General features: G+C 41.5%; 1 protein-coding gene across 1 annotated transcript; it reads left to right on the top strand.

Annotated features, from left to right (window-relative positions):
• Positions 1–1,565: 1,565 nt before the first annotated feature.
• On the top strand, positions 1,566–36,623 carry LOC117508564 (mitochondrial uncoupling protein 2-like). The gene is made up of 6 exons (XM_034168349.1): positions 1,566–1,855; positions 12,034–12,241; positions 32,991–33,194; positions 35,432–35,533; positions 35,639–35,819; positions 35,925–36,623. Exons 1-6 carry the CDS (start codon positions 1,730–1,732, stop codon positions 36,037–36,039), a joined length of 936 nt encoding a protein of 311 aa, XP_034024240.1. The 5' UTR covers positions 1,566–1,729; the 3' UTR covers positions 36,040–36,623.
• Positions 36,624–60,948: the final 24,325 nt, after the last annotated feature.

Below are 60,948 nucleotides of genomic sequence, written 5' to 3'. Positions count from 1 at the left end.
TTGCACTGCTGACTTCTTCAGCCCTAATAACCACATTATCATAGGGAATAGAGTCAATATTGAAGTCCTCATTTTTAACGCAGTTGAAGAGGCCACTGTAATGCTTCCTCCACAGTTCAACAATTCGCCCTACTGACGTATCCCATAATTCCTTGCGCGCCAGAGAGTCGCTGCAGTCAAACAACATATAGAGAATCGACATGACAATTGTAAAAGAATATTATACTACAAAAATGTAATTTTTTATGCTTTTCATCATGTTAAGAGACTACATGCATGATACCCTGAAAACTTGCTCAAACAATTATAACAAATAATCCGTGTCTGCTGCGTTTAATCTGCGTGGAATTTAATAAATGCAAACCAAATGTCAGACAGTCTGGAACAAAGAGGACAAACAGTGTTGTAAAGAACAATAATCAAGACATTAAAGAGCAAACTTCACTTTCCCCCAGAACGACAGGAAGCGATCATAGCTCACAACAGCTCCCATTGAAAATAACGGAGAGACAGCCTGTGATTCTCGCATGTTTACATAAATGCAATAATGTCTATAAACCCAGAGAATATATTCATGAGAGTTTTAGGCACAATATAAAAATAGTTTCATGTTGCGATGTTAATGGTGTTGTCCGTGTGCAGCGGTTAAAGTGCAGCGTGATCAGAGCGTCTCAATGCAGTTCTCAATGTTACTGAGATCTCGCAGCGCGGCGACCTCTCCGCAGTTTTGCAGGATTCAAATCCTGCAAAATCCTGTCCCAGTAACCCCGTCAATACTTGAAGGCAAGGGTATTTTGCTAGCATTAATAATCTTGACTTCTTTCCAAAAATCTTTAATATCATTTTGTAGAAGCTTTTTGGATAAGGAGTTTGCTCTCAAAGTGTGTTCACTTCTCTTAATAAGACGCACACCATATTTAAACTGTGAGAGAGCCTGCTTTTTAAGATCACATGGAGGGCCATGCCTTACCTCGGGCAGCCCAGTTTTTAAAGGCTTCCCTGGAAGGCTGATAAAGAGCACATGTTCATTCCAACCGGGGTCTAACATGCTGTTATTTATTTTTCTGTTACACAGTGGTTTACTATCCTCCTTTAGTCTGGACACAATATCATTGTACATTGTACATAAGTCATTTTTGTGTTTTGGGTTATTACAGTTAACATTATCACGCAGTAAAGCATCAGATGGGATTTGAACATACCCTAGACGTTTTTAGTCAATCAATAATACATCAGCATGTCATTTTCTGTAAGCCTTTCCCATATTTGTCAGGGTTGAATATTTTAGGATTATTCAGATAAAGTAAAATTAAAGAAATTATGGAATATCTTAATTAAAATGGAAAATTTTATAGGGAAAAAATGTTCAAATATGGTTACTCAGATTAATGAAAATTTTACTGGGTGGGGGATCAAATTTTGAACTTTTGCAGGACGAAAAAAAAATCCACGTATTTTCACAGCGCTGTGTAGCTCTGCTATTCTTCCAGCAGGGCGGCGCTGCTGCAGACGGTGTCATTAGTCAGACTGCGTCACAGGGCGCACAGGTTCAGGAAACTATTTTTTGTAGACTTGTTTTAGAACGCTATGAAAGCTGGGAATTTCGACTGCTTCACGACTACAACAAAAGGACCTCACATTGAAAATGACAAGTATCCTCCAGAAAGTTGACGCTGGAGTGGATGGTTCGGTTTGTTGAGCATCGATCCTCGGAGCTGACTGACTGACGATGGTTGGTTTTTCCAGCTCTGATGTTCCCCCGCCGACCGCGGTCAAGGTCTTTTCAGCGGGAGCTGCTGGCTGTGTGGCTGATCTGGTCACTTTTCCTCTGGACACAACCAAAGTCAGGCTGCAGGTGAGCAGAGCTCCAGCACTCAGACCACAGCCTGCTGCTGCTCAATGACCAACCAAGTTAGAGTCCCAAGACATTTTAAAAATATCAGCAGTAAAATGTTTTTAACTTTCATTAAAGATATAGAAACTTGTGTTTTCCAAAACTACTTTTTAAATGATAATTTATTATAATAGTAAATTTAAAAACTATATGTATATATCAACCTTTTTGAGGCTTTATATATATATATATATATATATATATATATATATATATATATATATATATATATATATATATATATATATATATATATATATATATATATATATATATACACACACACACACCTTTGAAATGGCATATTTGAAAGTGGAAATTTTACCTTTGAAATGGCATATTTGAAAGTGGAAATTTTAATATATATATATATAATATTTCAATCTACATTTATTATTTGTTGCCTGATTAAGGACCACAATGTAAATGTAATTATTGTATGGCCTTGCCTTATAATATAAAGCACCTTGGGGCAACTGTTTGTTGTGATTTGGCGCTATATAAATAAAATAGATTTGATTTGAATTAAATAATCTGTTTTGGAAGTTTTGTGTGTATATGTGTGTGTGCATTTATGTATATATATATATATATATATATTATTTATTTATTTAAAACATTTTTTTAACCTGCTTGCAGAATGAATATACAGTGAGGAAAATAAGTATTTGAACACCCTGCGATTTTGCAAGTTCTCCCACTTAGAAATCATGGAGGGGTCTGAATTTTTTCATCTTAGGTGTATGTCCACTGTGAGAGAGATAATCTAAAAAAAAAAAAAATCCGGAAATCACAATGTATGATTTAAATAATTTATTTATATATTATTGCTGTAAAAAAACATTTGAACACCTGTGAAAATCAATGTTAATATTTGGTACAGTAGCCTTTGTTTGCAATTACAGAGGTCAAACCTTTCCTGTAGTTTTTCACCACGTTTGCACACACTGCAGCAGGGATTTTGGTCCACTCCTCCATACAGATCTTCTCTAGATCTTTCAGGTTTGGAGTTTCAGCTCCCTCCAAAGATTTTCTATTGAGTTCAGGTCTGGAGACTGGCCAGGCCACTCCAGGACCTTGAAATGCTTCTTACTGACCCCTCCTTAGTTGCCCTTGCCGTGTGTTTGGGGTCATGGTCATGCTGGAAGAGACATGTTGCCCTGCAGGATTTTAAACCATGACAGCATCATGTGTTGCTAATGTAATCTTTGTGACTGTGGTCCCAGCTCTCTTTAGGTCATTGACCAGGTCCTCCTGTGTAGTTCTGAGCTTTCTCAGAATCATCCTTACCTTGCAAAGTGAGATCTTGCATGGAATCCCAGACTGAGGGAGATTGACAGTCATCTTGTGTTTCTTCCATTTTCTAATAAATAATCATAACAGTTGTTGTCTTCTACCAAGCTGCTTGCCTGTTGTCCTGTAGTCCATCCCAGCCTTGTGCAGGTCTACAGTTTTGTCCCTGGTGTCCTTAGACAGCTCTTTGGTCTTGGCTATGGTGGACAGTTTGGAGTGTGATTGATTGAGTGTGTGAACAGGTGTCTTTTATACAGGTAACAAGTTCAAACAGGTGCAATTAATACAGGTAAAGAGTGCAGAATAAGAGGGCTTCTCAAAGAAAAATTAACAGGTCTGTGTGAGCCAAAATTCTTGCTGGTTGGTAGGTGATCAAATACTTATTTGCAGCAGCAACATACAAATAAATTATTTAAAAAAATCATACATTGTGATTTCCGGATTTTTTTTTTTTTTTTTTTTTTTTAGATTATCTCTCTCACAGTGGACATGCACCTAAGATGGAAATTTCAGACCCCTCCATGATTTCTAAGTTGGAGAACTTGCAAAACTGCAGGGTGTTCAAATACTTATTTTCCTCACTGTGTATATATATATATATATATATATACATATATATATATATAGCATTGCTCTGGATATGCCCCCACCCCTCCGTGACCTTTAATTGGAGCAATTAGAGAAAATGTATGGATGAATATATAAATATAAAGGCTCGCTGGATGAAAACAAAATTTGGCTTGAAATGCTGTGACACGCTGAACATCATGGAACTCCACATTTGTTCTCCTGTTTTCTCAGGTGGGACACGCCCACTTTCTAATTACCTTCAGCTGCTCCCTTGTTTTCACTCAGGGTCATGTTGATTTGGCACAAGTTTTACACCGGATACCCTTCCTGCTGCAACTCCATATTACATGGAGAAATGTAGCAGGGGTGGGGTTTGAACCGGGAGCCTTCTTATACAGGTACATTTAAAATAATTAGGATATCGTGGAAAAAGTTAGATTTTCATTTATTTATTTATTGTCAGATATTTCAGAGAGTGAAAATACGACATATTCTAGTTTTAGTATATAGACACTCAATGTTTCAGTAATTTTTTAATTTTAATTTTCATAATTAAAGCCTACTGCTCCATACCACAAATTTCTCAAATCTGGTTCTATACACACAACCACAATCATGGGGGAAGACTGCTGAAGTGACACTTGTCTAGAAGACAGTCACAGACACTTTCCTCAAGGATGTTAAGCCAAAGAAGCTCATTGCTGAAAGGTCTGGCTCCTCAGAGTTCTGCATCAAAGAATATTCATGGAAGGTTGACTGGAAGGGAAAAGTATGGTCGGAAAAGATGCACAAGCAACAGACAAATGAAGCCTTAAGAAGATTGTAAGGCCAAGCCGATTCAAGAACTTCAGAACTTTGGGGAACTTCACAAGGAGTGGACTGAGGCTGGAGTAAGAGGCATGTTTAAATTTTTTTTTTCCTAGGTGAGGCCAGCTAGGGGCACAGACTGTTGAAGGGTGGCACACTGAAATTACAATAAAAAAAAAAAGCCTTGCAGCCTTAAGATTGTGATGAATGGCAGGTTAAGATATAAATAACGCAACTATTTATTTACCCAAATAATACACATCATCTTAAGTTATCTTACTCAAAATCTCAATACAAGTATCAAATCAACTCAACTAAACTCCAATAATGAAATAATAAATGCCAGTAATTAGGGAATAACTCTGTTGTGTCTTATGATTTGCGGGCATTATGCTGGCCTTTACGGTCGCAAATTGAGTTTTACCGTTACCGTGATGCGTTAGCGGAGCCGGTAAAACTCAGTTTGCGACTGTACTCATCAGACTCGTCAGCTGCATTGAGTTAAATCCACGGTAAATCCTTCAATCAATCCAGTTAAATCCACGCATTTCGGCATCATACTAGTTTCTGTTGCTCTCAGCTGACAGTGCCATTACTGACACCTGCGCAGCAACGCGGTCATGGGGCGGATTTATACATCAAATGTGAAACGGTCAAATATTATGCCACGCCTGCTTGATAGTTTATGATCTAAAATCTCACACGATTAACCAATCAGATTTGGGGAACAAATGTAATTGGATTAGAATACAGAAATATGCAACTTCTGAAAAGTATGTTGATTGATGCACTCAGTATTTTGTTGTGGCTCCTTTAGAAGGAATTTCCGCATCAGCACTGTGTGGCATGGAGGTGATCAGCCTCTGGTGCTGCTGAGGTGTTCTGGAAGCCCAGGTTGCTTTGATAGCAGCCTTCAGGTCATCTGGATTGTTGGATCTGGTGTCTGTTTTGTTTCTCTTGACAATACCACTTAAAGAATCTATGAGGGATTGTCTGTGGGATCAATCAAGTACAGTAACACCATGGTCAGCAAACTAGGTACTCAGAGTTTTGGCACTGTGGGCAGATGCCATCCTGCTCGAAAAGCGAAACAGCATCTCCATAAAGCTTGTCAGTAGATGAAAGCATGAAGTGTTCTGGAATCTCCTGGTAGAGAACTGGGTTGACTTTGGACTTGATAAAACACAGTGGACCAACTCCAGCAGATGATATGGCACTGCAAATCACCACTGTCTGTGGAGACGTCACACTGGACTTCAAGCACCATGGATTCTGTGCTTCTCCACTCTTCCTCCAGACTCACAGACCTTTATTTCCAAATGAAATGTAAAGTTTACTTTAATCTGAAAAGAAGACTTTGGACTACAGAGTAACAGTCCAGTTCTTTTTCTCCTTAAGACATTTCTTACAGTCTGTGGTTAAGGAGTGGGTTGGCACCAGGAATCCAATAACTAGCCCATTGTCTGGTCTGCTTGAGGTTTCTTCCTCAAATCATCAGAGGGAGTTTTTCCTTACCACTGTCACCTGTGTGCTTGCTCTTGGGGTTGGTAAGGTTAGACTTTACTTGTGTGAAGTGCCTTGAGGCACTTTGTTGTGATATGGCGCTATATAAATTGAATAACTTGAAATTCCTAGACATGTCTGTGCATGGTGGCTCTTGATCCACATGTGATAGCTTGCCTGTATGTTTCAGTTTAGTAAAAGTCATTTTCTGACTTGAAGTATCTTAACCAAACAATATGCAATATGATTTCTTGAGGGGCAGACAGTAATAGTGAGAGAGCATAATGAAAGGACTCAAAATATTGAGAACTTTTTCACTGTAAAGAAAAAGAACAAAAGCAGTAGAAAGCAGTGATGTCATGGATGAGAATGAGCAGCAGCCATCCACATACACTTCTTCAGATCAAGGAATCACTGCATCCTGAATCAGTCTCACACACACACTCACACATCACCTCTGCCACAACTGGACTGGAATGTGGAAATTTTAATTTGATTTTTAATGTAATTTTTTTATTCTATTTTATTTTTCTAGCTCTGTTTTAATACTCTTCATTGTAGATGACTGGAAGTGTAGTTGTTTTTATGAGCGAATGGATGACTGAATTACCCCTCAGGGAAGAATAAAGTATCTATCTATCGCAAATTGAGTTTTACCGGCTCCGCTAATGCGTCACCAGTAAAACTCAATTTGCGACCGTAAAATCCAGCATGAATGTCTGCAAATCATTAGACACAACAGTGTTATTCCCTAATTATAATCATGCTTTAAACTGATCTTCTGAAATATTCTAATATTTTGAGATGCAAATTTTCTACTTTCTGGAGCTATAGGCGATAATGATCAAAATTTAAATTTTAAAAAGTAAACATTTTAGCTTCTATGTATTGGAACTAGTGCATCGGATAACTGAAACGGTCCTGTGAATAGTGATACAAGCACCAAAGTTGGCATAAATACTCCTTAGACATTACTCTTTTGAAATAGCCAACGAGCCATTTGAATTTTCAATAGGCAGCCAGGTAAGGGTCATTTGAAGAATTACACAGGGGTCAAAGTTAAAAGATGCCCCAATCAAATTGAAACTACACTACATTATTTGTCTGATCATAACCATTCCAAAAAGGTAGATTTTGGATTATCTATGACTGAATTAGAGCCCGACCTATATATCGGCCGGCCAATATTATCGGCCGATATAAGCCCTTTTCAAAGTACTCACTATCGGCCAAAATTTTGCCGATAGAATGCCAGTAATTTCTCATAAACACAGCAGTTACTGAAATAATGTTTGTGTTGGCAATGTAAAATGTTCTTGCACCGTTTGTCTAGTAGATGGAGCTCTGACTCCATTCAACTGAGAGCTGCTTACACCCCTGCTTAAATGTGTTCTTCACCGGCCCCCGTAGCTCGCCGTCACACTGCACTGATCGGCTGACAAAAGCATACAAGTAAGTTTATAAGGATGTTGTTTGTAATAACTTTGCGATTACATTCACCCCACATTTCTCCCCTTTCAGTTCAACTCAATTTGATTAGCTCAGTTTATGTAGTAATGTGTCAAATGTGCTTCATTACGTTGGTCACGCTTTTTATTAAGCCCCGGTTGTGTAGACCTTATTTCTAGCATGAAAAACTTTTGTTTACTACTAAGAGGTTGAAACATTCAGATTCAGTGGTCGTCTGGAAGGGTCTTGGGAATTACTGCCATTCACCATTAACCCTCTGGGGCCGATGCCGTCGTATACGAAGGCTGGGACCAAGCTTTACTAAATTGTAAATAACTTTTTAATGATATGAAATAGAAACTTACTTTTTTTTTTTGCTGAAATGTTAACTCCGCGGACTTTTGATCCACCATCGGCCATCTTGGTACTCCTCATAGAAGATGTGTGATGACATGCACAATGTGAGTTTCCAATCAATTGGTTCTCTGTCACATGGTTTTCCAAAATCCAATCGTAGGGCAGATTTACTTCACGTGATATGGCAAAGATCGTTTCCAGGAGTGATATCTTACTAGTTGGCCCATTTGAATAGCCCCCTAACTGCTCCAATTGCATTTTTGCATTTTTTGAACTTGAAAATTCTTCTCTGTTATAAAGTTAATCAATATGAAGACAAAGCTTCAGCTTTTAGCTCATACCTTTTTTGTTAAGGGTCCAAAAAAGAACATTTTATTCATCTAAAAAAAATAATAATAATATCGGCTGATTTATTGGCTATCCGCAAATCAGCTGATTTATCGATTATCTGCATTTTTTTCATCAAAATATCGTTATCGGCATCGGCCTCAAAAAATCCATATCGGTCGGGCTCTAGACTAAATGTTCAGGAGTTATGGGGTGAAAACAGCAAAAATGGTGACAAAGGTCAGTTTCAGTGGGAAGACTGTTGCAGGTCACAGCAAACTCATTTGTGCCTAAACTAAATTCATTTATTGGTTTAAGATTCAAAATGGCGTCCAAAATGGCCGCCAATAGAGCCTTACCATTGAATCTCTGTGATATTTAAGTTGTTTAAAGGTGTTTTAGTGAAAAACTCTATTTTGGCAGCCATCTTGGATGCCATCTTGGATAACTGGCTTGAGGCAGGTTTTTGTTTTTGGGAACAGCTTGATTGTGTTTTGGGGTCATCTAAGGAACCTAAAAAAGTTGGTTTGGTTTAGTCCTGGGGGGGTACAAAGGTAGTGGTCGTAGCTCCCCTAGTATAGCTGCTGCACTCAACTAGAATTTCTGCTGTCTGAAATACCCGACAAAAAAATATTAAACTTTGTCACAATATTTTAATTTTGTGAGACGCACCTGTACATGATGGCTACACTCACAAACCAACTATACACCTTTTCCCAGCACTGGTAGTTATCTACAAGAATGTGTGTAACTCACACAGATGTCACACTGTACCCGTGCTTTTTTTTTTCTTTCAAAAAAGTCAAGGCAGACATGGTGGAAGCGGAATGAAAAATAAGGCAAGGCAGAATTTCACATCAAAGGAAGGTATCACAGTGTCATTAAAACATTTCTGTTTATGCACACACATACACACACCACAACTGTGTATTAGTACAGTTTACCTTTCACAAATTGCTGTAAATTACCGAGTCTCCATTAAGTTGTATCATGATTGTTAATAATTTATCATTATTGTTATTTGTTTGTGTTGCTTGTGGATCCTTTAAATAGCTGCAGATGTGTGTAGTGGTCATTCATAAGGACAGCTGCTCTGACTGAACTGGAGATGTTTTGTAAAGAACAATGGTCCAAAATACCTTCATCCAGAATCCAGACTCTCATTGGAAGCTATAGGAAGCATTTAGACACTGTTATTTCTGCAAAAGGAGGATCTACTAAATATTGATGTATTTTTTTCTGTTGGGGTGCCCAAATTTATGCACCTGCCTAATTTTGTTGAAAGAATTGTTGCACAGTTTCTGTAAATCCTATAAACTTCATTTCATTTCTTAAATATCACTGTGTTTGTCTGCTATATGATACAGTGAGGAAAATAAGTATTTGACCTCCTGTCAGTTTTGCAGGTTTTCCCACTTACAAAGAATGGAGAGGTCTGTAATTTTTATCGTAGGTACACTTCAACTGTGAGAGACAGAATCTAAAAAAAATCCAGTAAATCACATTGTATGATTTTTAAATAATTAATTTGCATTTTATTTCATAAAATAAGTATTTGACCCCCTAGAAAAACAGAGCTTAACAGAAACATTTGTCTGCCATTACAGAGGTCAGATGTTTCCTGTAGTTCTTGACCAGGTTTTCACACACTGCAACTGGGATTTTGGTCCACTCCTCCATACAGATCTTCTCCAAATCTTTCAGGTTTGGAGTTTCAGCTCCCTCCAAAGATTTTCTAGTGAGTTCAGGTCTGGAGACTGGCCAGGCCACTCCAGGACCTTGAAATGCTTCTTACGGAGCCCCTCCTTAGTTGACCTGACTGTGTGTTTGGGGTCATTGTCATGCTGGAAGACCCAGCCATGATCTGTCTTCAATGCTCTTACTGAGGGAAGGAGGTTGTTTGCCAAAATCTCACCAATACATGACCCCATCCATCCTCCCTTCAATACGGTGCAGTCGTCCTGTCCCCTTTGCAGAAGAGCACCCCCAGAGTATGATGTTTCCACCCCCATGTTTCACGGTTGGGATGGTTTTCTTGGGGTTGTTCTCATCCTCTAAACATGGTAAGTGGAGTTGATACCAAAAAGCTCTATTTTGGTCTCATTTGACCACATGACCTTCTCCCATGCCTCCTCTGGATCATTCAGATGGTCACTGGTGAACTTCAAACAGGCCTGGACATGTGCTGGCTTGAGCAGGGGGATCTTGCTACCCTGCAGGATTTTAAACCGTGACAGCATCATGTATTACTGTGTAATGTTTGTAACTGTGGTCCCAGCTCTCTTCAGGTCATTGACCAGGTCCTCCTGTGTAGTTCTGAGCTTTCTCAGAATCATCCTTACCTCACAAAGTGAGATCTTGCATGGAATCCCAGACCGAGGGAGATTGACAGTCATCTTGTGTTTCTTCCACTTTCTAATAAATAATCATAACAGTTGTTGTCTTCTACCAAGCTGCTTGCCTGTTGTCCTGTAGTCCATCCCAGCCTTGTGCAGGTCTACAGTTTTGTCCCTGGTGTCCTTAGACAGCTCTTTGGTCTTGGCTATGGTGGACAGATTGGAGTGTGATTGATTGAGTGTGTGAATAGGTGTCTTTTATACAGGTAACAAGTTCAAACAGGTGCAATTAATACAGATAAAGAGTGCAGAATAAGAGGGCTTCTTAAAGAAAAATTAACAGGTCTGTGAGAGCCAGAATTCTTGGTGGTTGGTAGGTGTTCAAATGCAGTAAAATGCAAATTAATTATTTAAAAATCATACAATGTGATTTTCTGGATTTTTTTTTAGATTCTGTCTCTCACAGTTGAAATGTACCTACGATAAAAATTACAGACGTCTCCACTCTTTGTAGGTGGGAAAAACTGACAGGGGATCAAATACTTATTTTCCCCACTGTATATTTAACTGAAAGTGCTGATTCAAACAACCAATGATTTATAAAGGAAAATCATGGAAATCATCAAGGTTGCCCAAACCTTTACATACAACTGTAAGTGTAAAAATGGGCAGGGGTGGAGCTAAACGGTTAGTGCTCTTGTTTCCAGTGTGAAAATGGTCCCAGTTCAAGACCACCTCTGCCCATTCTCCATATAATGTGGAGTTGCATCAGGAAGGTCATCTGGCACAAAATTTGTGCCAAATCACCAGAGAGATCCACCTTGGATCTGCTGTTGTGACTCTGAGTGAAACAACGGAGAAGCCAAAGGGGCTTACTATAAAATGTAAAAACAAAAAAAACACAGTGGGTTTTTTTAATTGCATTTTCCATACAGTCACAATTTCTTTGAATTTATCATTTGGACTTGTATAATGTGGCTCCCTGAAAGGTCGTCCATTACCGACTGTGACAGCCTTTTTGATGCAGTGGTCCCCAAAAAGGTCACTCACTTTCTGTATGTGATTGTCATGTTCTCCCCATATCTGCATGGATTTCTATCCACCATCAACAAAATGTACGTTAGGTTCATGCCACTGCCTGTAGACCTGGACTAGTCTCTGGACTGTTCCCAGCAGTTAACTTGTGCTGTGATTGGTTGAATGCAAAGGAAAATTAACCAACATGGATGGATACATTCTACCTTACCACAAATTTAGTGCTGTTCAAACCTTTTTCTTGCTCCCCTTTAGAATCAGAAACACTATCATGCCCCACCATCTGAAAAGAAAGGATAAATGTTTATCAAATGTTTGGAGCATTGACACTGATTTCACTGAAATAATCTTATCAAAGCACATTTGATTGACAGATTGATTTTTCTTCAATGCCAAAAATCTGTCCATTTATAAATAGATTTATAGCATGTGCAATTTTATTTTTATTTTGTTTGCCTTTAGATTCAGGGTGAATCCAAGTCCATGCAACCAAGTCAGAGGGCAAAATACAGAGGTGTGTTTGGTACCATCTTCACCATGGTGAAGACTGAAGGGCCAAGGAGCCTCTACAGTGGGCTGGTGGCAGGCCTGCACAGACAGATGTGTTTCGCCTCAGTCCGCATTGGCCTGTACGACACCATGAAGCAGCTTTACACCAGGGGGTCAGACAGTAGGTGCCAAAAATATTTAGTCATTCGGACAGTACAGTGTTTTTGAATGATCTGTGTGCGTGCTGATCCTTGGTTATGCTCAAAGCATATGTAGTTCAATCCACCAGAAGAAGCTGCTGTTGCAACCTACTGTTTTTCAGCACTCCACTGAGTACTCTTGTACTTGTTATTGTACGTTTTAATTTTAGATGCAAGTGCTCACCTACAGCTATAATAAACATCTTTGATAATTGACTGATAATTTAACAAGAAAAGGTTTCTTTCTCACAACTGTAATTTTTTTCTGTCTAAAACTAATTCTGGTCAGGTTTTTTTATAGCTTCACCACAGAAGGCAGAACAGGTTTAGGAGTTGCTTATCTTCATTTGTGTGTCCATCTGTCCATGTGGTTGATGAATGTGCAATATGTTGACAAAGACCATGTGGCACAAGATGCACATTGGTGCACAGGGATAACTTCAGTAAGACCCCAGGCAAGTTTGACAGTGAGTTTTACAGTCTCTGAAACGTAATTTACACAATATCTTGACATCCTGTCAGCCGTCCGTCTGCTGGAGACGATGGTGTAGCGTCCAGTTTCTTTTTTGCTTTTGTTTGGTTGTTTTTTTGTTAGTTTGTTTGTTTTTTGTTTTTTTTTTACACTTTTTCAATTCAGTTTTAATTTATTTCATTTATATAGTGCCAAATCACAACAAAGCTGCCACAAATAAGGTCTAACCTTACCAACCAATCTTGACATAGGCTTCATTTATCAAGCTAGGTCACCTCACCAAAATCACAGATATATTCAATGTTGGGCACATTGCAATTCCAAATTTGAGCACCAGGGCACAGAGCCTCTAAAGCCAAGTGTATACAAGAACTCAACATGGTCTTTGTGAATCATGATCAAACTTGATACGATAGATGTTGCTGAGACCTTGCACCAGTTACATGGTGTGCTTGTTCACAGTGTTTTGGGACAACTGTGCAAAGTCAGTTTGATTACAGCTTAAAGCAACTGTATAGACATAGTGTAACAGAGACCAGTAGGTGGTGCTGTGCAGAAAAAGTTAAATAAACCTCACTCCCCAAGACTAACAGACGCTCTAGTGACAAAGGCTGGGGGCCTTGGGTTTTAGTCTCATGGTTCGTGTGCTCACCTGTCTTCCATCCTGGTGATTGTGAGCTTGAGCTTAGACTGGGATGAAACGACGCAGGTTACAATAGCACATGTGGGACGAGCATCGTTATGGTCTCAGAGTAGGTATTTGGTGTTTGCACAGCTAAAGCAAGTGACCAAAAACAAGTTTCCCATATGCAACCTAAGTAAGAACAGCCCTGTGAAATTAGGCTGGATTTTACCGTCGCAAATTGAGTTGTACCAGTGAGGCGTTAGCGGAACTGGTAAAACGTATATTTGTGACCATAATCCAGCATTAACGTTTGCAGCATTAACATTCCATTTTGTTTTCAAAATGGAATGTACCAAACTTGTGTTTATTCCCACCTCTTGGATGGTGATATGACGGTCATCTATGGCCAAAGTCCATATTTTAATCACTTGGTAATTTCAGCTTGTGGATAGGGATGCACCGTTCCACAATTTTTCACTCCCGAGCCAGTCCTGATACCTGAATGTGGATATCCGCTGAAGCTGATACTATTCCGATACCAGAGCTCTGTTTGCTTTAATATTATTATTATTATCATTATTGTTTATTGTATATGAGGATACTACAATTTGCCAGAAGGTACAGCTAAAATGCAAGCCTAGATTTGATGTTTTGGTGAAAGAATTAAGTATGTTTATTTATTTTTTAGTGGTTTTCTGTGACATTTTGGAAATGCGGAAATGCAATCCTTCCTCTAAACCACACCTGGGTATTTACGGCCTGCGGACCATATCCGTCCTTTGGCTGACTCAGACCGGCCTGCAAATACCTGGAAATTAAAGAATAAAATATTTACTATTCTATCAAGTTAGTGTTGCGGGTGACCTTTGTCCACCTCCCAAGCCATTTGTGGCTGCGTGTGCATGTCCTCTGGAGTATAGCAGAGCCTGGCGCGGAGCGATTGCCCCACGCCACACAGCCTGGCATGGTGCCATCACGTATAATGGCAGAACATGGCACGGAGTGATCACCATGCGCCACATAGCCTGGTGTGGCGCCATCACGTTGCCACACAGCCTGGCACGGCGCGTTCACGTGATCCATGGGAAACTATCTGTGGGGACAGCGACGGAGATGGTGGACTGAGCCATGGATCCAGCGCCGGAGACTGTTCCGTGATCGTGAATGTTTCGTTTTCACACTCATGCGCTCTTGGTGTGCAGGCTTTTCGGTGATGGGAAAGGTGCAGATCATTGTCGTTTTGTGACTGGACCTTTATGACTGAACTAAAACTGCATTGCTTTTATTTTGAAGCCTGTTTTTATTTTGTTTTGTTTTTTTCTCAGAAATGAATAATCCAATCAATGTGCATCACTCCTCAAAAATGTCTGCTCATGCCAAAAGAGAGGGGTGGATGCTCAATGCCGAATTTTGATGAAGTTTAATAAATCCAGTTACAAGTCCTCTCTCATTGATGATCATCTGTCAGCTGTGCTTCACATTTGATACTCTTGTTAAAGATCAACAGAAACTAGATTTCTCTCACTGAATAAGAAAAAAGAACTGAAGAACACAAAATGTAAAAAGTGGTGGAAGATACAAATGTAGTCATGCACAGACATAGTGAACTGGGACACTTTTCTCTTTTTTTCTGCACAATTCAGTGACAGTGATATTGTGACTTGTCTTTAATATCTGGTTTACAATGATAATTGATGTGATGTCTTTAGAAAGCTAAGAATCTCCTTCCAACAGTAAGTTTCAGTTTCAACAGTATACTAAACTCAAAATGTGTTTTGGGGTCAATGTGACTGAAAATGATCACAAATTTAATGAGTTCAGAAATGTTTCACATTTTGTTCACTATTGTCTTTGATTGAATAAACTACATTTTTGTAAGGAACCTTTTTTTTAAATTGCCTAATCAGAAACAGTACATCTACTCGTATGCAATTTTTGGGGCGCACCTGTGAAAAAAATCAAATCAGTCAAATCTTCATTGAGGAAAAATGGCATGTCTTGAGAAAAAAGCATAGACTTTACAAAGAAAAACAGCACGCTCTTTAGAATGCTGAAACATGCACAAATGTAAAAGAATGAAATAAATAAGATAAATGGTATGCATGTTTATGTACATGTAAATGGAGCCATTGTTGGGTCAGTGGCTGAAGTTTCATCTTGTGAACACCAGATGGCACACCCGCCCGAGTATATTTGGCATTTTGAGGATGGAGTGCATTTATGTATTTCCAAAATGCCACAAGAAACCACCAAAAATGAAATGAAAGTACTTAATTTACTCATATTTGGAGTCAGTCTGGGTAAATCGTCGCACCCTTCTTTCTGGCTCCATCCGTCTTTCTGTCCCCTGGTTAAAAAAATCCTTGTGCTCCTTAATGTGGTGCATTTTCAGTTGTTTGATTCTCTGTATTGTAGGTTGCGACGGAGCTTACCGCCTCTCGGTACAACGGCTTTGCAAACATTGCATGTTGCTGTCTTGCTTTGTGGTGTTTCTACAACTAGTTAAAAATATTTCCAACCAGTGGATATGTTGTGATGAAAAGTTGGTCAGCGACAGTCAGTCCTCCTCAATGCTCGCCTGCTAGCTGGCTACAAACTGTGGATGAGATTTCCTGAATGGAGGCGTGTCTCATTACTCTGCGTCTCATTGAGACGCCCGCACTCAGAAGCCACCCAGCTGAGCAGCCAGCAGCACTTGTGGAGATGTTTCAGTTGAAAATACACGCACACACAGACGTGTCTCCTGGATTGGAAAACACCGCAGGTTGTATCGGAAACGACAACCCGCACACTTCATTTGCACAGATCTGTGGTCAAGCTGGAGGCAAAATCCTCATGTTTTGAATGTTTGGGCATTTTTAATGTGTGCACATCTTATGCAGAAATTTAACAACGTGGTACATAGATTCACATTGTTCCACTTGAAGTTGAGTGATTGTAGTTTTTGTCTTCATTAATGTAAAAATAACAGACTTTTCTTATGCTGCACTGTTTTGCATGCCACACCTCTGGCTTAGCTTTTCTTGATGCAAATTTAAAAAGTAGACCTCCAAAACTTAAGGAAAAGTGCATTGTCGATTGCTTAAAGTATCACGTTGTGTTTTGATTGTGTAAATAATGAATGGTAGCACTGGAATTAAAAAAAATGTAAATATTTTACTGGAACATCACTCAGCCCCATGGGGTATACAGCCATTGAGTGCTGAACCCAAGCCCAAGTAAATCAGGAGTATAGAAGCAGAAGAAACATACACCTTAATTTTCTCAAATCTCAGCCATATTGAGTTCACAGGCCATGAGGAAACAACAAATAACAAAAGGGCCAAAATCACACAAAACTGATAATAAACTACGCTCAATGACCGAATATAAGAAGGACACAATTGGCACAGAGGAAATTGATGCAGACACGAGAACTAAAACAAGCCTAGCAGAAGATCATCAAACCAAAATGAAACTAGAGAGAGACCTGTACACTGCTCTGTCCATCGAGGGGAAAAATAAATACAAAGAAACTGCAGGAATATTCTGTGGAAGAAATCAAACAACAAGAGAATATAGGTTTGCTACAAGGTCAGAAAAATTACTCAACATGGAAGAAATCAAAACTGAACAAAGAAATGTTATGCAATGATCTGAGCATGCCTGTGGCACATAACAGTACCTCCCCATCCCTGTCCCATAGAATGCACATCATGCTCGCAATCACAAATCAAGGACTTATGTAATGTTTGTCACAGGTTCACAGGAATGGTCATCCAGACAGTAGCCTGCCTCATCCACCAGAACTGCCAGCCACAAGCCCACTACTATACAGCCAGAAGGCAGTTGACAGTGAAAGCCGATCTCGCAGACCGAATGGTCCCCCCTAAAACTTGGTCCACCCTGCCTTCACTACATATGCGTCATCAGCCGCGGTTCATGGATTGTCACCTCGTTTCTGCTTAAAACTGCACTCCATTCATCATCTATCTCAGCGACAGATATCTGAAGCTTTTGTACAACAATCGTTTCCACATAAATTCAGGATTATTTCATCATAAAAGACGGAGGAAGCAATCAGAGCGACGCGGCTACACATGCTGCTAGCTGTTGCATTCACTGGGCATCCGTGATTTCAAAGAGTCACAGAATATCACCTCACTTCTGCATAAAACAGCCTTGTTTCTGCTTAAAACGAAGCAGTTTTAAGAGGAGGTGATGGTCTAGTGGTTAAATGTTGGGCTTGAGACCAGGGGATCCTTGGTTCAAATCCCAGCCTGACCAGAAAATCACTAAGGGCCCTTGGGCAAGGTCTTTAATCCCCTAGTTCCTCCCGGTGTGTAGTGAGCACCTTGTATGGCAGCACCCTGACATCGGGTGAATGTGAGGCATTATTGTAAAGCACTTTGAGCATCTGATGCAGATGGAAAGGCACTATATAAATGCAGTCCATTTCATTTCATCCACTTTAGAATAATTTAACAGGTTTTACCTTGTCATCTGATGGTTAATAATCCCATTAACCCATTTGATCACTTTGTGTGAAGAGACTCCATCTCAGACATGCTGCTGTGGTCTGAAATGGTGCATGTGCAGTGGAGGTAGAGCGGACCAATTTTTAGCGGTGACCGTTTGGTCTGCGACACCGGTGAGCCTTCCACCACTGAAGGGGATCGCCAAGGACATACAAGTTGCTGGTAGATATGGGTTTTACATGGGAGTTTCTGTGTAGGTTGTCCAGGTGGTTTCCATTCCATAGTAGAGAAGCTTGAATCTTCGACTGGACTGGGTTGCTTGACGTGAGGACGTTTCGCTTCAAATCGCAGAAGCTTCCTCAGCTAAAATTCTTGCTCTGGTAGTCTGACTTCCGTCTTGACTCTTGTAGAGAAGAATAAAACAGAAGCCAACAAAAGCTGGAGTTTTTAACCTAACCAGACCCCTCCTATCGAGAGGCCGACTGCTACAGACTAGTGACTAAACAATAGCTCTAATTAGCACCTATTGTGCTCTAGTTAGCACCCTCCTAATGACAGGGCAGCTATCCCTCCTAATGATGGGATGGAAGTCTCTCCTGATGGCTCCCTTGACGACTCTGCTGATGACGTGAATGACTCATTACCATGAACAAAAGACTGAAACTGCTTTGACCTGAGTACCCCATTGTAAACAGGGGACAAAGCGTGTCTGAGACCCCCTCCCTGGTTAAGGCTGGGTTTCAACTGTTTTACAAAGAATGCTTCATTGACACCTCTCTCAAACCATTTCTTCTCTCTGGCTAAGATTTTAACTTCCTTGTCCTCAAACGTGTGGTTAGTGTCTTTCAGGTGGAGATGAACTGCAGACTGAGGTCCACTGGCGCCCTCTCTGCGGTGCTGGTATAGCCTTTTGTGTAAAGGTTGCTTAGTCTCACCTACGTAGTGTTCATTACAGTTTTCCTGACATCTGATCGAATACACTACATTGCTCTGTTTGTAACTAGGGATCCTGTCCTTAGGGTGAACTAATTTCTGTCTCAAGGTGTTAACTGGTTTAAAGTAAACTGGGATTTTGTGCTGTCTGAAGATCCTCTGTAGTTTTTCCCCTACTCCTGCTAAATAAGGGAGAGACACTCCTCTTCTTCTTGTCTCCGTCTTCTGTCTATCTGGCCTCTTTGTTTTCTGGGACTTCTGCACTTTGTTCATGGACCATCGTGGGTACCCACATACTGTGAGGGCTTTCCGTACAAGTTGTTGTTCTTTAGCCCTTCCCTTTGCAGTTGTGGGCACCTGTAGGGCTCTGTGTTGAAGAGTCAATCAAATCAATACTAAAAGTTATCAGTTATCTGTTATCTGTAATAAAGATTAATTTTTTAGCAGTTTAGCTGTTTAGCATCATAATGGTTATCGAAACTTTTTGGTTAGCTGTGCCCACCTCTGAGTACTGCCTATTTGCAGCCCACTGGTGAACCAGAGAGAACCGCAACAGGGCTGTCTGTGCCTGCTGTCAGATGAGATGGCACATATCGCACATATTCTGAGGCAGATGGAACCATCACCTTTCCCTTCAGATTAGGAAAGGGAGGTGACTGGTGCCAATACACACACTCAAATGGGGACATGCCAGTAAATGACAAAGGGAGTGCATTATGGACATACTCCACCCATGCAAGACTTTTGGGACACAACAAGGGCTGAGAGGCGACCAAACAGTCCTAGGTCCAATGTAATGGCCATACTCTTATTAAAAACCTATTTAATGTCCAGGTTGTCCTCAGGGACTCTGTGAGGTCTGGCAGGTCCACAGTCAGCTGCTGCAGTTCATCCTGCAAAATAGACGTAATATAAACCGCTCTACCAAATACCTTGACCAAATAACTATGTCCAGAGGACCATTAAATAACAGTCATGTTTCATTAGCCATGAGTATCCTAACACAATGTAAGAGCGTTACATGGAGAGTTAATCACATGCGTTTGAAAGTGTTTATGATGATTAATAGACATTTGAAGATTGATGTAGGTGCATTCCTGTGTGGGATTACCACCAATAGCCAACCAGTGAGTGCATTGCCCTGAGATTCTCTACCAGGGGCTCCAAAGGAATTTTCAGCTGTTTGGCCAGGTTATCCTCTCCAATTTGTTTGTCTACACCTGAATCAGTGAAGGCAGATAAATCCAGCTGGGAAACAGGAGAAATGAGTTATACAGGAAACATGGGACGTCTTATGCAGGACAATGTGGTTGTTTGACTCAAAGTGTGGCCTCCTTTCACAGGTAAGTTTTACCCTTGTACAGAGCAAGCAGCAAGAAAGTGTTCAAAAGGTTTACAAGAAATAAACAAGCCCGTGTACCTATGCCATTGTAACTCTTTGGGGCAAGCAGGAATGACCAACCTGCATGGGCTCTGGAGACAACGACTAGGAGACATGGGTTTCACTGGGAGACATGGGGTTTCACACCAGCAGCCCACTGGTAGTGAGGTGGATCGTACCCACTCCAGCTTGTGCAATAGAGACCCTGGTCGAGTCTCTTGGTGAGTTCAGCCAAATACTCCAGGTTGGTAGCCAGGTTAAGAGGGGCAAGATGGTCTTAATGGCATCGGAGAGCCCCTTAATGAATGTGTTGCTCAATTTCAATTTATTTTCATTTATATAGCGCCAAATCACAACAAAGTTGCCTCAAGGCGCTTCACACAAGTAAGGTCTAACCTTACCAACCCCCAGAGGAAGTACACAGGCGACAGTGATAAGGACCCCTTCACACATAGTGCGAATTTGGTCAAATTGCACATTAAGTGCGCATGAAGCAGGAATCGTATGCAAACGTGTAATTTCATAGCTGCCTCTAACTCCTCGTACACCTGTTGCTAAAACTATTTGCGCACACCAGCAGCTGAAAGACAGTGCGTGCTGTGGGAGCCCATCGAACCTTCTTGCGGCAGATGTCGGTGAAATTCCAGCTGACACGCAGGAACATCTAACACTGCTCGCATGGCACTTAGAAAATGTGTGGCTATTCACACTCTTGGCATGACAACAGAGTGCAGACAATCACTGACGTACTCACAGTGAAATTTGTCTTAAGTGCCCCACGAGTGTGGCTTTGGTGTGTGCGCTGAACTGACAGGAGGTGTGGCTATGACAGAAGCGGCTGTGGAGATCTGTCATTCTGGACATCCCAGCTGGACAGTACTGTGTTTGGACAGACATGGACGAACAACTGACCACTGTGACATGTGTGTCTGTTTGCTGTCATCAAGTGGACATAAATAAAAACATATATCACTGTGGCAATGGGCTGCAGCAAGTGAGTGCATGCACATGGACAGGCTGCCCTCAGGTTGAAACGCACCATCAGACCATAACACGCAGCAGGCGATCTGACTGTCACGTCACCCACATGAGCTCTGTTCCACATGACGCAGTGTCCTGCGGCGCGCCATCCACAAGACATGCATGTCGGCAGGACATGTGTCAGCAGACGTGGACATGAATGAGCTGAGCGAACTGCTTCTCATTCATGTCATTTCATGACTACGTCAGTGACCATGGGTCATCTACAGAGGAACAGACAGATCATATTTGTATTGCCTGCTTGATGAGAGGGATGTAATTCAATGCAATGTTTTTATATGGCACGTCATTTTTATTTTTTTTTAAATACATCCATGTACTTCCTGATATGAGGCAGTGTTCAGCACCTTTTGCAGCACAGCATTAGTAGCTCACTTGGTAAAGTTTCTGACTGCAATCAGAGCTTTTGGAAGGTGCGGGTCGAATCCCATGGGTGACTTTTTTTTTTGTTTGTTTTTTTGTGCTGTGTTCCCGTGTGCACGAACCATCGCACCAGCATCGTGCATCCCTGCCCTTCGGTGTAATGTTTCATGGTGCGCATTTATCAGCTGCTCTGACGGGTGTCAGAGCATCCCTCCATTTTCCATCCATTTTCTTCCGCTTTATCCGGAGTCGGGTCGCGGGGGCAGCAGCTCGAGCAAAGCCGCCCAGGCCTCCCGATCCACACACACCTCCCCCAGCTCCTCCGGGGGAACCCCAAGGCGTTCCCAAGCCAGCCGAGAGATGTAGTCCCTCCAGCGTGTCCTGGATCTTCCCCGGGACCTCCTCCCAATGGGACGTGCCTGGATATATATATATCTATATATATATATAGATATATATATATATATATATATATATATCTATATATATATAGATAGATAGATATATATCTATATATATAGATAGATAGAGATGTAAAGTTGCAGTAATCAAGTCGCGATGTGATAAATGTGTGGACAACACGCTCAAAATCCTTGTGGGGGAGGTAAGGTTTCACCTTGCTAAGTACTCACAGTTGAAAAAAAGCTAGCTTTAACCATAGCATTGATCTGTTTGTTCAACTTAAATGACCACAGACTGGGAGAAAGGTGCCAAAGAGCCAAGAACACAATCAGTCGATGATGAGGAATTAGGATGACCAAACACAACAACTTCGGATTTGTCTTCATTCAGTTAAAAAATCTTTTATAGAAAAAGTTGAGGCTGTGGCCCACTCCGTTTCCTAATAAAATGAATTTAAATGACTAAAAAGCATAGTAACATGCTGTGCCAGTATGCTAGCCATACGAAAGGGAAAATACGTGCCTCTTAAATTTGGACTTGAAACTCTCTTCAGAATCTGACTGTTTATTGACGCAGGGAGATCATCCCACAGAACAGGGGCACGATAAGAGAAAGCTTTGTGACCCGCAGACTTTTTATTCACCCCAGGGACACAAAGTAGTCCTGTACCCTGAGAACGCAAAGCCCGGGCCAGTACGTAGGGTTTAATTAGGTCAGCTAGGTAGGGAGGTGCCAGTTTGTGAACAATTTTATAGGTTATAGGAACCTTAAAATCTGACCTCATAGGGACTGGAAGCCAGTGAAGAGATGCCAAAATGGGTGTATGGTGGTCAAACTTTCTGCTTCATGTCAAAAGACTGACAGCAGCATTTAGAACCAATTGGAGACCCCTAATGCTGGACTGTGGTAAACCAGAAAATCGAACATTGCAGTAGTTCAGTCTAGAACAGACAAATGCATGGATCAGGCTCTCAGCATCAGCCATTGAAAGGAGATGGGACGAATCTTCACTATATTTCGCAGGTGGAAGAAAGCAGTCTTCGTAATATCTCATGGAGGCCAACAGGCAATGTAGGATCAAAATTACCCTAAGGTTCCTTACTTTGTCAATGTGATGTACTGTATGACACATGAGCCTAGGATAACACCTGAATCAGTGAAGGCAGATAAATCCAGCTGGGAAACAGGAGAAATGAGTTATACAGGAAACATGGGACGTCTTATGCAGGACAATGTGGTTGTTTGACTCAAAGTGACACTTTTGACTCACCTCTAAATTATTTACACATTATTCACTTTGCATGTTTTTAGGAATCCGCTAGCTTAGCGTAGCTACTAGCTCTTAGCCGATTTAGCATGGCGGCTTCTCCTGTCTCTCCCGCACTTTTCTGCTCTGGGTGTGAAATGTTTAGTTATTCCTCGGCCTCCTTTAGCAGTAACGGTACTTGTAATAAGTGTAGCTTATTCGTAGCTTTGGAGGCCAGGCTGGGCGAATTGGAGACTCGGCTCCGCACCGTGGAAAATTCTACAGCTAGCCAGGCCCCTGTAGTCGGTGCGGACCAAGGTAGCTTAGCCGCCCTTAGTTCCCCTCTGGCAGATCCCGAGCAGCCGGGAAAGCAGGCCGACTGGGTGACTGTGAGGAGGAAGCGTAGCCCTAAACAGAAGCCCCGTGTACACCGCCAACCCGTTCACATTTCTAACCGTTTTTCCCCACTCGACGACACACCCGCCGAGGATCAAACTCTGGTTATTGGCGACTCTGTTTTGAGAAATGTGAAGTTAGCGACACCAGCAACCATAGTCAGTTGTCTTCCGGGGGCCAGAGCAGGCGACATTGAAGGAAATTTGAAACTGCTGGCTAAGGCTAAGCGTAAATTTGGTAAGATTGTAATTCACGTCTGCAGTAATGACACCCGGTTTACGCCAATCGAGGTTACTAAAATTAACATTAAATCGGTGTGTAACTTTGCAAAAACAATGTCGACTCTGTAGTTTTCTCTGGGCCCCTCCCCAATCGGACCGGGAGTGACATGTTTAGCCGCATGTTCTCCTTGAATTGCTGGCTGTCTGAGTGGTGTCCAAAAAATGAGGTGGGCTTCATAGATAATTGGCAAAGCTTCTGGGGAAAAACCTGGTCTTGTTAGGAGAGACGGCATCCATCCCACTTTGGATGGAGCAGCTCTCATTTCTAGAAATCTGGCCAATTTTCTTAAATCCTCCAAACCGTGACTATCCAGGGTTGGGACCAGGAAGCAGAGTTGTAGTCTTACACACCTCTCTGCAGCTTCTCTCCCCCTGCCATCCCCTCATTACCCATCCCCGTAGAGACGGTGCCTGCTCCCAGACTACCAATAACCAGCAAAAATCTATTTAAGCATAAAAATTCAAAAAGAAAAATAATATAGCACCTTCAACTGCACCACAGACTAAAACAGTTAAATGTGGTCTATTAAACATTAGGTCTCTCTCTTCTAAGTCCCTGTTGGTAAATGATATAATAATTGATCAACATATTGATTTATTCTGCCTTACAGAAACCTGGTTACAGCAGGATGAATATGTTAGTTTAAATGAGTCAACACCCCCGAGTCACACTAACTGTCAGAATGCTCGTAGCACGGGCCGGGGCGGAGGATTAGCAGCAATCTTCCATTCCAGCTTATTAATTAATCAAAAACCCAGACAGAGCTTTAATTCATTTGAAAGCTTGTCTCTTAGTCTTGTCCATCCAAATTGGAAGTCCCAAAAACCAGTTTTATTTGTTATTATCTATCGTCCACCTGGTCGTTACTGTGAGTTTCTCTGTGAATTTTCAGACCTTTTGTCTGACTTAGTGCTTAGCTCAGATAAGATAATTATAGTGGGCGATTTTAACATCCACACAGATACTGAGAATGACAGCCTCAACACTGCATTTAATCTATTATTAGACTCTATTGGCTTTGCTCAAAAAGTAAATGAGTCCACCCACCACTTTAATCATATCTTAGATCTTGTTCTGACTTATGGTATGGAAATAGAAGACTTAACAGTATTCCCTGAAAACTCCCTTCTGTCTGATCATTTCTTAATAACATTTCCATTACTCTGATGGACTACCCAGCAGTGGGGAATAAGTTTCATTACACTAGAAGTCTTTCAGAAAGCGCTGTAACTAGGTTTAAGGATATGATTCCTTCTTTATGTTCTCTAATGCCATATACCAACACAGTGCAGAGTAGCTACCTAAACTCTGTAAGGGAGATAGAGTATCTCGTCAATAGTTTTACATCCTCATTGAAGACAACTTTGGATGCTGTAGCTCCTCTGAAAAAGAGAGCTTTAAATCAGAAGTGTCTGACTCCGTGGTATAACTCACAAACTCGTAGCTTAAAGCAGATAACCCGTAAGTTGGAGAGGAAATGGCGTCTCACTAATTTAGAAGATCTTCACTTAGCCTGGAAAAAGAGTCTGTTGCTCTATAAAAAAGCCCTCCGTAAAGCTAGGACATCTTTCTACTCATCACTAATTGAAGAAAATAAGAACAACCCCAGGTTTCTTTTCAGCACTGTAGCCAGGCTGACAAAGAGTCAGAGCTCTATTGAGCTGAGTATTCCATTAACTTTAACTAGTAATGACTTCATGACTTTCTTTGCTAACAAAATTTTAACTATTAGAGAAAAAATTACTCATAACCATCCCAAAGACGTATCGTTATCTTTGGCTGCTTTCAGTGATGCCGGTATTTGGTTAGACTCTTTCTCTTCGATTGTTCTGTCTGAGTTATTTTCATTAGTTACTTCATCCAAACCATCAACATGTTTATTAGACCCCATTCCTACCAGGCTGCTCAAGGAAGCCCTACCATTATTTAATGCTTCGATCTTAATATGATCAATCTATCTTTGTTAGTTGGCTATGTACCACAGGCTTTTAAGGTGGCAGTAATTAAACCATTACTTAAAAAGCCATCACTTGACCCAGCTATCTTAGCTAATTATAGGCCAATCTCCAACCTTCCTTTTCTCTCAAAAATTCTTGAAAGGGTAGTTGTAAAACAGCTAACTGATCATCTGCAGAGGAATGGTCTATTTGAAGAGTTTCAGTCAGGTTTTAGAATTCATCATAGTACAGAAACAGCATTAGTGAAGGTTACAAATGATCTTCTTATGGCCTCGGACAGTGGACTTATCTCTGTGCTTGTTCTGTTAGACCTCAGTGCTGCTTTTGATACTGTTGACCATAAAATTTATTACAGAGATTAGAGCATGCCATAGGTATTAAAGGCACTGCGCTGCGGTGGTTTGAATCATATTTGTCTAATAGATTACAATTTGTTCATGTAAATGGGGAATCTTCTTCACAGACTAAAGTTAATTATGGAGTTCCACAAGGTTCTGTGCTAGGACCAATTTATTCACTTTATACATGCTTCCCTTAGGCAGTATTATTAGACGGTATTGCTTAAATTTTCATTGTTACGCAGATGATACCCAGCTTTATCTATCCATGAAGCCAGAGGACACACACCAATTAGCTAAACTGCAGGATTGTCTTACAGACATAAAGACATGGATGACCTCTAATTTCCTGCTTTTAAACTCAGATAAAACTGAAGTTATTGTACTTGGCCCCACAAATCTTAGAAACATGGTGTCTAACCAGATCCTTACTCTGGATGGCATTACCCTGACCTCTAGTAATACTGTGAGAAATCTTGGAGTCATTTTTGATCAGGATATGTCATTCAAAGCGCATATTAAACAAATATGTAGGACTGCTTTTTTGCATTTACGCAATATCTCTAAAATCAGAAAGGTCTTGTCTCAGAGTGATGCTGAAAAACTAATTCATGCATTTATTTCCTCTAGGCTGGACTATTGTAATTCATTATTATTAGGTTGTCTTAAAAGTTCCCTAAAAAGCCTTCAGTTAATTCAAAATGCTGCAGCTAGAGTACTGACGGGGACTAGAAGGAGAGAGCATATCTCACCCATATTGGCCTCTCTTCATTGGCTTCCTGTTAATTCTAGAATAGAATTTAAAATTCTTCTTCTTACTTATAAGGTTTTGAATAATCAGGTCCCATCTTATCTTAGGGACCTCGTAGTACCATATCACCCCAATAGAGCGCTTCGCTCTCAGACTGCAGGCTTACTTGTAGTTCCTAGGGTTTGTAAGAGTAGAATGGGAGGCAGAGCCTTCAGCTTTCAGGCTCCTCTCCTGTGGAACCAGCTCCCAATTCAGATCAGGGAGACAGACACCCTCTCTACTTTTAAGATTAGGCTTAAAACTTTCCTTTTTGCTAAAGCTTATAGTTAGGGCTGGATCAGGTGACCCTGAACCATCCCTTAGTTATGCTGCTATAGACGTAGACTGCTGGGGGGTTCCCATGATGCACTGTTTCTTTCTCTTTTTGCTCTGTATGCACCACTCTGCATTTAATCATTAGTGATCGATCTCTGCTCCCCTCCACAGCATGTCTTTTTCCTGGTTCTCTCCCTCAGCCCCAACCAGTCCCAGCAGAAGACTGCCCCTCCCTGAGCCTGGTTCTGCTGGAGGTTTCTTCCTGTTAAAAGGGAGTTTTTCCTTCCCACTGTAGCCAAGTGCTTGCTCACAGGGGGTCGTTTTGACCGTTGGGGTTTTACATAATTATTGTATGGCCTTGCCTTACAATATAAAGCGCCTTGGGGCAACTGTTTGTTGTGATTTGGCGCTATATAAAAAAATTGATTGATTGATTGATTGATTGATAAGCATTAGCTGGTCAAATTGATGCTGATGTCTCACTGGACAAAGACCCATCATTTCAGTCTTTTCAGAGATTAAAAGTAGGAAGCTGCTAGACATCCAGGTTTTCAGTGATGCAAGGCAATCTTCTAAGGATTGTTGTGAACTGCCAGTCATGCCAGAATATGTCCCTCAAAGACCTAACAAAGGACATCAGAGAAAATCCTTGCTGATCTGCAGACTGGGGAACCCTAATCCCACAACACCACAGCCCATTCTCTCATTCGTCTGGTCATGTGGGTGATCAGAAATTCCTGTGAGGTATCACGTTGGCTGAAGACTGAGCGTCATGGTGGACAGAGAGATAAATGAGGTGCAGATCTGTAGATCACCACCATCTGGGATTATTGTCAATGTACTGGAGGAGAAACTGAGCCCAGGTACTGCATTGCTGCTGCTTCTACTGCTGCTGGGGAGGAGCCATAAGATGGGCTTGCCCGGCTGTTCAGCCAGTCCAACCGTTTGAGTGTTGTTAGAAGGAAAGGTGTGATGCAACACAGTGGTAAACATACCACTGTCCCAGCTTTTTTGAAACGTGTTGCAGGCATCCATTTCAAAATGAGCAAATATTTGCACAAAACAATAAAGTTTATCAGTTTGAACATTAAATATTTTGTCTTTGTGGTGTATTCAATTGAATATAGATTGAAGAGGATTTGCAAATCATTGTATTCTGTTTTATTTACATTTCACACAATGTCCCAACTTCATTGGAATTGGGGTTGTACATTAAATAGGGTTTTCATTGTTAAATTTGAGTGCCAAGATGGTGCCGTTGTGTCTGGCTGCTCGTCTGCTGCTTCCCAGTCTGTTTGTTATTTTATTGTTTTTAACTTGTGCTATTTTTTAATCAGAGTCAAGGTGGGTGTATGATCGCCAAACGCTGCTGGATCTCCAGCCCCCGGTTTGGGGTGTGGTTTCCGCCCCAATTTTTATCAGAGGTTCCGGCTTTTCTGTGCCAGGCTCCTACGCTGCCTTTTGGCCGAAAGTGCAGTCGTCACCGCTTGAGACGAAGTGGCCGTCTGGTGAAGCTGAAGCTCTGTTTGGTGTCTGCACGAGCTGTGCACAGAATTCTGGCGGGATCTGTGCTCCCCTGGTGCCATGTGGATCCGGTCAAAGCCTGTGTGGTGCCACAGGTCGTCTCTTGAGGACTGTCGGCCCAGCCGTCCACGTCTTCGTCGGGTTGATGTGCGGCAGCGGCACTCTCGGAACCTGGGCTTGCTTCACCGGGTTCCAAACAGTCAGTCTGTCATCCCCACTGACACTCTTACCCTAGGTCTCATTAACATCAGATCATTACCCTCAAAATCTCTATTGATTAATGATCTAATCATGGATAATCATTTCGATATGATTGACTTATGTGAAACCTGGCTCAAACCCACAACTCTCCTTCCTCTGAATGAGGTCTGCCCACCAGCGTATACATTTAGTCACATATCTCGTGGTGTGAAGCAAGGTAGGGGTGTTGCTTTTATTTTATAAATCTAGGTTTTGTTTATTAGGTGTTGGGGGTCACAAATATAATTCCTTTGAGCATCTGACTCTCCGTTATGCCCATGATGCTAAGTACTGTCAGGGTCATAAAACTGGAGCTCAGCTATGTTATTTTGTCAGTGTTTATAGGCCCCCTGGCCCATATTCTGATTTCTTAGATGAATTTGGTGCATTCATCTATAGTTTGTCGACTAGTATAGACAACATTTTGATTATTGTTGACTTTAACATTTATATAAATAAGCCCTCTGATCCCCTCTGCAAATCATTTATGCAAATTGTGGATGCGTTAGGATTCCAACAATGCATTCAGGACCCGGTGCTCATTAGTGGAAATACCCTGGATCTGGTTCTTGCACGTGGGTTTGCTGTCACAAATATCGACATCTTGCCTCTTGCATCTATGGTCTCAGACCACTCACTTATCAGGTTTACATTTACATTCACGAGATTAGTGGAACAACAACTTTGTCTACTACTGCGGCATCATATTAAACCCTCAACTATGATTGAACTCAAGGCTAGACTACCTGATATTTTAACTTCAAGTTTGGAGAATGCTCAGTCAGTAGACAGCCTTGTGGATAGTTTAAATTCAGCACTTAAAACTACACTTGATAAGATTTCGCCTCCTCTTTTGGGGCCACATCCTCCCAAGGCACAGTCACCTTGGTTCAATGGTTACTTGTGTGACCTCAGGCGGAAGGCTCGAGATTTGGAACAGAAATGGCGTAGTTCCAAATTAGAGGTGTTCTGCCTTGTGTGGCAGTATGCTATTTTAGATTATAGGCATGCACTACTGGCCACAAAGTGGGCCTATTACTCTGATTTGATCAGTAAAAACAAACATAATTCAAAGTTCTGGTTAGACACAGTAGCATTTCACATTCACAGGCAGCCACCTGTTAGTCGTTCTCCCTTTTCAGCACAGGATTTCTTGGATTATTTCAAGAAGAAAATAGAAGATATTAGGCTGAGCATATCTCAGCACACCTCGGCCCAGCCATTAACACCTACTATGGAGGTGTGCGCTACCACTGAGGTGTTACCTAGATTTACAGAATTTAATAGTATCTCTCTAGGCGTCTTGACAAAATGACAAAACTCGTGTCTACAAAAAGCACAACCTGTTTATTTGATCCTATACCAACAAAACTGTTTAAGGACCTCTAGCCCACTCTTGGGCCAACTGTGCTGGAAATTATCAGTCTCTCATTACCCTCTGGATCTGTTCCGAAAGGTTTTAAATCTGCAGTGATTAACCCATTACTTAAGAAATCTAATCTTGACCCTTGAAAATTACAGGCTGATGTCAAATTTATCATTCTGTTCCAAAACTTTAGAAAAGGTGGTTTCACGGCAGCTCATAGACCACCTCACTGAGAATAATCTTTTTGAGCCACTGCAGTGTCTGCTTTTAGGAAATATCACTCCACAGAGACAGCGCTCACTATAGTAGTGAATGATCTTCTGCGAGCAATGGACTCAGACACCACTACGGTTTTGGTGTTGTTAGATCTCAGTGCTGCGTTTGATACCATGGATCATCATATTTTGCGTGATAGGTTGGAGAATCTTTTTGGGATTACTGGAAGTGCTCTTGTGTGGTTGACATCATACCTGTCCAGTTGTTCTCAATGTGTTTTGTATAATAACACTACCTCTAACCTTAGTGACATGAGATTTCAGGTTCCACAGGGATCCGTTTTAGGCTCCTTGCTTTTCTCCCTGTATGTAGCACTCCTTGGGTGTATACTGCGGAGTTTTGGGATTGCCTTTCATTGTTATGCTGATGATACTCAGTTGTCCATGCCGATAACTGCGGGAAATCTCATTCCCATAAAATCCCTGGAGGACTGTCTTCTATCAGTGAGAAGCTAGATGTCTAGTAACTACCTACTTTTAATTTTTCAAATTTTTCAATTTCAAAACTGAATTTTAAAAATTTTAAACTTTGATAAGACTGAAATGATGGTTCTTGGTCCAGTGAGATCGGCATCAAATTGACTAGCTAGCGCTCGGCCTGGGTTCGTGTGTCATACATCATACGGACAAAGTAAGGAACCTTGGGGTAATTTTTGATCCCACATTGTCCTTTGACCTCCACATCAGTGATGTTACTAGGACTGCTTTTTTTCCATCTGCCAAATATAGCGAGGATCCACCCCATCGTGTTTATGGCTGATGCTGAGACCCTGATTCATGCTTTTGTATCTTCTAGACTAGATTATTGTAATGTTCTATTTTCAGGGTTACCGCAGTCCAGCATTAGGGGTCTTCAGCTGGTTCAGAATGCTGCCGCCAGACTTTTGACATGTAGCAGAAGGTCTGAACATATCACTCCCATTTTGGCATATTCACACTGGCTCTCTGTCTCTGTGAGAGCAGATTTTAAGGTTTAGTTATTGACTTATAAAATTGTTCATGGACTGGCGCCATCTTATTTGGCTGATCTGGTGGAACCTTACGTGCCGGCCCGGGCTTTGTGTTCACAGGATGCGGGACTTCTCTGTGTTCCCAAGGTGAAGAAGAAGTCAGCGGGTCAAAGAGCTTTTTCTCATCTTGGACCCACCCTGTGGAACGGTCTTCCTGCGACCGTAAGGCAGTCAGAGTCCGTGGACATTTTTAAGTCAAGACCTAAAACCCATTTTTATTCTCTTTCTTATGAATAGTTTTTATTTTTTATCTGGTTTATTCTTTTACTTCTGTTTTTAATTATGTATTTGAATTTTTTATTCATTTTAAATTATTTATTCTGTGTGAGGCCCCTTGAAACAGCTTTTGTTGTGATTTGGCACACTATAAGATGATTAAATTGAATTGAAAATTTAATTACAATTAAATGGCCACAAAATCTGTAATCTGGATCAGCTCCATATCAAACTTTGTCAGTCATTAAAGGATACCATCCTACACAACACTTTCAAATATGAAAGAAATATGTTTTTTTTTTTTTTTTTAGATGAGCATGGAGAGTTGGACATCGGAGAGAAGGGCACTGAAAGTCAGTCTCAGTAGTGAAGAGTACATGTGTGTGAATTAGGGGGAGCATGGTGGAATAGTGTGGTTACAAGGAGTACAGTTGGTGAAAGTCGAGTTTAAAAATACTTGGGGCTAACAATCCAAAGTAATGTGGTAAGGAGGCGAAGAAGAGACTGTGGACAGAATAGACTGGTTGGAGAAAGGTGGCAGGAGTGACTTGTGATATATGCAAGCGTGAAAGGGCTTCTTTACAAGACTAGTGAGAGCAACTATGTTGTACAGCTTAGAAGCTGTGGCATTAACAAAAAGGCAGGTGGCAGAGCTGAAGATACTGATGCTTTCTTTGGGATTGACTAGAATGGGCAGAATTAGGAATGAACATATCAGAGGTACAGCACAGATAGAACTGTTTGGAGACAAAGTGAGAGATGTGAGATTGAGATGGTTTGGACATGTACCGAGGGGGGAGCCAAGGGGTATATAGAGAGAAGGATGCTGAGGATGGAGCTATGCAGAGGACGGGTGAGATAGAGAAAAGTGATCTGCTGTGTAGAACCCTTACGATAGCAACTGAAGAAAGAATACATTTTCTGAAAGGTGTCTTGGGAGACAGACTCCACAGTCACAGTTCAAGCTGTGTTTCTTATGGAACATCTTTTAAATACAATCTTATCTTAAAAAAACATAATTCCATCTGCCAGCATTTGTCACTGTCTTCATCATAAAATTGACATCTCTTGTCTGCTCTGTTAACTTTTGGATTGAAAGCTCAGGCAGGAATTGCTTACGTCAGTTATTTATAACCCAGATGTTGGAATCGGGACTCGACTGCTGGCCGGTTGCAGCACAGGAGCCATGGCGGTGGCCTTCGCCCAGCCTACAGATGTGGTAAAAGTGAGGTTCCAGGCTCAAGTCCGGCTGCCTGACAGTGGGTCTGTGAAACGATACAGTGGCACTATTAATGCCTATAAAACCATTGCCAGGGATGAGGGTATAAAAGGACTCTGGAAAGGTAAAGTATAATGATATTAGTAAATATGCTGTTGTCGTTTTATTGTTGCCAAAAGAATGAATGGTGAGCAGCAATGTGATGGTTTTGCCATTAAGCGGAAGTCCTATAAAGGCCCATCAGTACTTATGCCAGATTTCGTAGCGTGAAGTGGATTAGAATCTGCGACTCCCCCTGGACAGTATGTCAGTCCATTGCAGTTTACTTCCTCAGCAAAGACCGATACCTATTTACAGTTGGGATGACTGACACAATGCAGATGAAGTGTCTTGTGCAAGGACACAGACTGATCATCCGAGTGGGAATTGATCCCAAGTCTACTTATTGACAATGAAAATAAAAGGAAATCATGTAACATTTGAAGGAGCTCAGACAAGATTCCAAAACTCTATGGGAATACTAAAGGTATTTAAATTTTAGCCCAAGTGAGCAGGAATCCAATAGTACTTTTACTAGCATAAGCACCAATTGGACCACCTTTGGTGATGCCCCTGAATATAGTTTACATGTTGCACTGATGCAGCTCCACATAAACTCATGATGGAAAGAAAGTGTAAAACACACATATGCCTCATCGAAAACTGGTCCAATATGTGGAAAGTTTCTGTTCAACTCAGCACTTCACTTATCTGTTTATAACTGCTGTAATATGTGATCATTCACGCCTGCCCGACCACATGTCCCTCCCGACGTTGCCTCAGTGTTTTCGTGGTTTGCTCATACAAGCTGATTTGCCCTGATTTGTACTTATTCGTACTATGTGTAAAGGGGCCCTAACCAGTGGGTCCTGATCCTGGACCTATATTTTAAACTGGTGTCAAGAAGAGCACATATGATGGGATTCACAGATTTGACTGCTTGAACCGGTATACCAAATTCTTGATCACAGCCTGACAACACTGTATGTCAGAGACTGTGCAGAGTATGCTTGTACTCTCATATTTGGAGAATCCACTGAATAATTAAAAAAAAATGTTATGATAGGACACATACAGTTTGTTTATAGATGATTTCTTGTAGTTCCACCAAAGTTGAGCTGTGTACATATAGGCGAGTAGTATGAACGAAACATGATTAAGGTAACATCAAGATTACACATATGAAATTTGCGTAGGATCATATTCTCTTGAGCATATATCTGCCTGATTGTCTGGCTATAGCAAGGTCATCACGTAGGTCATTATTGATTATGTGTCCGAGGTACCTACATGAGTCAGCTTCATTCAGTACTTCACCATTTAGTTTAAACACTGGCAAATCTGCCCCTTTTAGATAGCTGCCCCTAAAGGACATTACCACATTCATCTTGGGGTTGTATAGTACACAGTGGTTGTCACCAAACACATATTTTCAAGTTTGCTGAGCCCTGGCATTGAGGGTGCAGTTAGCATCAGGTCATCTGTATACAGAATGTGGTTGATTAGTATGCCACTATAATAAATGTGCAAAGTGTGATGGGGCCCTTAGTCTGTTGACCCCACCACGACCTGGACCCGGATAAGCAGCAGAAAATGAATGAATGAAATGTGTATTTTCTGAACTTGCTTGTTCCAGTTAAGGGTCACAGGGGCTGAAACCTATCCCATTGGTCATTGAGTGAGAAACAGGATACACCATGGACAGGCTGACAGTCTATTACAGGGTGCAATTCTACATATCTTCTATATATAAGAATTGCTAAAGGTAAGTATTCGGGCATGACCCCAAGGCAGAGACATTAGTCACTCATAGTCGTCACAGCAGATCCCATGTCGATCTGCACAACAAGGGAAATTGACCATATAATCTGGAGTAGAACACTAAAGATATAATGTGGAGTTGAAACCAAAACATGACCCATGATAAACTGCTGCAAAACTTTGACATTGGCATGTGTTGTGTGACATGTTTTTACCTGACTTTTCTCAAAATGAAAGGACTTTGTTCTGTTTATTCTCTGCCATTCGGCCAAATTGTATCAAAACTCTTTGAATTATTTGGTTAAAACTGAAAACAATACCCAGATGTATTACCACACATGGGTGTATTAAATAAATCTTCCTTGTCTTGAGTTCCCTTTCAGATAGTGGTGTATGAAGCCTGGGCCTAAAAATGGCCCCACGAATACCGTTGTATAAAAAGGATCGTAGTGACTTTTCACCTTAAGGAATAGCAAAACCTAAATTTGAAATATTTGGAGAAAAACTCTGATACAATAATAATAATAATAATATCATTCAAGACCCGTATTGCCGTTTCAGGTTCTCTGCCAAATATAGCCCGTAATGCCATTGTAAACTGTTCAGAGCTGGTAACGTATGACATCATAAAAGACCTCATCCTGAAGTCCAACCTGATGACAGGTAAGTAGAGGCCCTATCCTGACCACTTCACCAACACTCTGTCTTATTGTTTTCGTTGTTTCTGATGACCTTTAGAACTAATGGTAGTCCTTTTGTTTTCCACAGACAATATGCCGTGTCACTTCACAGCAGGCTTTGCAGCAGGTTTCTGCACCACTATTGTAGCATCACCTGTGGATGTAGTTAAAACACGCTACATGAATTCCGTGCCGGGGCAGTACAGTGGTTCTTTGAACTGTGCCTTCACCATGTTGGTTAAAGAAGGACCCACAGCTTTTTATAAGGGGTATGTTGTAACATTATCACAAGCAAACATGTCAGAATCACTAAAGTTTAACAACTTTGATTCAACTTTCAGCTTTTTTTTTCTCAATTAATTGATTTCTTTTAGATTTATGCCATCTTTTCTTCGCCTGGGGTCCTGGAACATCGTGATGTTTGTGAGCTACGAGCAGATACAGAGAGGTGCGATGAAGATGTGGCAGTTCTTGGAGTCCTCCCAGTGAGCTCTCTGTCACACGGCAGCATGCAGTCTGACTGGTAACACCGGCTGGTGTGCTGGCCCTCAGGGAAAATACACATGTGCCCCACGCCTTGTTTGAAAACAACTTACCAACTGATAATTACACCGACACACAGAGACAAATCAGGTGTAAATGGGGTGCATTTATTTCCAGTTCTGCATTTAAACACCTAAACATTCTAGTTGATTGGGGTTTTTATGGGCTAATGTCAGGTTTCGGGTGATTATTTTCCCTTGACAGCTGTGATGCCAGAACAGGGATACAGAATTGCCCTCCAGCTGCACATGTGTGCAGTCACACTTTATTATACACAATAGATTCAACAAAATCTGATTTTCACCAAATTTAAACTGGACATGTTAAAGTACAGGAGCCACAACACTTCCAAATTAAGCTATTAGCAAATGCAGATATCATGTACAAATTGGAAAAAAACTGCATCTATTCAGTAACAGGTACAGTAGTTGCATCAAAAAAAACATCTTGCGGATTGTAAAGTGCATAAAATGGTGATTCTGACAGGGCTGTGAAAACTGCGGATCAGCAGGATTCTTATGGAGCTAAATCAAGGCCAAAAGTTTTGTAATCTGAAAATAAAAAAAGATTGCAAAAATAAATTTTGAAACTGAAAATTAAAGTTTTGTAATCTGAAAATAAAAAAGGTAGAAAAAAATCAAATTTCAAACTGAAAATTCAATGTTTGTTCTTGAATTTTTATAATAATTTAAAAAGTATTATCAAAATAAAAATAAGTGTAAGATATATATTCTTCAGTTTAAATACATTTTTGATTCAGCTCTGTAATTTTTTTGATCAAATAATTTATTTTCATTCAAATTTCTTTTTTTCACTTTCAAATCTTTTTTTCACTTTCAGATCTTATTTTTTCAGTTTCAAACTTTTGGCTCCGTTCTGGCGTGGGAGGGCGTGGCTTCGATTGAGAGGGGCGTGGAATTGTGAGTGACAGCAGAGCAATCAGTCCTCACATGATGTTGCTTTCAGGAAACGTGGGTACTTTGATAGATAATGACTCTGCTCCCATCTCCATCGTGGATTACTACACGTTTGGCACGTGAAAGAAAACAGAGAGAATGAAAGCTTATTACGAGGCTTTAAACCCTCGAGATAAAGCTGTTTATTGTGATCGATGTGTAGCAGTTGGTTCAGTGGATCCGTATGTTGTACCGGATAGTGAATTTAATGACGATGTAACAAAGTTGACCGCCCGTAAATCCAAATCCAAAGCCGTCCGGAAGAGCGCTGCTGCTACCGGCGGTGTGAAGAAGCCTCGCCGTTACAGGCCCGGCACCGTGGCGCTGAGAGAGATCCACCGCTACCAGAAATCCACCGAGCTGCTGATCCACAAGCTGCCGACCAGGTCAGCCTCACCGGCCTCCTGCAGAGCATCACAGTGGAGCTCTGAAAGCGGAGGTCGGTCTTGAAGTCCTGAGCGATTTCTCTCACCAGGTGCTGGAAGGGCAACTTGTGGATCAGCAATTCGGTGGATTTCTGGTAGCAGCGGATCTCTCTCAGCGCCACGGTACCGGGTCTGTAACGGCAAGGCTCCTTCACACCGCTGGCAGCTGCAGCGCTCTTCCGGGCGGATTTGGATTTACGGGTGGTCTGTTTGGTTGTGGCCATATTAAAGCTTCCTTCAGATCTGCTGAACCAGGTCTCTCTGTGTGTCACTTAGAAAGCTCGTAACACTCCACTGCAGCCTGTAAAATGAGCGACCTCCTTCATTTCCATGAAGCGATGCTGCGCTGCGTTCACGATCTTGTGTGGATTTGGGACACATCGGTTTTTAGGTATAGGTTTGAAACTTTACAATCTTGCATATTTTCCAGTTTTTAAACATCAAAAATGACCGAGTGGTCTAGAATTACTTGTACAACCCCTGGCAAAAATTATGGAATCACCGGCCTCAGAGGATGTTCATTCAGTTATTTAATTTTGTAGAAAAAAAGCAGATCACAGACATGACACAAAACTAAAGTCATTTCAAATGGCAACTTTCTGGCTTTAAGAAACACTATAAGAAATCAAGAAAAAAAAATTGTGACAGTCAGTAACGGTTACTTTTTTAGACCAAGCAGACGAAAAAAATATGGAATCACTCAATTCTGAGGAATAAATTATGGAATCACCCTGTAAATTTTCATCCCCCAAACTAACACCTGCATCAAATCAGATCTGCTCGTTGACATTGACCCTATGCCATGACATTGACCCTATGTGTCTTTTTGCAAGGAATGTTTTCACAGTTTTTGCTCTATGGCAAGATGCATTATCATCTTGAAAAATTATTTAATCATCCCCAAACATCCTTTCAATTGTCCAAAATATCAACGTAAACTTGTGCATTTATTGATGATGTAATGACAGCCATCTCCCCAGTGCCTTTACCTGACATGCAGCCCCATATCATCAATGACTGTGGAAAGTTACATGTTCTCTTCAGGCAGTCATCTTTATAAATCTCTTTGGAACGGCACCAAACAAAAGTTCCAGCATCATCACCTTGCCCAATGCAGATTCGAGATTCATCACTGAATATGACTTTCATCCAGTCATCCACAGTCCACGATTGCTTTTCCTTAGCCCATTGTAACCTTGTTTTTTTCTGTTTAGGTGTTAATGATGGCTTTTGTTTAGCTTTTCTGTATGTAAATCCCATTTCCTTTAGGCGGTTTCTTACAGTTCGGTCATAGACGTTGACTCCAGTTTCCTCCCATTCGTTCCTCATTTGTTTTGTTGTGCATTTTTCGATTTTTGAGACATATTGCTTTAAGTTTTCTGTCTTGACGCTTTGATGTCTTCCTTGGTCTACCAGTATGTTTGCCTTTAACAACCTTCCCATGTTGTTTGTATTTGGTCCAGAGTTTAGACACAGCTGACTGTGAACAACCAGCATCTTTTGCAACATTGCGTGATGATTTACCCTCTTTTAAGAGTTTGATAATCCTCTCCTTTGTTTCAATTGACATCTCTCGTGTTGGAGCCATGATTCATGTCAGTCTACTTGGTGCAACAGCTCTCCAAGGTGTGTTCACTCTGATATGATGCAGGTGTTAGTTTTGGGGATGAAAATTTACAGGGTGATTCCATAATTTTTTCCTCAGAATTGAGTGATTCCATATTTTTTCCTCTGCTTGGTCTAAAAAAGTAACCGTTACTGACTGCCACAATCTTTTTTTCTTGATTTCTTATAGTGTTTCTTAAAGCCAGAAAGTTGCCATTTGAAATGACTTTAGTTTTGTGTCATGTCTGTGATCTGCTTTTTTTCTACAAAATTAAACAACTGAATGAACATCCTCCGAGGCCGGTGATTCCATAATTTTTGCCAGGGGTTGTAATAGACATCTTTAGCATCACTTTATTTACAGGTATCAAGACAATACAGTGGAGAGAAAGTGTTAAGTCATTATCTACCTGGTCGGCAGCTTGTGGATCAGCAGCTCGGTGGATTTCTGGTAGCGGTGGATCTCTCTCAGCGCCACGGTGCCGGGCCTGTAACGGCGAGGCTTCTTCACACCGCCGGTAGCAGCAGCGCTTTTCCGGACGGCTTTGGATTTGGATTTACGGGCGGTCAACTTTGTTACATTATTAAATTCACTATCCGGTACAACCTACGGATCCACTGAACCAACTGCTACACATCGATCACAATAAAAGCTTTATCTCAAGGGTTTAAAGCCTCATAATAAGCTTTCATTCTCTCTGTTTTCTTTCACGTGCCAAACGCGTAGTAATCCACAATGGAGATGGGAGCAGAGTCATTATCTATCAAAGTACCCACGTTTCCTGAAAGCAACATCATGTGAGGACTGATTGCTCTGCTGTCACTCACAATTCCACGCCCCTCTCAATCGAAGCCACGCCCTCCCACGCCAGAACGGAGCCAAAAGTTTGAAACTGAAAAAATAAGATCTGAAAGTGAAAAAAAGATCTGAAGGTGAAAAAAAAATGAATGAAAAAAAAAAAAACTGTTTGATCAAAAAAATTCCAGAGCTGAATCAAAAATTTATTTAAACTGAAAAATATATATGTTACACTTATTTTTATTTTGATAATACTTTTCAAATGATTATAAAATTCAAGAACAAACATTGAATTTTCAGTTTCAAAATTTATTTTTTCAATCTTTTTTTATTTTCAGATTACAAAACTTTTGGCCTTGATTTAGCTCCATAGATTCTGCGGATTTCATCATGGGGGGAAGGTGTTAGTGATATACTAAATCGTGATCATCATTGAGTTTTTAAAATGCTTATCAGTGTTCTCTTTTTTAACGACATCGTGCAAGTTTTATAAGTCCGCGGACACTGATCTGTGTGTTACAGATACAAATCAGTTTCCTCGGATCCGCGGAGTTTCGAGGAGGAAAATTTTACCTTTTTACTATAAGGTATGTTATTGATATTTTACCATGATTTTCCAAATATTCTACAAGCTTTAGCTGTGGATTTTGAAATGCTTTAACGGCCTTTTCAGTCTTCATGAATTTCATGTAGTTCATCTGTTCTGAGTTAATGCATAATTTGGTTTACAATTAAAAGGAAAATCATTCCAGGTCCTACTTCCATGTCATATTCTGTTATTTCATTATCATTGACAGGTCAAATAAAAAGTTAAATATAGGATCATTTAAATATGCACAGATTTTAAGATTTGTTCTTCCAGGAGATGCTGAAAAAGTATCATTAGATAAAAATTTAATTCTGGGGCCCCACAGGGCCCTAGACCCCGGCTCCTGGGGGGCTGTGCTCTCCCAGACCCCCTGCATATTTTCCTCAGATTTCACAATTTTCATTTCACAGCCCTGTCTGATGCAATTACATTTGTTCTGCAAATCTGATTGGTTAATCGTGTGAGATTTCAGACCATAAAATATCGCCTTGATGGTCGCAAAATATTCGACTGTTTCACATTTGATGTATTACTGATTGTGTTGCTATGTAGGTGTCATTAATAGCGCTGTCAGCTGAGGGCGAGAGAAACTAGTGCAGCGAGGACGATGCTTACATGTGTGGATTTAAGTTACCATGCGAAAGTACTGATGTGGATTCTGATAGAGAATTACTCAGTGCAGCTGACGAGATGGAGAAATCTGTGGGTCTGCTTACAGAATTTCCAGTTTGGCATGAAGACGCTGTTGCTACAGTAAGCTTTGACAAGCCGACAACACCCTTAGACAACTTACAGAAAGATAAATTGTGCAAATGATAGAATTGGATTAGAATGGGAATAACCTCCTTGTGTCTGATGATTTATGAATGTTAATGCTGGATTACGGTCGCAAATATCCGTTTTACTTCCATTTATCCGTTTTCTTTCACCAAAACATTAAATCTAGGCTTGCATCTCAGATGTACCTTCAGCAAATCGTAGATGAACTTTCAGGTCTTCTTTTTAATAAAACCCTCCTCTGTACCACTTCCTCATGAAGTTGTATATCTGGTGATACAGAATGCAAAACATGCACTATGCACAATTTCTTCAATTACAGCCACAGAAGCCTATAACTTCTTCTGGGTTGCCTGGGTGTCTTGGTGGCTTTCCTCACTCTTCTCCTTCTTGCACAGTCACTCAGTTTTTGAGAACTATCTACTCTAGTGGTCCCCAACCTTTTTATCACCGCGGACCGGTCAACACTTGACAATTTTACCACGGACCGGGGTGTAGGTAGATTGTTTATATTGCGAATATAATAATAAGCGTGAATCCACTGTGTACTCGTATGCAACATAACATGTGTTTAACATCAAAGTCTCTGTTAACATCCTCTCTGCCCCCTAAATAAATTATTAAAAAATACACGTGGAAAAATAAATAAAGAACAAGAACCAGCAATTCCACATTTCTTTCTTTATCTAAATATACCTACACAACATTTTAATTTTTTTATTATTAAACACTCCATGAATGTCAATTTTCAACAGCTGAAATAAAGTTGTCAGTTTGAACCGTCTCCTCTCCCCTCTCCCTCACCCCCCTCTGTTGGCGACCACCGCCCTAACGCTCTCTGACTCTGGTCACTATGGTAATGTTTAAACATACCTTCAAAATAAGATACAGATACACCACAAAAATTAATATAAAGTGCATGAATTTTAACTCATCAATGGGAGCCCTGAGCTTGTTTCTCTGCAACGAGATGTTCCCATCTGTGGGTAATGGGAGACAATGACACTCAAAGTGTGTTGCTTATGTTCAGTCTACTCGCCGTCTCCACAAATCCAGTTTGGCTTTAAATGCAGCTACTTTATCTGCCAACTTGAAGACCATTGTCATTTTCCCCTGAAGTGACAGATTGAGTTCATTGAACAGGGTGAATATCTTGCACAAGTAAGCCAGTTTTGCGACCCACTCCTCGTCACTGAAATGTGCTGCCAGCGGTGACTTCTTTTCTGAGAGAAATCTTTGCAGTGGCTCTCGTAATTCAAACACTCTGGCCAGCGATTTTCCTCAGGATAACTAAGCCGTCTGTATTCCGCATCCATCTCCTCACAAAGCTGCTCAAAAAGGCGCGAGTTAATGGCGTGTGCTTTGATGTTAATAACTTTAACAACATCAATCAATACGCTGTTCAATTCCGGTGGCATTTTTCGGCTTGCCAGCATTTCCCTGTGAATGATACAATGCGTGGATTCACACTCAGGTGCAACCTCCTTAATCCGAGCAGTTAAACCAGACAGCCGTCTGGTCGTGGCAGCAGTTCCGTCTGTGTATGCCGACACAAAAGGACCATTTCAGTTTTCCTGATATATAACCATCCAGCGACTTGAACAGTTCTGCGGCTGTGGTGTTGGTTGGCAACAATACTGCACATAACATATCCTTATGTATATCCTCCTGATAAAGATATCAAGTAGAACTCCTGGTATTGTCTGTTAAAAACTTTCTTTTTCTTGGAAGTTAAGATTAAGATTAAGATAAACTTTATTGATCTCACAGAGGAGAAATTCACGTTACATCAGCTTGACCTACATCAACTCTAAAAAAACACACAAGATGGGTGCAAGTAGAGGAAAATGTGCATCAACCAGCGTGTGCAAGGATAAGCAATAATAATAATACTTGTAACAGTAAAAAACATAAGAAATGAGGTAGAAATAGAATATGTATGTACACTCAACAAAAATATAAACGCAACACTTTTGGTTGTGCTCCCATTTTGTATGAGATGAACTCAAAGATCTAAAACCTTTTCCACATACACAATATCACCATTTCCCTCAAATATTGTTCACAAACCAGTCTAAATCTGTGATAGTGAGCACTTCTCCTTTGCTGAGATAATCCATCCCACCTCACAGGTGTGCCATAAGAAGATGCTGATTAGACACCATGATTAGTGCACAGGTGTGCCTTAGACTGTCCACAATAAAAGGCCACTCTGAAAGGTGCAGTTTTGTTTTATTGGGGGGGGGGGGGGGGGGGGGGGGGGGATACCAGTCAGTATCTGGTGTGACCACCATTTGCCTCATGCAGTGCAACACATCTCCTTCGCATAGAGTTGATCAGGTTGTCAATTGTGGCCTGTGGAATGTTGGTCCACTCCTCTTCAATGGGTGTGCGAAGTTGCTGGATATTGGCAGGAACTGGTACACGCTGTCGTATACGCCGGTCCAGAGCATCCCAAACATGCTCAATGGGTGACATGTCCGGTGAGTATGCCGGCCATGCAAGAACTGGGACATTTTCAGCTTCCAAGAAATGTGTACAGATCCTTGCAACATGGGGCTGTGCATTATCCTGCTGCAACATGAGGTGATGTTCTTGGATGTATGGCACAACAATGGGCCTCAGGATCTCGTCACAGTATCTCTGTGCATTCAAAATGCCATCAATAAAATGCACCTGTGTTCTTCGTCCATAACAGACGCCTGCCCATACCATAACCCCACCACCACCATGGGCCAGTCGATCCACAACATTGACATCAGAAAACCGCTCACCCACACGACGCCACACACGCTGTCTGCCATCTGCCCTGAACAGTGTGAACCGGGATTCATCTGTGAAGAGAACACCTCTCCAACGTGCCAAACGCCAGCAAATGTGAACATTTGCCCACTCAAGTCGGTTACGACGACGAACTGCAGTCAGGTCGAGACCCCGATGAGGACGACGAGCATGCAGATGAGCTTCCCTGAGACGGTTTCTGACAGTTTGTGCAGAAATTCTTTGGTTATGCAAACCGATTGTTTCAGCAGCTGTCCGAGTGGCTGGTCTCAGACGATCTTGGAGGTGAACATGCTGGATGTGGAGGTCCTGGGCTGGTGTGGTTACACGTGGTCTGCGGTTGTGAGGCTGGTTGGATGTACTGCCAAATTCTCTAAAATGCCTTTGGAGACGGCTTATGGTAGAGAAATGAACATTCAATACACGAGCAACAGCTCTGGTTGACATTCCTGCTGTCAGCATGCCAATTGCACGCTCCCTCAAATCTTGCAACATCTGTGGCATTGTGCTGTGTGATAAAACTGCACCTTTCAGAGTGGCCTTTTATTGTCGGCAGTCTAAGGCACACCTGTGCACTAATCATGGTGTGTAATCAGCATCTTGATATGGCACACCTGTGAGGTGGGATGGATTATCTCAGCAAAGGAGAAGTGCTCACTATCACAGATTTAGACTGGTTTGTGAACAATATTTGAGGGAAATGGTGATATTGTGTATGTGGAAAAACTTTTAGATCTTTGAGTTCATCTCATACAAAATGGGAGCAAAACCAAAAGTGTTGCGTTTATATTTTTGTTGAGTGTATATGTATACACACACATGCATATATATATATATATATATATATATATATATATATATATATATATATATATATATATATATACTGTATGTTCTCCACTCAGATTGCAATAGCCAATCACAGATTAGCCTTTCTATCCATCATTTACCTGTATTTTGGCATGCTTGGCACCAGAAAGTTATGTTGGATCCAAAAAGGCTAGGACCAAAAGTTATATTGGATCGGTTCCCACTGACCAATAGCGTTAGAGCTTACTGCCAACAGCTAGCCAATCAGAGCACGGCATACGAAGGTCAGGAACTAGCTGACAGACGCTGGTTGAAAAAATGGCAACAAACATGTCAACAACAGCAGAAAATCATCTGCCAGCGAGGTTTGCTGAGTTCACAGAGGAGGAACTGGTGGAAATATTGAACTCCAAGGATGCCAAAAACACTAAGAAGGTAGACAAGCACGCTACTGACGTTTTAGAAGCATTCATCTAAATCAGTTATATGCTGTTCACAACAAAATAAATTCATCTAATTTACTTGACTCTTTGTTGTTTGCTTAATTTGGGAGGGGGGTGGAGAACATAACAATTGATGGATGGCAAGTCATCCAACCTAGACTCCTTACCATCCATCATTTGTATTATATATATATATATATATATATATATATATATATATATATATATATATGCACACACATATACATATGCATATATATAAACATGATTGGGATTGAAAAAGAGATAGGAGCATCTTCTTTACAATATGTGAAATGGAGTTTAGGTGTGGTAAGGTGTCATTAGTGCAGGGATTTGTAAACGAGTTGTTATTGCACATGATTTGTGGACATATTGCATGTGGTTATTTCACAGTGTTATTGTACAGTCTGACAGCAGCAGGGAGGAACGACCTGCGGTATTGTTCCTTCTTGCACTGAGGGTGCCTCAGCCTGCCAGTGAGCGAGCTGATCAGCTCCACTACAGTCCGGTGCAGAAGGTGAGAGGAGTTGTTCATGATGGATTTGAACTTGGTTAACACCCTCCTCTCAGCCACCTCCTCCAGAGAGTCCATAGGACAGCCCAGGACAGAGCTGGACTTCCTGACCAGCTTGTTCAGTCTCTTTCTCTCCCGCTCTGTGCTGCCCGGGGCCCAACAGACGACAGCATAGAGGAGAGCAGAGGCTACAACAGAGTCATAGAAGGTCTTAAGCAGAGGCCTGCTCACTCCAAAGGATCTCAGTCTCCTCAGGAGGTGGAGGCGACTCTGGCCTTTTTGTACAGGGCGTCGGTGTTGTGAGTCCAGTCCAGTTTGCTGTTGAGGTGAACACCCAGGTATTTGAAACTGTCCACAGTCTCTATGTCCTCCCCCTGGATGTTCACCGGTGGGTGAGGTGGTGGTTTCCTCCTGAAGTTGATCGCCATCTCCTTCGTCTTACTGGTGTTGAGACACAAGTGGTTGCGCTCACACCAGTCCATGAATCAACTTCAATCAACTTTTTTCTTATATAGCGCCAAATCACAACAAACAGTTGCCCCAAGGCGCTCCATATTGTAAGGCAAGGCCATACAATAATTATGAAAAACCCCAACGGTCAAAACGACCCCCTATGAGCAAGCACTTGGCCACAGTGGGAAGGAAAAACTCCCTTTTAACAGGAAGAAACCTCCAGCAGAACCAGGCTCAGGGAGGGGCAGTCTTCTGCTGAGACTGGTTGGGGCTGAGGGAAAAAAACAGGAAAAAGACATGCTGTGAAGGGGGGTAAGCCCGCAGTCTGAGAGCGAAGCGCTCTAATGGAGTCTGTGATGACCGACTGGTACTCCAGCTTGTTTCCCCAGGCTCTTCTTCTGTCTCTTCACTGGGCCTTTTCCCCTTCAAAAAGAAACTTTCCAAAGACTTCTGTTTTTTACTCATTTTGCTAACTTGTGGGTTAAATTTTTGGCACTCAAGTGATAGAGATGTAACTGAGAGAATACAGTCATTTTTTAAAATAAAACATTTTTCAAAATAAAAGATTATTCAGACTCAGATAATAAATACAACGGAAATAATTAATAATTTCTTGGGCGGCCGGTGGCCCGGTACCAATTCATCCACGGACCGGTACCGGTCTGCGGCCCGGGGGTTGGGTACCACTGATCTACTCCACACAGATTTACCATTTGCTTTTTTCCCGCAAAATCTAGCAAAACTTCAGAGAGTTTGCCGCGCTGCAAGATGTCAGTAACATTGAGAACTGCATTGAGACCCTGTGATAAGGCTGCACTTTAACCACTGCTCACGGACAATAGCATTAACATCACAACATAAAACTCTTTGTATATTGTGCTCAAAACTCGTGTGAATATATTATCTGGTTTTTTAGATGTTGTTATTGCATTTGTTTTATGTAAACATGCGAGAAACTCAGGTTGTTTCTCCATTATTTTCACTGGGAATTGATGAGAGTGAAAACAGCCACTGTAGCTCTGTGCTGCATTGTAGCACAGCGCTCTGGCATTCATCACCACAGATGTCACATCTGATTACCACATCTCTCTTTTAAAAAAATAACAAACAAAACTCGTGTGTCAGATTATTCTGGGGGTGTCTGCTGCATACAATGAAATGTAATCCTGGCAGCACCCTCTGCTCTTCTCCAAGGCTACACCCTACATGATCTCTCCCACATTTCATAGGATACATACTTAAAGTTGACACACAAACAAAAGGCAAAAATGGCATATGAGCAAAAACAAACATTCATAAAACCGTTCATATAAACACTTCCAAGCAAAATCATCTTTATAAGTCACACACTATTGTGAATTGTGTACATATTGATCCCACATTCAACCACAAACTATCAGTGCAGAACACCTCATGAATATTCCAGCCTATATATGAAGCCTGAAATGTGTACTTAACACGGCAGCCAAGAGAAAGAGCAGGGGAAAAACAAAAACATTTCTGAAAAAGGGAACCACAACAACCAGCATCAGACTTTTCAAATAATAGAATAACTGGACAAATATTCATCCCAGAATCCCTTGCACTGCTCTGACTTCACTGCACTGCTGTCTTTGTTAAGATAAAGTCTCTGCTAATTTCGCCATTGAAAATCACGTGGGCCCAACTATATTATAATAGCCAAGTGGCCTCTGCATGTGTGTGTGTGTGTGTATGGGTTTGATCACACCAAAACCGGGGAGAACTGACATTTGTTGTTTAGTAGGCTGATATATTTTGTGTCAAGGATGAATGCTGTGAAAACAAAAAGTTGATGGGACAACTATTTTTGGAGAAATTAGCAATTTTAGCTAACCAGTAAACAATGGATGTTGTACTGCAATGCACCATGGGAGTTTGTGGTTTTGGGGTTTTAAATGTTATTGGGGTTCATGTTGGTTTTATAGTGCTGTTAGTGTTATTGATGTATTGTGTTTTTATCGTTCAATTGGTTTAGTTAACCGCGACCCGACTCCGGATAAAGCGGAAGAAAATGGATGGATGGATGGATGGTTTAGTTAAGTTTCATGTTGCTGGTACGATGACTGAGAAGTGTAGTGCGTTTGATTTCTTCCGCCACCGTCTCTGTTTCTGCCTGCCTAAAAATAGAAGCACCTGCTTGTGGCAGAATGCGTAAAAGACAAAAAGCTCTCCGTGCATGCGTGCATGTAACTTTGATCATGGAGAAACCGGAGAGAGCTGACATTTACTGTTTGGTATGCTTATATGTTTTGGGTCAAGGATGAATGCTGCCAAACTGAAACATTGATAGGACAGAGATTTTTAGAGAAGCTACGGATATCAGCTAACAACACTGGACAATGGACGTTCCTAACTACATTCTGGACTCACACGCAATTCCAGCAGGGAGCAGTAAATCATCTTTATATTAAAAGCGTGAGTGCGTGCGTGTGGGATTTTATTTAGTAAGTTCAATGGAAGTACATAATATAATTGTAAATATGTTAAAAATAAATGGATGACACAAGAAAGTGAAAACACTTATTTCCATTGTACTCCATTTAAAAATCAAATGACAAAACTGAAGTAATAATAAAATAAAATAATAATACTGATAATAATTATAATAATGATGATGAGACAATAATAGTGTGCATATGATAACAAGAACCTAAAACAATTTATAAATACATTAAGACAGTAAATTAACATGAAAAAAAAACATAATTAACAGGAAATAATAACAGGTTGAGTTCTTCTTCTAAAAGTTATTGAGGTCTAAGGTTCTAAAACATTCTCAACTCACATGCCATTCCAACTCATTACACAAGCTTTACTTAATTTATTACTGCCCTTAAAAAACTGTCAGATACCTACAGTTGTGCTCATACATTTACATACACTGGTAGATTTATTTATTTATTTATTTTTTTGCCCTTTTTTTTTGCCATTTTTCCAAGAATATGAATGATAACACACACACAAAAAAATTCACTCATGGTTAGTGATTGTGGGAAGCCATTCATTGTCAAACAACTGTGTTTACGCTTTTTAAATTATAATGGCAACAGAAACTACCGAAATGACCCTGATCAAAAGTTTACATACCCCTGGTCATTTTTGCCTGATAACATGCACACAAGTTGACACAAACATGTTTGAATGGCTACTAAACACTTTCTCCAATCACAGCCACAGAAGCCTGTTACTTCGTCACAGTTGTATTGGGTGTCTTGGTGGCTTCCCTCACTCTTCTCCTTTTTGCACAGTCACTTTTTTATTGAGAACTGGCTCCTCCAGACAGATTTACCGTAGAGTGCCATACTGTATGTATTTCATAAAGATTGATGTAAATGATGTCCAAGACATATTCACTGACATAGAAATGTTCATGTATCCTTCCCCTGACTTGTCTAAAGAAAACTGGCTGATTTACTGCAAAAATCATCAAATGTGCCAATAACTGTGTCCAGCATTTATTTCATGTCAGGGTTTTTTGTTTCACTTTATGAAAGCATTTTGTTTTGTTCTTGTTGCCATATAACTTTGAACATTTTTAAAAATATTTTGATTCCACAAAATTGCTTTGTTTATATTTATTTCTGACCATATATTAAAATGTGTACATAAAATATAGGAGTACCAACAATTTTGTCCACCTGTGTATATGTGACCTGTGTTATTAAATGTATGTGATATGACTCACTTGTACATGGCATCATTTTGTGTTTAATGCTGCCAATCACCTTTGAACTCTCTCCAAAATGTGTGTGCATTTGGGTCACAGTTTGCATACACATGATCATTTTGCTGTCTACTTTGTTTTTATAAATCACAATGCATACCATGTGCATCTTTTAGCTCTCGGTTTGTGCATTCACAACAGCTATAAATGAAGCCCCTGGTGCTTATGGTCCTACTGCATGGTTGTGAGTCTTGGACTTTAACCACTGACATCAGATGATCTTGGATTCCTCTGGAATGAATTTGTGTCAAAGAAGTACTTTGGGAAACGCTGATGAGTATCACTTGCATTGTGAGAAAGTGTCAGCTCTGACATTTTGGCCATGTGGTAAGTTGCTCTGGACATGGTCCAGCAGGCAAGAACCTCAGATACTGGAGAAGGTCAAGGGGACCCCCATGCATCACCTGGCGAAGGCGAATGGCTATTTTTGAAAGGTGGCATGGGCCGTGTGTCTGCCTGGGTGGTTGCCATCCAAGACCCAAGATTGTTCTGTGGGTTGTGAATGTAGCAATGCGTGCCACCAGTACATGCTTCCAGACACGCGGATGACTTGCTCATGTTTGCATATTTCCTTGAGGCGCAACAGTCCACGACTGAGCTGAGCGTCTGCCTGCTGAACTGCGTAGTGCAAGGGCACCCTCATGTGCCTGTGTCCAGTAGTGGTTTAATCTAGTAACAAATTGTCATTTTAAATAGAATAGTATAAATCGTTAATAAATGCCTTTTTTACAAATGAAAAAATGACATTTCAAATGCACATTTATTTGTAAAAACCAACACACACAGTAACGTGTGTTGGTTTTAATAAACCGACCAGTGAAGGAGACTCATTTTCCCATAATGCCTTTCGGCAGATTTGTCTGTTAAAGCTCAAACCTTCAGAATATAGTGCATTCCTTGAGAAGGTATGTCATATGTGTGATATTTTCTGTCTGTAAAAATGACACAATTACCGTTGATATCGAGAAACTGTCCGGAATTAGTTGTTTATGAGTGAAACCATAAGGGAAAAGTGTGTTGCGCTTCATGTCTCCTCCACGCTGTTTGCCTTTTTGCATGTTGAAAGTAAATAACCCCCCCCCCCCCCCCCCCCTTTGGGCAACAGCAGTGAGCTTGCTTCATGTGCTTTTGCTGAAGGAGGGACTGGGCTCACAGTCATCTGACTGCTCGTTTTTTTTTTTTTTTTTTTGAGTTTGTGATTGCTTTTGATTTTACTCAGAAGCCTTGGTGGTGGTTAAACTCAAAATTGGCTTATACGTAGCCAACAGTACTAAAAGTTAGTGGTTAGCTGTAACTTCTACTAAAATTTGTTTTGGTTTAGCGTTACAAAAGTTAACTTTTCACTTAGCGGATTAGCGATTATTGAAACTAACTTTTTAGGTAGCTATACCCACCTGTATGACATTCGATTGATTGCATTCCACACAGCTGTTGTGGCTCGCGCAAAGTTGGCTGGCACACTCCTGGCTGATCGGCCAGCTCATGCTGGAATGCCCCTGTTGCAAGGATTCCCAGTGTGAGCATCACCTCTGTGGGCACAGACAACTCCTGGATCCTCGCCGTTTTGTGCCCTAGGCCGGCTGCAGTTCTGCGCGCAACTCCAGTAACACTGACCTTGATAATCGTGTGTTCACCCGCCAGGATTTCTGCATGATGCACTGCAAATTTCCATGGTCATTTCACTTTTGATACATCTGAACATTAGCGTGGAGACGGAGGTACGCCACGTTTTGTGCGTATGCACACTGTGCACATAAGGGCCCTGTTTTGTTTTTTTTTGGGGGGGGGGGGGTGCCAAACTTACCAAGAGTATAAATGTAGTTATAATGTAAACAAAGCAAACTGCTTACACCACAAACATTTGGGGAGAGGGAAACACGGCCATCCAGTTTTACTGGCAAACTAGGGAAGGCTAAGATTAATAACAGCAGCACAGAGGCACCTGAGAGGTTGAATTGATCACAACAACAAATATCATACAAATAAGTGCAATGGTAAGAAAATTTCATTTGGTGAAAGAGGGAATGTTCCATTCATCGAGGTGCAGCCAAGTTGAATGGAACATTCCATCCTTAACAGAATGAAATATTCTTTCCATTGCACGAATGAAAAACAGTCATTATTTTTTTGTACAACACTTAAAATAGATCCTTATCATTTGATATTTTATTAATTTATAAGCAAGAGAAAAGGTGTTTGGTGCATTTTGGTGTGCATCATTGGTCCTTTGACATCAAGAAGTTCCAAACAGTCCAACACAAACTTTAAATAACAGCCCAAACCAAAATTGTTCTCAGTCAACTTGCAAAATCAGACAGATGGTTCAAAAACCATCCTGATGATGTAGTCCGTACCTGATGCCATGCATGTACAGACTGCCTTTCGTCAGTCCAGGAAAAAATCTTGACGGAAATTTCAATCAATCAATCAATTTTTTTATATAGCGCCAAATCACAACAAACAGTTGCCCCAAGGCGCTTTATATTGTAAGGCAAGGCCATACAATAATTATGTAAAACCCCAACGGTCAAAACGACCCCCTGTGAGCAAGCACTTGGCTACAGTGGGAAGGAAAAACTCCCTTTTAACAGGAAGAAACCTCCAGCAGAACCAGGCTCAGGGAGGGGCAGTCTTCTGCTGGGACTGGTTGGGGCTGAGGGAGAGAACTAGGAAAAAGACATGCTGTGGAGGGGAGCAGAGATCGATCACTAATGATTAAATGCAGAGTGGTGCATACAGAGCAAAAAGAGAAAGAAACAGTGCATCATGGGAACCCCCCCAGCAGTCTACGTCTATAGCAGCATAACTAAGGGATGGTTCAGGGTCACCTGATCCAGCCCTAACTATAAGCTTTAGCAAAAAGGAAAGTTTTAAGCCTAATCTTAAAAGTAGAGAGGGTGTCTGTCTCCCTGATCTAAATTGGGAGCTGGTTCCACAGGAGAGGAGCCTGAAAGCTGAAGGCTCTGCCTCCCATTCTACTCTTACAAACCCTAGGAACTACAAGTAAGCCTGCAGTCTGAGAGCGAAGCGCTCTATTGGGGTGATATGGTACTACGAGGTCCCTAAGATAAGATGGGACCTGATTATTCAAAACCTTATAAGTAAGAAGAAGAATTTTAAATTCTATTCTAGAATTAACAGGAAGCCAATGAAGAGAGGCCAATATGGGTGAGATATGCTCTCTCCTTCTAGTCCCCGTCAGTACTCTAGCTGCAGCATTTTGAATTAACTGAAGGCTTTTTAGGGAACTTTTAGGACAACCTGATAATAATGAATTACAATAGTCCAGCCTAGAGGAAATAAATGCATGAATTAGTTTTTCAGCATCACTCTGAGACAAGACCTTTCTGATTTTAGAGATATTGCGTAAATGCAAAAAAGCAGTCCTACATATTTGTTTAATATGCGCTTTGAATGACATATCCTGATCAAAAATGACTCCAAGATTTCTCACAGTATTACTAGAGGTCAGGGTAATGCCATCCAGAGTAAGGATCTGGTTAGACACCATGTTTCTAAGATTTGTGGGGCCAAGTACAATAACTTCAGTTTTATCTGAGTTTAAAAGCAGGAAATTAGAGGTCATCCATGTCTTTATGTCTGTAAGACAATCTGTTGGGAAGGTGTTGTAACACGGACCCACAACAGGGGGCGCAAGTGAACGGACAATGGATAAGAAAAGGAGTAACAATTTAATGTTGCGAAAGTACACAACGGAATACAAACAGAAATAACAGGTGCCAATTGTATACAAGAGGACGGTGGGCAGGCTCGAAGATAGGAGACCTCTGATGAACGAGGAGCCGGGGCCCACACCGCTTCCACCACCAACGGCCTGAAGAACACCGGAGCCGCCAAGTCCTGAATCCCCAGGTGGTCTCTGTCCTCCGTTGTCGGCCCTGGTACTGCTGGCAAAGAAGAAACAGAAGGAGGTGAGTGTGAGTCCTCACACCCAGCAACCTTTACACTCAAAGTCTCTGGGAGGGAAAACCTCCACCTCCAGATACGTTTCTCTCGTGCAGCTCATGTTGGTCCCTCTTTTGGATCACCACAGGAATGCGGCTGCACACAGAACAAAGTTTAGACAATCGATAAGTCAGCAGAGAAATTACCTTTGTGGTAGATGATTTCTCGGCGAGGAGGTGGAGTTGTGATCCGCTTCTTGTAAGGAGGTTAATGAGAGACAGCTGGTGAGGTTGACAGGTGACAGCTGTCTCTTCCAATAGCTCTGGCGCCCTCTCATGCTTGAAGCCCGCACTCCAAGCAGGGTGCCGACTGGTGGTGGTGGGCCAGCAGTACCTCCTCTTCAGCGGCCCACACAACACAATCCTGCAGTTTAGCTAATTGGTGTGTGTCCTCTGGCTTCATGGATAGATAAAGCTGGGTATCATCTGCGTAACAATGAAAATTTAAGCAATACCGTCTAATAATACTGCCTAAGGGAAGCATGTATAAAGTGAATAAAATTGGTCCTAGCACAGAACCTTGTGGAACTCCATAATTAACTTTAGTCTGTGAAGAAGATTCCCCATTTACATGAACAAATTGTAATCTATTAGACAAATATGATTCAAACCACCGCAGCGCAGTGCCTTTAATACCTATGGCATGCTCTAATCTCTGTAATAAAATTTTATGGTCAACAGTATCAAAAGCAGCACTGAGGTCTAACAGAACAAGCACAGAGATGAGTCCACTGTCCGAGGCCATAAGAAGATCATTTGTAACCTTCACTAATGCTGTTTCTGTACTATGATGAATTCTAAAACCTGACTGAAACTCTTCAAATAGACCATTCCTCTGCAGATGATCAGTTAGCTGTTTTACAACTACCCTTTCAAGAATTTTTGAGAGAAAAGGAAGGTTGGAGATTGGCCTATAATTAGCTAAGATAGCTGGGTCAAGTGATGGCTTTTTAAGTAATGGTTTAATTACTGCCACCTTAAAAGCCTGTGGTACATAGTCAACTAACAAAGATAGATTGATCATATTTAAGATCGAAGCATTAAATAATGGTAGGGCTTCCTTGAGCAGCCTGGTAGGAATGGGGTCTAATAAACATGTTGATGGTTTGGATGAAGTAACTAATGAAAATAACTCAGAACAATCGGAGAGAAAGAGTCTAACCAAATACCGGCATCACTGAAAGCAGCCAAAGATAACGATACGTCTTTGGGATGGTTATGAGTAATTTTTTCTCTAATAGTTAAAATTTTGTTAGCAAAGAAAGTCATGAAGTCATTACTAGTTAAAGTTAATGGAATACTGAGCTCAACAGAGCTCTGACTCTTTGTCAGCCTGGCTACAGTGCTGAAAAGAAACCTGGGGTTGTTCTTATTTTCTTCAATTAGTGATGAGTAGAAAGATGTCCTAGCTTTACGGAGGGCTTTTTTATAGAGCAACAGACTCTTTTTCCAGGCTAAGTGAAGATCTTCTAAATTAGTGAGACGCCATTTCCTCTCCAACTTACGGGTTATCTGCTTTAAGCTACGAGTTTGTGAGTTATACCACGGAGTCAGGCACTTCTGATTTAAAGCTCTCTTTTTTAGAGGAGCTACAGCATCCAAAGTTGTCTTCAATGAGGATGTAAAACTATTGATGAGATACTCTATCTCACAGAGTTTAGGTAGCTACTCTGCACTGTGTTGGTATATGGCATTAGAGAACATAAAGAAGGAATCATATCCTTAAACCTAGTTACAGCGCTTTCTGAAAGACTTCTAGTGTAATGAAACTTATTCCCCACTGCTGGGTAGTCCATCAGAGTAAATGTAAATGTTATTAAGAAATGATCAGACAGAAGGGAGTTTTCAGGGAATACTGTTAAGTCTTCTATTTCCATACCATAAGTCAGAACAAGATCTAAGATATGATTAAAGTGGTGGGTGGACTCATTTACTTTTTGAGCAAAGCCAATAGAGTCAAATAATAGATTAAATGCAGTGTTGAGGCTGTCATTCTCAGCATCTGTGTGGATGTTAAAATCGCCCACTATAATTATCTTATCTGAGCTAAGCACTAAGTCAGACAAAAGGTCTGAAAATTCACAGAGAAACTCACAGTAACGACCAGGTGGACGATAGATAATAACAAATAAAACTGGTTTTTGGAACTTCCAATTTGGATGGACAACACTAAGAGTCAAGCTTTCAAATGAATTAAAGCTCTGTCTGGGTTTTTGATTAATTAATAAGCTGGAATGGAAGATTGCTGCTAATCCTCCGCCCCGGCCCGTGCTACGAGCATTCTGACAGTTAGTGTGACTCGGGGGTGTTGACTCATTTTAGGTACACGGACCCACAACAGGGGGCGCAATGAACGGACAATGGAGAAAGGTGAATAACAAGTTTTACTGTTGTGAAAAGAGCACAACCAATACAACAATTAATAATTTGGAGTTTGAAGCCGAAATCTGCTGGTGTCGTGTGGGCAGGCTCGAAGGTAGGAGGCGTCCGTCCTAGTCGAACCGGAACCACCCAGATTTCCTCTGCCACCGAACCCCAGAAGTACTGGAACCGCCAAGTCCCGAATTCCCAGGTGGCCACTGCCTCCGCTCGTCGGATCCGGTACTGCTGGCGGGAAAGAGCACAAACACACAGGTATGGGTGCGACAGCACCCAGTAGACAGAGAGGGGAGAAGCCGCCTCCACCTCTTGTTACAATGAAGCAGGAAAGGTGAGTACTTATCCAAGCAAGTAGCTTTCTGTAGTCAGCTGTCCTGAAAAGGTTTACCAAGGTTTATCAGAGTCTTCAATATGAGCTTGCAGAGAAGGTTACCTTAATCTCAAGGCGATATCTCGGCACTGAGGTGGAGACGCTGTCCTGCTGATATACCTCCGTCCTGAGTGCAGTCAGCTGTGTCCAGTAATGGGTGACAGCTGTCACCCTGGCAGCCTTCGTCGGCGGCAGCGCCCTCTGGTGCCTGGAGCCCGCACTCCAGGCAGGGCGCCCTCTGGTGGTGGTGGGCCAGCAGTACCTCCTCTTCAGCGGCCCACACAACACATCCTGCTGTAACCAGGTTTCTGTAAGGCAGAATAAATCAATATGTTGATCAATTATTATATCATTTACCAACAGGGACTTAGAAGAGAGAGACCTAATGTTTAATAGACCACATTTAACTGTTTTAGTCTGTGGTGCAGTTGAAGGTGCTATATTATTTTTTCTTTTTGAATTTTTATGCTTAAATAGATTTTTGCTGGTTATTGGTAGTCTGGGAGCAGGCACCGTCTCTACGGGGATGGGGTAATGAGGGGATGGCAGGGGGAGAGAAGCTGCAGAGAGGTGTGTAAGACTACAACTCTGCTTCCTGGTCCCAACCCTGGATAGTCACGGTTTGGAGGATTTAAGAAAATTGGCCAGATTTCTAGAAATGAGAGCTGCTCCATCCAAAGTGGGATGGATGCCGTCTCTCCTAACAAGACCAGGTTTTCCCCAGAAGCTTTGCCAATTATCTATGAAGCCCACCTCATTTTTTGGACACCACTCAGACAGCCAGCAATTCAAGGAGAACATGCGGCTAAACATGTCACTCCCGGTCTGATTGGGGAGGGGCCCAGAGAAAACTACAGAGTCCGACATTGTTTTTGCAAAGTTACACACCGATTTAATGTTAATTTTAGTGACCTCCGATTGGCGTAACCGGGTGTCATTACTGCCGACGTGAATTACAATCTTACCAAATTTACGCTTAGCCTTAGCCAGCAGTTTCAAATTTCCTTCAATGTCGCCTGCTCTGGCCCCCGGAAGACAATTGACTATGGTTGCTGGTGTCGCTAACTTCACATTTCGCAAAACAGAGTCGCCAATAACCAGAGTTTGATCCTCGGCGGGTGTGTCGCCGAGTGGGGAAAAACGGTTAGAAATGTGAACGGGTTGGCGGTGTACACGGGGCTTCTGTTTAGAACTACGCTTCCTCCTCACAGTCACCCAGTCGGCCTGCTTTCCCGGCTGCTCGGGATCTGCCAGGGGGTAACTAACGGCGTCTAAGCTACCTTGGTCCGCACCGACTACAGGGGCCTGGCTAGCTGTAGAATTTTCCACGGTGCGGAGCCGAGTCTCCAATTCGCCCAGCCTGGCCTCCAAAGCTACGAATAAGCTACACTTATTACAAGTACCGTTACTGCTAAAGGAGGCCGAGGAATAACTAAACATTTCACACCCAGAGCAGAAAAGTGCGGGAGAGACAGGAGAAGCCGCCATGCTAAATCGGCTAAGAGCTAGTAGCTACGCTAAGCTAGCGGATTCCTAAAAACACGCAAAGTGAATAATGTGTAAATAATTTAGAGGTGATTCAGCAGGAGGAGTGCTTTAGTTAAGGCACGTAAAGATTACACTGGGAAACAAATCGTAATCTAGATAACTAGATCAATCTAACTGCGCACATTAAACAGCTAACAGATACAGAAAAACACCGCTGTGCTCCGGAACAGGAAGTGATACAATACCGCAGTGAGAGCCAACCACCAGTAGAGGCAAGCAAGAGATCACACGATGCTGATTAGACACCATGATTAGTGCACAGGTGTGCCTTAGACTGTCCACAATAAAAGGCCACTCTGAAAGCTGCAGTTTTGTTTTATTGGGGGGGGGATACCAGTCAGTATCTGGTGTGACCACCATTTGCCTCATGCAGTGCAACACATCTCCTTCGCATAGAGTTGATCAGGTTGTCAATTGTGGCCTGTGGAATGTTGGTCCACGCCTCTTCAATGGGTGTGCAAAGTTGCTGGATATTAGCAGGAACTGGTACACGCTGTCGTATACGCTGGTCCAGAGCATCCCAAACATGCTCAATGGGTGACATGTCCGGTGAGTATGCCGGCCATGCAAGAACTGGGACATTTTCAGCTTCCAAGAATTGTGTACAGATCCTTGCAACATGGGGCTGTGCATTATCCTGTTGCAACATGAGGTGATGTTCTTGGATGTATGGCACAACAATGGGCCTCAGGATCTCGTCACGGTATCTCTGTGCATTCAAAATGCCATCAATAAAACGCACCTGTGTTCTTCGTCCATAAAAGACGCCTGCCCATACCATAACCCCACCGCCACCATGGGCCACTTGATCCACAACATTGACATCTGATCCACAACATTGAAAACTGCTCACCCACACAACGCCACACACGCTGTCTGCCATCTGCCCTGAACAGTGTGAACCGGGATTCATCCGTGAAGAGAACACCTCTCGAACGTGCCAAACGCCAGCGAATGTGAGCATTTGCCCACTCAAGTCGGTTACAACGACGAACTGGAGTCAGGTCGAGACCCCGATGAGGACGACGAGCATGCAGATGAGCTTCCCTGAGACGGTTTCTGACAGTTTGTGCAGAAATTCTTTGGTTATGCAAACCGATTGTTTCAGCAGCTGTCCGAGTGGCTGGTCTCAGACAATCTTGGAGGTGAACATGCTGGATGTGGAGGTCCTGGGCTGGTGTGGTTACACGTGGTCTGCGGTTGTGAGGCTGGTTGGATGTACTGCCAAATTCTCTGAAACGCCTTTGGAGATGGCTTATGGTAGAGAAATGAACATTCAGTACACGAGCAACAGCTCTGGTTGACATTCCTGCTGTCAGCATGCCAATTGCACGCTCCCTCAAATCTTGCGACATCTGTGGCATTGTGCTGTGTGATAAAACTGCACCTTTCAGAGTGGCCTTTTATTGTGGGCAGTCTAAGGCACACCTGTGCACTAATCATGGTGTCTAATCAGCATCTTGATATGGCACACCTGTGAGGTGGGATGGATTATCTCAGCAAAGGAGAAGTGCTCACTATCACAGATTTAGACTGGTTTGTGAACAATATTTGAGGGAAATGGTGATATTGTGTATGTGGAAAAAGTTTTAGATCTTTGAGTTCATCTCATACAAAATGGGAGCAAAACCAAAAGTGTTGCATTTATATTTTTGGTGAGTGAGAGACTGCCTTTTTTTATCCTGCTTGATTGGGTTCAGAGGTTCCTTTGTTGCAATCTCCATTTTAGCATTTGACCACCGAGGAACCTCCATAACCATGTTAAAGAGTGCCTCACTGTCATCCCTCTTGGGTTTTTTTGGCAGAGCATTTTCCTGTTCCGTTTCTGCCAGAAGTGGAATATCATGAAATGGCAAAATATACTTTCCTTCAGAGTTTTAAAATAAATCCGGTATTCAGGAGAATTTGGGCATCCTCGCTCTTCTGTTTCATAATGCATCATTTTTCTCAAACTCAGAGAAATGCCTGCTGGTGTGACTAACTTCTTCGGAAAATTAGGAAATGAAGCAAAAACAGAAGCAAGCGAGTGGCGCAGAAACAACAAATTCATTCTCAAAGCTTGCTAGCACTATTGCCAAAAATGGCTGGTCTGGCATGTTGGCGAGGATTGTCTTGAGCACCAGACTATGCAGAATGATCGACTTACAGTAGAGGCGAGAAATTGCCCCTTTTTGTTGTTTTTAGAAATACACTATGCCATAAGCCATCTGGAGGCATTTGCAGTATTCGCTGGGACATCTCTAGTTGAACTACAAGCGCTTTCGGATGAATAGCTCTACAAATTTGTAGGTGTGTAGTCTTACACACCTCTCTGCAGCTTCTCTCCCCCTGCCATCCCCTCATTACCCCATCCCCGTAGAGACGGTGCCTGCTCCCAGACTACCAATAACCAGCAAAAATCTATTTAAGCATAAAAATTCAAAAAGAAAAAATAATATAGCACCTTCAACTGCACCACAGACTAAAACAGTTAAATGTGGTCTATTAAACATTAGGTCTCTCTCTTCTAAGTCCCTGTTGGTAAATGATATAATAATTGATCAACATATTGATTTATTCTGCCTTACAGAAACCTGGTTACAGCAGGATGAATATGTTAGTTTAAATGAGTCAACACCCCCGAGTCACACTAACTGTCAGAATGCTCGTAGCACGGGCCGTGGCGGAGGATTAGC

Source organism: Thalassophryne amazonica, chromosome 4 (genome assembly GCF_902500255.1).
Source record: "Thalassophryne amazonica chromosome 4, fThaAma1.1, whole genome shotgun sequence".
Taxonomy (NCBI): domain Eukaryota; kingdom Metazoa; phylum Chordata; class Actinopteri; order Batrachoidiformes; family Batrachoididae; genus Thalassophryne; species Thalassophryne amazonica.
The sequence above is the reverse complement of the archived record's forward strand: the minus strand, read 5'-3'. Positions and strand labels throughout refer to the sequence as shown.

Bases quoted from the DNA above. Each gene is read 5' to 3' on its own strand.
- LOC117508564 (XM_034168349.1), top strand. From the start codon at position 1,730: ATGGTTGGTTTTTCCAGCTCTGATGTTCCCCCGCCGACCGCGGTCAAG. The intron at 12,242-32,990 runs GTAGGTGCCAAA...TTTATAACCCAG, and splicing joins TTACACCAGGGGGTCAGACA to ATGTTGGAATCGGGACTCGA. The intron at 35,820-35,924 runs GTATGTTGTAAC...GATTTCTTTTAG, and splicing joins CCCACAGCTTTTTATAAGGG to ATTTATGCCATCTTTTCTTC.